At 41.9% G+C, this 72,089-nt stretch overlaps 3 protein-coding genes and 1 pseudogene across 3 annotated transcripts; 2 read left to right on the plus strand and 2 right to left on the minus strand.

The window, feature by feature from the left end:
* Window positions 1-8,180: 8,180 nt before the first annotated feature.
* On the plus strand, window positions 8,181-9,793 carry LOC139914376 (antimicrobial peptide NK-lysin-like). Its single transcript, XM_071902675.2, has 5 exons — window positions 8,181-8,287; window positions 8,493-8,578; window positions 8,909-8,986; window positions 9,128-9,282; window positions 9,601-9,793. The coding sequence occupies exons 1-5, from the start codon at window positions 8,239-8,241 to the stop codon at window positions 9,632-9,634; spliced, it is 402 nt and encodes a 133-aa protein (XP_071758776.1). The 5' UTR covers window positions 8,181-8,238; the 3' UTR covers window positions 9,635-9,793.
* Window positions 9,794-20,653: 10,860 nt separating this feature from the next.
* On the minus strand, window positions 20,654-33,097 carry tonsl (tonsoku-like, DNA repair protein). The gene is made up of 28 exons (XM_078289499.1): window positions 32,984-33,097; window positions 32,757-32,852; window positions 32,100-32,242; window positions 31,649-31,832; window positions 31,346-31,475; window positions 30,920-31,091; window positions 30,657-30,771; window positions 30,356-30,507; window positions 30,098-30,250; window positions 29,730-29,855; window positions 29,129-29,327; window positions 28,949-29,004; window positions 28,732-28,821; window positions 28,277-28,349; window positions 27,932-28,095; window positions 27,710-27,833; window positions 27,375-27,616; window positions 26,457-26,943; window positions 25,766-25,977; window positions 25,136-25,242; window positions 24,498-24,654; window positions 24,330-24,408; window positions 23,917-24,224; window positions 23,273-23,444; window positions 22,423-22,598; window positions 22,051-22,124; window positions 21,496-21,629; window positions 20,654-21,338 (listed from the first exon to the last, which is right to left on the minus strand). Exons 1-28 carry the CDS (start codon window positions 33,006-33,008, stop codon window positions 21,139-21,141), a joined length of 4,350 nt encoding a protein of 1,449 aa, XP_078145625.1. The 5' UTR covers window positions 33,009-33,097; the 3' UTR covers window positions 20,654-21,138.
* Window positions 33,098-38,430: 5,333 nt separating this feature from the next.
* LOC139909904 (gamma-aminobutyric acid receptor subunit rho-1-like) lies at window positions 38,431-49,905 on the plus strand (annotated as a pseudogene).
* A 1,501-nt stretch (window positions 49,906-51,406) lies between these two features.
* LOC139909900 (peptidase M20 domain-containing protein 2-like) lies at window positions 51,407-57,427 on the minus strand. The gene is made up of 7 exons (XM_078289672.1): window positions 57,035-57,427; window positions 53,995-54,143; window positions 53,677-53,819; window positions 52,963-53,117; window positions 52,282-52,408; window positions 51,808-51,915; window positions 51,407-51,607 (listed from the first exon to the last, which is right to left on the minus strand). The coding sequence occupies exons 1-7, from the start codon at window positions 57,425-57,427 to the stop codon at window positions 51,465-51,467; spliced, it is 1,218 nt and encodes a 405-aa protein (XP_078145798.1). The 3' UTR covers window positions 51,407-51,464.
* Window positions 57,428-72,089: the final 14,662 nt, after the last annotated feature.

Consider the following 72,089-nt stretch of genomic DNA (forward strand, 5'->3'; position numbering starts at 1 on the left):
TTCAAAAACTAGAGCAAACCCCATTTGTTTGACCAGGTTTTTCCTTCCCAGTGCTCTTTAACTGGAATTTAAAGTCGGCTTAATAAGTGCTTCATGTTGATAATGGGTCATTTCCCTCCATTGAGTTCAGTGACAAAGCAAAGTAAGACTCATGTGAAGCATTGTGGCACGCACACAGACACACACATTACAACCCGGCTCAAGGAAGTAACAATGAGGGGAGACATACGCCAAAGTAAAAGTAAAAACAACGATTTATTAACTAAAACTAAGGGAAAATAACAACACAAACTACATCAAACCAAAAGAATAGAACAAAAGGTGTGCATAGGTGAGGAGGGAGAGCGACACTGATGGTCAGCCGGCTTTTAAAGCCCAAGGAGTACACCGGGCCCAGGTGCACTCCATCAGCCTCGATGATGACTCCACCCACCAGGCTCCTGCCAGCAGAGCCAGGAGAGTGGGAGGGTCGTCACACACACACACACACAAACAACACTGCACCTATTTCTGCACAATACTTTTACTAACAAGTACAATTGATTGTAGCAAAAACAATTCCCCAGCATGCTTTGTGTTGATACGGGGTTAAATTGGGTCCTTACTTCTTACCATATATGTACTGTGTGCATATCCTGTCAGTATAGAGCTGACAGGAACAGATGTGGGCAGGGTGATAAGCATTTCGTGCGAAGGTGGTCTCCGCAAAACCAGTTGAGACACTTTGTCTGACCAGCCACTTGTTGTGGTTGGAGGTTTCTAAGAGATTACAGAAATTACACTATCTTTCCTTCATGTGAAGCAATGCAGAGGAGCGTCTATGTGTAGCACCTCGCCTCACCTCCAGGGTGCGAACTACAGGGGAGCCAGGGGGAGCTTGGCTCCCCTTAATAAGACATGAGCTCCCCTGAAAATATGATTTGTGAAATTTTGGGGGGTCTCTAAAATATTGACAACATGCTATTTTTGCCATGCATTTCTATTTTTCTGTATCTTCATCATCACGGATCATGCGTAAAATTAGGCTATTATTGATGTATGATTCATGCATGAGGGTGATTCATCACTAATTCACTTTAATAAAGATACCGGCATGCATGCTATTCTTGCCATCACCATCGAAGCGTGGCGGTGCAATATCAAACTTCACTCACTTTAACAGAAAAAAAACAACTTTTTAGGTAACGGCTATTCCCAATTACAGTAACTGTATTATTCACTGTTAGCACTGTATTGTATGTGATGGGTGTTGATGAGGACTGGATCTCTTGTAGGCAGCCTGGCCTATTTTTGTTGGTATTTACAATGTTCATGCATGTGTGTGTTGTTATAGGCTGGTTTGTTGATACGTGACCCTCGCATTTGATGTCTTAATTGTACTGAGAAATTATTGTGCTCATCTGTATGTGATGGGTAACTTTAACCGTTGTTGATGAGGACTCGATCCCTTGTAGGCAGCCTGGCGTGCTCTGTTTTTGATTTAATGCTCATACATTTGTATGTTTATAGGCTGTTTTGCTATTTGACCTATCCGTGTCTTATTTGTGCCGATAAACTATAGAATAGAATAGAGGGCATTGAACAAGGTGAAGAAATCCGCCGGCGCCAACGCCACTGCCGAGGTAAAAACCATCATGACGCTGTAGTCATCATGGCATTGTAAACAGGATGGAGCGAAACTGAAGGAATCTAGCTGATGCCCTGGTTTAACTCTCCTCTGGTCAGGCCCCGCTGTGGTTCTTACAAATTAATTTCTGTTACAGGAGCTGACAAAAAAGGTGTCAATTCCCCCTCTTGTATTTATTTATTTATAATTTACATTGTTTTTTCATTTTCATTTTTGTATTTACTTATCTATTTTTGTATACTTGATTGTGATTTTTATCTAATGTTAATATTCATATCATCTTGAATGCAGCAATATGCATTGCTTTACTGCTTTAGTTGAAGTTTTTTTAATGTACATTTCTTTTTCTGACCAATTAAAACAACAACAACAAAGCATTACAGGTCTATGTGCTTGGTGCTATGGGAAGTGATCGGAGGGCAGATCTCCCATGAGCCCACATGACTCCATTATCAATAATATCTTGACTCAAAATGATAAAGAAGCGTGTTCTCGTTTTACACAAGCCACTGCCCTCGAACAATATGAATCAGGGTGTCATATTGTCGAAAAACAATTCTGCAGCAATCACTATGTACATTTCTTGCCATTATTGTATAGCACCACAGCCACTGCAGTGCTACACCAGACCGACACTACATGGTGGCAGCTAGATGAGGATCATGACAAACTTTAAGAGAGTGACATTAAGAAAATCAAGAGTGAAATTTAAAAGCAAAAACTAGACCGTCAATACTTTTATCTCTTGACTTATCCTGTGTGAAAACCTAATATAATAAACCTAAAATCTAAATGTATCACACCGGTAAACTGAGAAATAAATCTCTTCAAGGATGGAGTCTACAAAGAAAAAAAACAGGCTGACCAGTCCTATGCATTTTAAGACACACACAAGCTAATCACAAACACACTAACGCCTGACCCTAACCAGTATTATCAGTATGACTGGCCTGGTAAAACAACAAGGCTCCACAGCTGAGCTAAGTGACACTAATGTTGTCACGTGTGAGATACAGGTGGTTTTGTGGTCTTTTTGCAACACAAGAGAACAAATTGATTCCCTCATTTGATATCGACCCTTGCCTCACAGATAACACTTACTTGCAACATGCACTTGCAAACTTCATTCGGCACTGAAAAGGCCTGTCTATGTTCCATTGAAAAAACAAACAAAATTGACCAGGGTTGAATTTTAAGTGTTTTCGATCACATTTGTGTATGTGAAGCTTGTAAGGGATGGATGACTCAAAGGTATTCAACATGTAGATTATCTTTATCTCGCTATGAATGCAGCAAAGATAGTCAAGACCACTATTCAAAAAAAATAAAAAATCAACCCCTTCCAAAAACCACTTCCCTCCTCTGTCAAGAAGTGGTTGGGTGTCAACACTGTGAAACTGTGAGAAATGTTTTATCTGTGAATCTGTGTATGACTTGCATGCATTCCTTCACAAGGAGCCATGATTAACAAACAAAGGATCATCATCAGAGTCACTTTAATAATTTTCTTAATCAAATAATAATGTATCGCTGATGGTTTTGGTCTGCACTGATTGGACTGAAGTCTAGCATTGCTGTTTCAACTGTTTCATTTCTGAAGTTGGAGTTGTGTGAAATTCTCACATGCATACTGCGCTGCACTTGCCTTTGCAATAAAGCATTACTGAAGCTATTGTATCATATCATGTAGTGGTGTAATTCTTCCCATTTCTTTACATACAGTAATGCTGAGACTTCAAATTATTTTAGACACTAAGACTTTTCTCTCTTGTTATACAGCTGATCAAATGTTGAGAAAATCAAAATATACAGATTTTTGGTTCAATTTGGAGCCAAATATTTTGATCTACCATAGATCCTCATACAGATGAAACATGGAGTAACGTAATGAATAATACAAAGGTTTTCATTATTCAACTCACACAGTAATTATTCAAAAACTAGAGCAAACCCCATTTGTTTGACCAGGTTTTTCCTTCCCAGTGCTCTTTAACTGGAATTTAAAGTCGGCTTAATAAGTGCTTCATGTTGATAATGGGTCATTTCCCTCCATTGAGTTCAGTGACAAAGCAAAGTAAGACTCATGTGAAGCATTGTGGCACGCACACACACACACACATTACAACCCGGCTCAAGGAAGTAACAATGAGGGGAGACATACGCCAAAGTAAAAGTAAAAACAACGATTTATTAACTAAAACTAAGGGAAAATAACAACACAAACTACATCAAACCAAAAGAACAGAACAAAAGGTGTGCATAGGTGAGGAGGGAGAGCGACACTGATGGTCAGCCGGCTTTTAAAGCCCAAGGAGTACACCGGGCCCAGGTGCACTCCATCAGCCTCGATGATGACTCCACCCACCAGGCTCCTGCCAGCAGAGCCAGGAGAGTGGGAGGGTCGTCACACACACACACACACAAACAACACTGCACCTATTTCTGCACAATACTTTTACTAACAAGTACAATTGATTGTAGCAAAAACAATTCCCCAGCATGCTTTGTGTTGATACGGGGTTAAATTGGGTCCTTACTTCTTACCATATATGTACTGTGTGCATATCCTGTCAGTATAGAGCTGACAGGAACAGATGTGGGCAGGGTGATAAGCATTTCGTGCGAAGGTGGTCTCCGCAAAACCAGTTGAGACACTTTGTCTGACCAGCCACTTGTTGTGGTTGGAGGTTTCTAAGAGATTACAGAAATGACACTATCTTTCCTTCATGTGAAGCAATGCAGAGGAGCGTCGATGTGTAGCACCTCGCCTCACCTCCAGGGTGCGAACTACAGGGGAGCCAGGGGGAGCTTAGCTCCCCTTAATAAGACATGAGCTCCCCTGAAAATATGATTTGTGAAATTTTGGGGGGTCTCTAAAATATTGACAACATGCTATTTTTGCCATGCATTTCTATTTTTCTGTATCTTCATCATCACGGATCATGCGTAAAATTAGGCTATTATTGATGTATGATTCATGCATGAGGGTGATTCATCACTAATTCACTTTAATAAAGATACCGGCATGCATGCTATTCTTGCCATCATCATCGAAGCGTGGCGGTGCAATATCAAACTTCACTCACTTTAACTCAAAGATCAGAAAAAAAACAACTTTTTAGGTAACGGCTATTCCCAATTACAGTAACTGTATTATTCACTGTTAGCACTGTATTGTATGTGATGGGTGTTGATGAGGACTGGATCTCTTGTAGGCAGCCTGGCCTATTTTTGTTGGTATTTACAATGTTCATGCATGTGTGTGTTGTTATAGGCTGGTTTGTTGATACGTGACCCTCGCATTTGATGTCTTAATTGTCCTGAGAAATTATTGTGCTCATCTGTATGTGATGGGTAACTTTAACCGTTGTTGATGAGGACTCGATCCCTTGTAGGCAGCCTGGCGTGCTCTGTTTTTGATTTAATGCTCATACATTTGTATGTTTATAGGCTGTTTTGCTATTTGACCTATCCGTGTCTTATTTGTGCCGATAAACTATAGAATAGAATAGAGGGCATTGAACAAGGTGAAGAAATCCGCCGGCGCCAACGCCACTGCCGAGGTAAAAACCATCATGACGCTGTAGTCATCATGGCATTGTAAACAGGATGGAGCGAAACTGAAGGAATCTAGCTGATGCCCTGGTTTAACTCTCCTCTGGTCAGGCCCCGCTGTGGTTCTTACAAATTAATTTCTGTTACAGGAGCTGACAAAAAAGGTGTCAATTCCCCCTCTTGTATTTATTTATTTATAATTTACATTGTTTTTTCATTTTCATTTTTGTATTTACTTATCTATTTTTGTACACTTGATTATGATTTTTATCTAATGTTAATATTCATATCATCTTGAATGCAGCAATATGCATTGCTTTACTGCTTTAGTTGAAGTTTTTTTAATGTACATTTCTTTTTCTGACCAATTAAAACAACAACAACAAAGCATTACAGGTCTATGTGCTTGGTGCTATGGGAAGTGATCGGAGGGCAGATCTCCCATGAGCCCACATGACTCCATTATCAATAATATCTTGACTCAAAATGATAAAGAAGCGTGTTCTCGTTTTACACAAGCCACTGCCCTCGAACAATATGAATCAGGGTGTCATATTGTCGAAAAACAATTCTGCAGCAATCACTATGTACATTTCTTGCCATTATTGTATAGCAACGCAGCCACTGCAGTGCTACACCAGACCGACACTACATGGTGGCAGCTAGATGAGGATCATGACAAACTTTAAGTGAGAGTGACATTAAGAAAATCAAGAGTGAAATTTAAAAGCAAAAACTAGACCGTCAATACTTTTATCTCAATTCTCAAATGATACAACAGCTGATTGGACTAGACAAGGAATATCTGGACTTGGTCTAAATGGAACAAGCGGCCACAACCCTACAAAAGTTGAACAGTGGACTTGAAGGTCCTTGGACCTCAATTAGGTCATTCTTGAACACACCACATCCCATTTAGATACACATGGAATTGATATTTCTGTGCGACTGTTGTCAGTCGGTAATATAAGTTAAACTGTCGGTTGTAACCAATTTTGCTCTGCACTCTCTGCCCTGGGGTATTTTCTGCCCCCCCCCCCCCCCCCCCCCAAGACCCCCCATATTTCACACCCTGCCTGTATGAAGATTTCACTTTGTGTGTGTGTGTGTGTGTGTGTGTGTGTGTGTGTGTGTGTGTAAGTACGTGCATGTCTCTCTCTCATGCTGCTGCAGCATTTCACCCATCTGTGAGAGACAAAACAAAAATACAATCCATTCATTGAATAAAAAAACACGAAGGCAAAAAGGCAGGTGGAATGTCTGCATACATAAAGGTGAATTCACCTTCTTATAGGCATTCAGTGGTGGAAGAAATACTCCGATCTTTTACTTTAGTAAAAGTAGCAATACCACAATGAAAAAATACTCAATTACAAGTAAAAGTCCTGCATTCAAAATCTTAAGTAAAAGTACATAAGTATTGTCAGCAGTATGTACTTTAAGTATCAAAAGTAAAAGTAGGCTACTCATTATGCAAAATGGCCCCATTTAGAGTGTTATATTTATCATATATGTGCATTATTTGAATTTTAAAATGGATTAATTGATGTGTACATGTTGTCAAGGTAAAGCTAATTTTAACACCTTATACTGTTGAAACTAACGTAACTCACCCTCCATCGTGTAAAACTCATGAACGTGCACTCAGAGCACGGGCTGAGACGGTCACGGAGCTCGCTGAAGCGTGCACTGCTACGTCCTGCAAAACTACGCCCATCCGGGTGAAATACCGTGTTTTTAGGGAGTCCCGAAAACTTCTTGAGATCGTAGATATCTTTCCAGGTTGTTGTCCAGCACAGTCAGTCCAGTCCACCACAGTTGTTGACAGACTTCCGCCTGCAGAGACTGCATCTGGACTGCTCACATGTGCCACCTGGTGGCTGTTGGTGCGCACTGCAGCTAGTGCTGAAATCGGCTGGATAAAATACAAGTCCCCTCTCCCTTTTTGCTGCCGCCGTGCAGCTTTACCGCCGCGGTAACCGCGACAAACGAAACGAGTGACATCTGTAGAGGCTGCTTGGGCTGAATTATGTAATACTTTTTATTCGCACACGTGCCCCTAATTACATTTTACAGTTCGCACACATCTATTTTTAGTCGCAAATGCGAGTGAAACACTCACACTGTCGAGCCCTGGTCCATGTATGTCGCACGTCGCACAGATGGCATAATCAGATCAAAGACAAAATTGCCATTGTGTGAAGATGATGTGTAACATCATGTGTAAACCCAAATCATTCCATTACAATAACAACAGGGTTCCTGCACTACGTGCATGGACCCCTAGAAAGAAAAAACAAACAAACCCGTGTGTGTGTGTGCATGCATAAGTGCGTATGTATGTGGAACATTCTATCTAACATTATGTGGCTTTAGTTATCCCCATCCTCTGGAGCAACTGTTAAGGTCTTTACATAGTCCAGAAAAGGTGTCCATGTTTTCTCAAAGTTTCTCAGTGAACCTTTCAGGGAAAATCTAATCTTCTCTAGCTTGATGTAATATAACACATCCTTGATCCATCTACTGTGGGTAAGTGGCGATACATGTTTCCATTTAATAAGTATGAGACGTCTAGCTAAAAGAGAGGTAAAAGACATTATTCCATTAAGATACAGGGGAGTATTAGTCCCGGGGGGAGCGCCAAACAGGGCCGTAAGAGGATCGGGTGGAACGTCCACACCAGATATATCCCTAAAGGATTTAAAAATGTCTGTCCAGAATTCAGATAAGCGAGGACAGGGCCAGAACATGTGGACCAGGTCAGCAGGTGATTGTCCACAACGGTTACATGCATCACTTGTGCCAGGAAATATCCTTGCTAGTCTAGCATTAGTATAATGAATGCGATGTAAAATCTTACATTGTATAAGACGTGGTGGAGGTGTGTGGTTGGAGGTTTCTAAGAGATTACAGAAATGACACTATCTTTCCTTCATGTGAAGCGATGCAGAGCAGTGTCGATGTGTAGCACCTCACCTCACCTCTGCTGTGTATAAAAGGTGTCATGACACAGGAGACTCTCAGACGCTCTCAGAGTTCACCGCTGGTTGAAAGCCATGAATATGTCTGTGATCCTCCTTGCCTGCTTCCTGATGACATGTTCAGGTGTGCTCTTGTGTTATTTGATACACTGTTTTGACTTGAAACATGTGAACATATTACATTTTTTATTGCAAAACCCATTTCATGAATTTGAGAGTGGATCCTCCCTCTGCATGTCGTAAGGTGCCGCAGGCTCTGTGGCTTCACTCCTGCATATTATGTGAATGGCAAGTCATATTTTAACAATTTCCCCTTTTTTCCTTCTCAGTCTGGACAGTCCATGGGAGATGCCTCGAGTTTGACCTCGATGACCTTGACCAGATGGAAGAGGAAATTTCAGTGGATGCGAACAAGGTAAAAATGGCTGCTGAAACACTAAGGGAAGAGCAGCAAAAAGAGAAGTGCTCACCCGTAACTTATGGAAAATTTAAACGTAAAGCATTCTTCCCGGTATATAACTTGCTATAAATAACAATCCTTTTTATTCGTACATTCTTCTTTTTGTAATCTTGATATCACTGTAGTTTCTGATTGAGAGCTGCCACTTGCTTCTGTGATCTGCCTCCAAACACTCTGTCGCTGTTTAATATTCTTCCATCACATAAACATATTTTGATATTGCAAATATTGCCTGGCCTCAATAATAATAATATCACTCTGTGTCCCTTTCATTTGCTTCCGCAGCTCCCAGGTTTATGCTGGGCGTGCAAGTGGGCTTTGAACAAGGTGAAGAAATCCGCCGGCGCCAACGCCACTGCCGAGGTAAAAACCATCATGACGCTGTAGTCATCATGGCATTGTAAACAGGATGGAGCGAAACTGAAGGAATCTAGCTGATGCCCTGGTTTAACTCTCCTCTGGTCAGGCCCCGCTGTGGTTCTTACAAATTAATTTCTGTTACAGGAGCTGACAAAAAAGGTGTCGTCCATCTGCAACCAAATGGGCCTCTTGAAAAATCTATGCAACAAATTTGTGAAGAATAACTTTGGAGAATTGATCGAGGAGCTTTCTACCACTGATGACGTCCGCACCATCTGCGTCAACCTCAAGGCCTGCAAGTGAGTCACGGGCCCCTGGAAACTGGGATGCTGTCATTACAATATTCAATTGATCTGATACCCTGTGGGTTTCTAACCTCAGCTCTGACGGTTTGACTAATATTGATCGTTTTATTATTTGTGTATTTTGCAGTTAAGAAACATGAGGAATATCCTTGATTTCAAAGAATAACTCCTACGCATCATTTCCTTATCCCAGATGCAACAACTCTAATTACAATTTCTTGAACTGATGAAATCTTAACAGTAAAAACGTCCTTTCTTTCAGCACATTTTCCCTAATTCTTTCTCTTTTTTTTTCTGATGTGCACCCTTCAGGCCAAAGGAGGTTCTGGATCTGTTTTACCGATGAAGCCACCAGGATTCAAGAGACTGAACGCAATGGAAACCCCTGACTTCTTACACATATATAATTATTAAACTGCAACTGCCTTGTGTGCTCTGCTGAATTGCTTGATTTCACTTTCTGTATCCGCGCAGAATCAACATCAATAAATTTGCTTTGGAATTTTATCAGTTATGTGTTATTGTGGAAATTATTGGTCAGACTAGATCAGTTTGGATTTCATGTTGTTTGTTGTCAGGTGGAAACCTTGCATCTGTCAACTTTTCAGGAACTAAGAAAAACAGCCTTGGTTTTTGCTTGAGGATGAAGCATTTTTGAGTTTATCTAACTGGTTTTGCAAAGCTTCCATAAACCCAAGGGTTGTAGACTTTTCTCAACTGAAGTTAAAACATGAAAATCATCAAACTTGTAGTTACGAGGTTTTCACCCGACAGTGACAACATATTACTGGGGCTCTGAGGGGTCTGATATATTCAATAAGAGCAAACTACAGGCATGGCAGCTATTCCTTTCTATCTGAGGTGAAAGAGCGGATGTTGGCATTGAACCATTTACACCATTAGACAATAATGAAAACAAAACAAATCAAAAAATTTGAAATCACATCAGAAGGGCTTGTCAGTGAAATGTTGAAAGTTTGATGGGAGCTTAGAAGGTAAATAGTTGGAAGATAAAAGAAACTGTAGACCTTCATGTTTTTTTGAATAAAATGTTTGTAATAAAGTATCACATTAGATGTGATAATTCTACACATCTCTGTTACACAAAATTTTTCACCACACAAATACATATTATGGAACAACATGGTCATCAATATTAAAAACAAGTCACTGGATCTTCCTAAGTGGAAAAATATGAAAATATGAAAAAATATAATGTATGTAATGCATTTATTTGATGAGACTGGACATATATTGATTTATGAAGAGTAGATGAATTAGTATAATTTTCCATCAAATGTAACTTAGGAACTTAGGAAGGACAAGAAGAGACTGAGGGAGTCCAGGTCAGGGAGACAGCAGAGAGCAGCCAGACCAACCAAACTCCAGACCCAGACCGGACACTGCACCACCCATGGCTTCACTACAGCCCTTTTCTGTTTATTTTATGTCTGCAGCTGTTGGTGCTCAGTGTGATGGAAATCTTCCATCAAATTACAATAATTATGTAAAACAATTCCATGCCATTATAATACAGAGGTATGTTATAAGATATTTAATTTGATCAAATTCAGGTTCAAGTTAACAACTGTATAGTGATGTGTGACTTGGCTTGTAATGCAGTAGAGTGTCCTAAATCCTTGGTGGTGCCTCTGACTTAGATGGAATCTTTTTACTTGACAAAAAATCTAATAATAAATACATCAGAGAAATTTTCCAAAAAGAAAAACAAGGTGATACTTAGAGGTAAATTTCCCTGGAATGCCCTGAAATCTTGGATGTTCCCACATAAGTGCTGCATCCCTAACAAAGTCAGGGAAATACACTGCTAAGATTCTTCACAATATATATAACTTAACTATCTCAAAATGTAAAGATATAAACGATATTTGTGTTTTTTGTCACACACCACCTTGCACATAGATTTGGACTGGGATGGCATCTCAGCAAAAAATATTTTATGCCACTATGAAATGCAAGATAACTACTGTCTTGAATATATCGTAAACTGGATTATTATGTTGGGCAATTTTTACACACATAAAAAATGTATAAGTCCTCCCTTTTACCCAGTATCTTTCAATATCTGGCAATATCTTTACTCCTAACCCTTGATTAACTTTGTAATGTGCAATTCCCCCTCTTGTATTTATTTATTTATAATTTGAATTCTTTTTTCATTTTCATTATTGTACTTATTTATTTTTGTACACTTGATTATGATTTTTATCTAATGTTAATATTTATATCATCTTGAATGCAACAATATGCATTGCTTTCTCTACTGCTTTAGTTGAAGTAATTGTAATGTACATTTCTTTTTCTGACCAATTAAAACAACAACAACAAAGCATTACAGGTCTATGTGCTTGGTGCTATGGGAAGTGATCGGAGGGCAGATCTCCCATGAGCCCACATGACTCCATTATCAATAATATCTTGACTAAAAATGATAAAGAAGCGTGTTCTCGTTTTACACAAGCCACTGCCCTCGAACAATATGAATCAGGGTGTCATACTGTCGAAAAACAATTCTGCAGCAATCACTATGTACATTTCTTGCCATTATTGTATAGCACCGCAGCCACTGCAGTGCTACACCAGACCGACACTACATGGTGGCAGCTAGATGAGGATCATGACAAACTTTAAGAGAGTGACATTAAGAAAATCAAGAGTGAAATTTAAAAGCAAAAACTAGACCGTCAATACTTTTATCTCTTGACTTATCCTGCGTGAAAACTTAATATAATAAACCTAAAATCTAAACGTATCACACCGGTAAACTGAGAAATAAATCTCTTCAAGGATGGAGTCTACAAAGAAAAAACACAGGCCGACCAGTCCTATGCATTTTAAGACACACACAAGCTAATCACAAACACACTAACCCCTAACCCTAACCAGTATTATCAGTATGACTGGCCTGGTAAAACAACAAGGCTCCACAGCTGAGCTAAGTGACACTAATGTTGTCACGTATGCGAGATACAGGTGGTTTTGTGGTCTTTTTGCAACACGATAACACTTATTTGCAACTGCAAACTTCATTCGGCACTGAAAAGGCCTGTCTATGTTCCATTGAAAAAACAAACAAAATTAACCAGGGTTGAATTTTAAGTGTTTTCGATCACATTTGTGTATGTGAAGCTTGTAAGGGATGGATGACTCAAAAGCATTCAACATGTAGATTATCTTTATCTTGCTATGAAGATAGTCAAGACCACTATTCAAAAATGAGGCAAAGGTGAAACACATCAAACAGTCAAAAAATAAAAACCAACCCCTTCCAAAAAAAGCCATGACATTGCCCACTAAACCCTCCTCTGTCAGGAAGCGGTTGGGTGTCAACACTGTGAAACTGTGAGAAAAGTTTTATCTGTGAATCTGTGTATGACCATGCATGGAGGCATGATTAACAAACAAAAGGATCATCATCAGAGTCACTTTAATCGTTTTCTTAACCAAATTCATACAAAAGTTCTGTAGGCTATAGGTGGCAGGGGGTGCATCACAACACAAACATACTGTAAACATACCAAAATGTATTTATGCATACAAAGACGTTTCACGAGTCAACAAAAACAAGGCATACAACACGTTAACACATATAAGCTACAGTATATCTACAGAATGTCCACACATGCCACAGCATTGGTTTTCAGTAAGTCCCATTTGAAGATGTAAGTGTGCAGCTCTAAAGCGGTCACCGTTAATTCAACGCAACACAACCTCAAAAGAATAGCACCTTTATAATCCAAATTGTGTGAATAGGACAGTGCAATGTGCTGTTCAAACAGCAACAAGCAAGGGGGTGAGCAGGTCAAAATGTATGTATGACATTACTGTAGTTCTTCCTTTCACAGGCATTTTATGAACTTTCAAGGGCATTCTCCCCCCCTCCAAGCCCTCATTAATTTCTGACCCTGTCACAAAGGCAAACGGTACCTTGAAGGTTTAGGAGGGTCAAAGGTCGACATGCCTCTCTGAGAGAGATCAGGATGCTGTGAAGCCCTGCTGAGGTAACAGACGGGTTCGCTGATAGGTTCAGACACACCAGAGAGCGACACAAAGGCAGACACCTGGAAGGAGAGACAGAAAAGTTACAAACACAAAATAGAAAGCTACACAGAGACAAAAGGAATATAGTCAAAACCAAGGAAATGCCAGAATAAAACCTTCCACTGTGAAAAGTTATGTTGGGTCTGTATTAGTATAGGAGGCATTTCCAAACATTGAATTAATCCAATCACCTATAATATGGCAAGGGAAATTTAGAGAAATCACTAGCATAATTATGAATGCACAGCAAATTTGTTATTGTAGCAGCAGATCTGGCATCAACAAAAACTACACAAAGTATGTAGATACACAGTCTAAAATCAAATTGGCAGCACACTTATGGCGAGGATATTTTCACACCATCTTATGGGCCATGCATGATTGCCGATTACTGCTTGCAGCTTTCTCGAGAACCGCTCGTGCCCGTACCGCGCGTGCCCGTAGTGTAGCTTTCTCGAGAACCGTGCGTGCCCGTACCGCTTGAGCCCTGCTGCTGCACAGAGCGCTGTCCGTTTGTTTATTCAAAGTTTAGTAATATTGAACGTGTCGCGGGTCCAAATTGCACCAAATCTGACACTACACGTCCTTGGGTCCCCAGCAATACACCCGCCAAGTGTGAAGTAGATCGGACGAACGGTTCTCAAGATATGCGAAGGACACACACACTCACTCACTCACTCACAGACAGAGATTCCTTGCTTTATAGTATGATGACAGAAAAAAAATGTGCATGCAGTGTGAGAACGCAAAGCTTCCATAAAGCGACAGTTTGTCACCACACTGTTGCTTATCACACTTCAGCAGCACATACAGGGAGGGGCTGTGATCACTGGTGGCGTCACTCTAGCCACAGTGTTGGTGATAGCACTCATTATGCCTCCGCGCCGGTGACAGCCGTGGCCGGAGGCATCATGTTTTCGGGTTGTCTGTCCGTCCGTCCGTCCGTCCGTCCATCCGTCCGTCCGTCCATCCGTCTGTCCGTCCATCCGTACGTACGTATGTCCCATTCTCGTGAACGCGATATCTCAGGAACGCCTTGAGGGAATTTCTTCGAATTCACAAACGTCCACTTGGACGCAAGGATGAACTGATTTGATTTTGGTGGTCAAAGGTCAAAGGTCAAGGTCACTGTGACCTCACGTCTGTCCTATTCTCATGAACGCAATATCTCAGGAACGCCTGGAGGGAATTTCATTGCATCTAGCACAAACGTCCACTTGGACTCAAGGATGAACTGATTAGAATTTGGTGGTCAAAGGTCAAGGTCACTGTGGCCATAACTCAAGAATTCATATGCTAATTATGACAAAATTTCACACAAATGTCTAATAGGATAAAATGATGAAGTGATGACATTTTATATCCAAAAGTTCAAAGATCAACTTCACTGTCTCATCTGCCACCACATTCATCACCATCTGTAACGGAGACTGTCCGTTACCATAAGACACCGTAATTATTGAACAGTATATTTGCACATAGGCCTATAGCACAGTGATTACAGTGATTACACATGGCGATTTATTTTGTAGTGATATTTATTGAGTATATTTGCATGTTAATACATTCTGGTTGCTTGTTATGATGACGTGTTGCAGACACCGCGGCAGGTGGAGTTGGCCAATCCACCTGTAAAAGAAATGCGGTTAGCGCTCTCGCAAACAGGAGACTAAATGATCTTGTGTTTGGGTGGTGAACTGCTATTATGTTGTATTTAGGTGTTGCCATGTATTTAACAAGGCCAGTCTAGTATGTAAGAGAGTAAATTGAAATAGAACCATACCTCTGTAGACTTACCTCTTCCTGTTGTCTCCTACTCCCAGGGTGTTCTGGCAAAAGATGTCCCCTGGGGCCTACACACCAATATAAAGTTCTGGGAGGGTTCCAGTTAGCAAGGTCACAGGGAAGGGGGGAAGTAATATCTATTATTGGTGTAATTGAGTATTAATATGTCATTTATTAATTGATGTATTAATAAGGAATATGTAATTATGTAAATAACATTTTTGTATTATATTTATTATTCATTAGGATGTAAAGTTTGAGGTGTTTATGTCTGTGTGGGAGAAACCCCCCCATTGTTGGTAGCTTCCCACTAATTACCTGCAGCAGAGAACAATAAAGGCTGCCTGTTCCCATTCAGTCTCTGTTGTGGTAGGTGGCAGGATGCTGTCATGTTGGGTGTGCACTGGTGAATAAATGCCACAGTGTGGTTGCAACCAAGATATGTCTCTGTCTCCTCACTAAAAGTCCAGCCGCTTATCCGTCCAGTTGACAAGTGGTGTCAGAAGTTGGGCCCTACAAGATAGTGAGGAAATAATGATGATGAGAGGCAGGAAAAAGACTGACAATGAGGAGCCAGATGATGGTGGAGCAGGGTCATCAGCTGACCAGGGCGCCAAGGCAGCCGGCAACCCTGGTGATAAGCTGGAGGAATTGACAGGCCTGGTGAAGTCTCTGATTCGGTCTCAAGCAGCCAGAGACCAACAGACAGAAAAGGAGTCTACCCGCCAAGATCAGAGATGGAAAAGTATGCAGCATCAGTTTCAACTAATACAAGCACAAGTGAATGACATGAGAGAGGAGCGGCAGGAGGAGTATGACAGGGAGCACCGTTACAGAGGGAGTGAAGGTGGTGAGGACCCTGGGGAGATGACCAGCCAGGTTAGCCAACGGGCCAGGTATTCACCTCAACCGATGAGGGAACCGCCAACCCACAGAGACCCCAAGTTACTGCCACTGTCTCCTGAGGATGACATTGAACATTTTCTCACCACATTTGAACGAATGGCTCTTGTCTGCCGTTGGTCGAGAGAAGAGTGGGCTGTCCGTCTGGTCCCTCTGCTCACAGGTAAGGCACGTAGTGCCTATGTTCATATGGACATGGTGGATTCTGAAGATTATGACAAGGTTAAAGACGCCATTCTTGCCAAGTATGAGATAACAGCTGACACCTACCGGAGAAGGTTTCGTTCCCTGGACGTTCATCAAGGTGAATCTCCATGGGAACTATATGTCCGTCTCAAGGACATGTTTTACAAGTGGGTGAAACCAGAGAGATCCACTACGAAGGACATTTCAGAAATGATGACTCTGGAGCAATTTCTGAGGATGGTTCATCCGGAGCTGGAGGTCTGGATCCGGGAGCATGACCCCAAGAGTGCAGAAGAGGCTGCTCGTCTAGCTGAAGTCTTCATGTCAGCCAGGAAGGGGAGCAGGAGCACCACCTTTGGCCGGGACAGTTACTTCACTGGACGGAGTAAGTCTAATGGGGGTGAAAGGGGTGGTGGTCAAGCACAGGGTAGGAGTTTTCCTAGTGCCAAGCAATTCACTTCTAGCAAGCCTAGCTCTAGTAAGAAATCACCATCTAGGTCTAGACAAGATGTTAGGTGCTACCAGTGCAATGAGATAGGTCACACTCAATACACATGTCCAGCAAGCAGGCAGAGTAAACCATCTCTTTTGTGCTCAGTCCCTAGACCCACTAGTGTAGGAGTCCCTGATCAGGAGTCAGACCACACAGTCCTGGTGCTGGTTAATGGTCAGCGTGAGGAAGCCCTCCTAGACACAGGAAGCTTTCAATCAGTGGTGCTGTCCAGTCTTGTTTCTAGGGAACAGTGGAGGGAAGGTAGTGCTTGTATAAGTTGCATCCATGGTGATGAGCGAGCCTACCCCACTGCTGAGGTGTATATAACTGTAGGAGGCCAGACTTTTCTCTTCCCAGTAGCTCTAGCCCCCAGATTACCATATGCAGTTATCCTCGGACGAGACATCCCCACATTGCTGGACCTGGTGCAGCAGCCAAAATCTAACAGGGTGACAACTAAGATGCAGGATGCAGAGAGAGCTCTCATAGAGCTACCATTTTATGATGAGCTGCAGGCAGACCCAGACACCTTGACAAAGTCTTGTAATGTGGTAACCACCAGGGCCCGAAGTGCAGGGAACACACTTAGGGAGTTGCCATTTTAGAGTGCCAAGTTGGAAACAGGTCCACACAAGCCACCCAAGTCTAAAACTCAGAGGCGAAGGGACAAGTTTTTGGGTACAGCAAGGAGAGAGGGTGAGGAGCCTTCTAAGCCCAGTCAGCCCCTAGATCTTGACATTCCACTGGATGTAGGTGCACTGCAGCAAGGTGACCAAACTTTGAAACCCTGGTTTGAGAAAGTATCAGAGGTTGAGGGAAAGAAGCAGAGGACTGCAGGTTGTTTGGAGGACACTACATATGTCATCAAAAAGGGCATCCTCTATCAGCGCAAGGGCAAGGTTGAGGCCTTAGCTTTGCCCCAAAGTTTCAGGCAGAAAGTCATGGAACTTGGTCATTGTGTTCCTTGGGCAGGGCACTTAGTGTTTCAGAAATCCCTCCATTGGATTGCTAGTCGGTTTGCATGGCCAGGCATGTACACACAGGTTTCACAGTTCTGTAGTACATGTAGGATATGTCAGCTTACCTCAGGTAAGGGAGTAGCACGAGCCCAGTTGCAACCGCTGCCCATTGTAGGGACACCCTTTGAGAGGATAGGCATGGATGTAGCGGGTCCCTTGGAGAGAGGTTCCTCTGAGAATCGTTACATATTAGTAATCTGTGATTACGCAACCCGCTACTCTGAAGCCTTCCCCCTCAGATCAGTGAAAGCCAGGCAGGTTGCAAATTGCCTTCTGCAGTTGTTCTCCAGGGTAGGCATAGCTAGAGAGGTCCTCACTGATTGTGGAACAAACTTCCTCTCCAAGCTGTTGCGGCAGGTCTATCAGTTGTTAGGAGTGAAGGGAATTAAGACCTCCCCTTACCACCCCCAAACAGACAGGCTGGTAGAACGCTTCAATCAAACACTGAAGAACATGCTGCGCAAGTTTGTATCCCACACAGGCTCTGATTGGGACCAATGGCTGCCCTATCTGCTGTTTGCTTACCGTGAGGTTCCACAAGCATCAACTGGGTTTTCGCCATTTGAGTTGCTGTATGGTCGCCAGGTGAGGGTGCCACTGGATCTCCTGAAAGAACACTGGGAGAACCCGGAAGCAGCTGGGGAGAATGTGGTTGCCTACGTGGTGAAGATGCGGGAGAGGCTGGAGAAGATGACCACTCTTGCACAAGAGAACATGAGAATTGCCCAAGCCAGTCAGAAATCTTGGTATGTCCCATCTGCAACAGGTTCTCCATCTGATTAAGGAGGCTGGACTCACGATCAACCTTCGCAAATGTGCTTTCGCTCAGAGGCAAGTCGAGTATCTCGGGTATGTAGTCGGATATGGAGTCATCCGACCACAGGTGGGGAAGGTGGAAGCCATCCACTCTTATCCTGTTCCCACTACCAAGAAGGTCCGGGCCTTTATGGGGCTGGTGGGATGGTACAGGAAATTCATACCCCTTTTCTCAAAGCGAGCAGCAGTTCTGACTGACCTGACAAAAGCCTCTGCACCGAACAAAGTCCGTTGGACTGACGAATGTGACAGAGCCTTCAACGACCTCAAGGAGGCCATTGCCAGTGATTCAGTTCTCCACAGTCCTGATTTCTCCAAACCATTCACACTGCAGACAGATGCCTCTGGAGTCGGCATTGGTGCGGTACTACTCCAGGAGGTGGATGGAGAGAAGAAGCCAGTTGCTTTCCTGAGCCGCCAACTTGTGGACAGGGAGACACGGTACTCAACGGTGGAGAAGGAGTGTTTGGCGATGAAGTGGGTAGTCGAGGCAATGAAATACTACCTGCTTGGACGACACTTCTCCCTGGAGACGGATCACCGGGCACTCCAGTGGTTGCATCGAATGAGAGACTCGAACATGCGGCTGGCAGGGTGGTACCTCTCCTTGCAGCCCTACGACTTCACTGTTCAGTACAGAACAGGAAAGTCCAATGTGGTAGCTGATTGTCTCTCCAGGATTCATGAGAAGTGAGGTACTGTACTCTCAGGGGAGAGGGGGAAGGAAATGTAATGGAGACTGTCCGTTACCATAGGACACCGTAATTATTGAACAGTATATTTGCACATATAGCACAGTGATTACAGTGATTACACATGGCGATTTATTTTGTAGTGATATTCACTGAGTATATTTGCACGTTAATACATTCTGGTTGCTTGTTATGATGACGTGTTGCAGACACTGCGGCAGGTGGAGTTGGCCAATCCACCTGTAAAAGAAATGCGGTTAGCGCTCTCGCAAACAGGAGATGATCTTGTGTTTGGGTGGTGAACTGCTATTATGTTGCCATGTATTTAACAAGGCCAGTCTAGTATGTAAGAGAGTAAATTGAAATAGAACCATACCTCTGCAGACTTACCTCTTCCTGTTGTCTCCTACTCCCAGGATGTTCTGGCAAAAGACGTCCCCCGGGGCCTGCACACCAATGTAAAGTTCCGGGAGGGTTCCATTTAGCAAGGTCGCAGGGAAGGGGGGGAAGTAATATCTATTATTGGTGTAATTGAGTATTAATATGTCATTTATTTATTGATGTATTAATAAGGAATATGTAATTATGTAAATAACATTTTTGTATTATATTTATTATTCATTAGGATGTAAAGTTTGAGGTGTTTATGTCTGTGTGGGATAAACCCCCCATTGTTGGTAGCTTCCCACCAATTACCTGCAGCAGAGAACAATAAAGGCTGCCTGTTCCCATTCAGTCTCTGTTGTGGTAGGTGGCAGGATGCTGTCATGTTGGGTGTGCACTAGTGAATAAATGCCACAGTGTGGTTGCAACCAAGATATGTCTCCGTCTCCTCACTAAAAGTCCAGCCGCTTATCCGTCCAGTTGACACCGTCTTAAGTTAATAATGTTGTCACGTATGTGAGATACAGGTGGTTTTTGTGGTCTTTTTGCAACACAAGAGAACAAAATGCAGCAGAGTTTGATTTCCTCATTTAATATCGACCCTTGCCTCACAGATAACACTTACTTGCAACTGCAAACTTCATTCGGCACTGAAAAGGCCTGTCTATTGTTCCATTGAAAAAACAAACAAAATTGACCAGGGTTGAATTTTAAGTGTTTTCGATCACATTTGTGTATGTGAAGCTTGTAAGGGATGGATGACTCAAAAGTATTCAACATGTAGATTATCTTTATCTTGCTATGAAGATAGTCAAGACCACTATTCAAAAATGAGGCAAAGGTGAAACACATCAAACAGTCAAAAAATAAAAACCAACCCCTTCCAAAAAAAGCCATTACATTGCCCACTAAACCCTCCTCTGTCAGGAAGCGGTTGGGTGTCAACACTGTGAAACTGAGAGAAAAGTTTTATCTGTGAATCTGTGTATGACCATGCATGGAGGCATGATTAACAAACAAAAGGATCATCATCAGAGTCACTTTAATCATTTTCTTAATCAAATTCATACAAAAGTTCTGTAGGCTATAGGTGGCAGGGGGTGCATCACAACACAAACATACTGTAAACATACCAAAATGTATTTATGCATACAAAGACGTTTCACGAGTCAACATAAATAAGGCATACAACACGTTAACACATATAAGCTACAGTATATCTACAGAATGTCCACACATGCCACAGCATTGGTTTTCAGTAAGTCCCATTTGAAGATGTAAGTGTGCAGCTCTAAAGCGGTCACCGTTAATTCAACGCAACACAACCTCAAAAGAATAGCACCTTTATAATCCAAATTGTGTGATTAGGACAGAGCAATGTGCTGTTCAAACAGCAACAAGCTACCCATTGATTCAGTGTCAGTAATACAGGGAAAACGCCAGAAATAAAGATTTGTCCTTGGTCCTCTCTGAAGGAGGTTTCAGGTGTTGGAAGCTTAAAGAGTCGTCCTCACACAGAGAGGGCGGCAGAGAGGAGGCACTTGGCGTTTCGGTCAAGAAAGTATCCGTGTGACTGACCGTGCTCCCAGCTCTGCTTTAAGGCCTGGCGGTCCAGCTTGTTGAGTCCCTGGGAGCAGAGGCGGAGGTCCTTGATCTGCTCTGACAAACCCTCCAGACTGGCACTGTCCCAGGGACCAGACACCTGGCAACCTGAGGGGGGGGGGCAGCAAGGGGTGAGCAGGTCAAAATGTATGTATGACATTACTGTAGTTCTTCCTTTCACAGGCATTTTATGAACTTTCAAGGGCATTCTCCCCCCCTCCAAGCCCTCGTTAATTTCTGACCCTGTCGCAAAGGCAAACGGTACCTTGAAGGTTTAGGAGGGTCAAAGGTCGACATGCCTCTCTGAGAGAGATCAGGATGCTGTGAAGCCCTGCTGAGGTAACAGACGGGTTCGCTGATAGGTTCAGACACACCAGAGAGCGACACAAAGGCAGACACCTGGAAGGAGAGACAGAAAAGTTACAAACACAAAATAGAAAGCTACACAGAGACAAAAGGAGTATAGTCAAAACCAAGGAAATGCCAGAATAAAACCTTCCACTGTGAAAAGTTCTGTTGGTTCTTCATTAGTATAGAAGGCATTTACAAACATTGTATTAATCACCTATAATATGGCAAGGGAAATTTAGAGAAATCACTAGCATAATTATGAATGCACAGCAAATTTGTTATTGTAGCAGCAGATCTGGCATCAACAAAAACTACACAAAGTATGTAGATACACAGTCTAAAATCAAATTGGCAGCACACTTATGGCGAGGATATTTTCACACTATCTTATGGGCCATGCATGTTCTCACACAGAACACCACAGTAGACACACACACACCTACACACACCTACACACATACACACACACCTGGCCAATGTGGCTACACTGCTGTCTGTCAGTCCGTTTCCTGCCAGGGTCAAGTGGGTCAGTGAGCACTCATCCTGCGAGGGGAAAAAAAAAAAAAGTACTAATTTCAGAGTTTCAACATTTGTAAGTGTGTGTGTGAGCAGACATAGTAAGTGTATATACATATAACTCTGAATGATCCATATGTGTCTTGTGAGCCCATGTGGGGTAGGAACCCTACTTTAAACTTAAATAAATTCAGTCAATCAATATGTACAATAAATTATCAGTGCAAATGATCTCTGTATCTCTAAGTGTTTGTGTGCAGGGTACAAAACAAGGTTTGTGTGTGTGTGTGTGTGTGTGTGTGTGTGTGTGTGTGTGTGTGTGTACCTGTGATAGCACTTTGGTGAGGTGTTCCAGTGCGGGGTAATCAGCAGGCCCGCTGCGGACAGCAGACAGGTCAAGGTGTGTGAGATTGTGGAGAGGCAATGTCTTCAGCACCAGCTCAAAGCCTGTGGAGCCCAGTGCATTATGGGATAGACACACTGATTTCAGGTGGCCTGTGCCTGAGGGGTGAAAGAATGATGTTAGTTTTACTCACAAAATAGACTACGGTCAAAAAAACTAAAAAAAGATGCTATGGTAAACCAATCAATCCTGATCAACTTTCCTGATCAACTTCTTACATATTACCATATATATATATATATATGTAAACACTATCTTATGTAGACAATCATCATTTGTGCTCCATCTGCTCCACTTCCATCCCAAGCCAGTAAGACAGCACAGCACTTCATGTCAATTAAAAAAACTCAGAGGGGCATTATCAATAAAACAAGGCTTAGAATAGCAAGACACTGTTGTACGAGCTCACGCAACCATTAACTTGTTCACAAAGGCAACACAAATTACTTAGTTTATCAAAGAAATTAAACAAGGATTGTATAATTGATAAAAATAACACCCTGTAGCCACTTCAGTCAAGTACACTCTACATAGACATCCACAATAATCTAATAGTTGACTGAATATCTACAAAACCTTCTCCTATAAGGTGAGACCAACTCTTTTCATCTAATCCCTTCTCTATTAAACCCTACTGGTATTTTAGTTAAGCCCATCGATTTGCAGATAAAAGATTATCTCGCTTGAAAAGAAAAACAAAAGCATAAGATAAAAGAGCACACACAGAAACTGATTTGACATTTTCAGGTGATTCCCCCTTGCTAACGGTTACCTGCGAGGGCGTTGGCTAGCAGTAAGCGATGCTGCTGGAGGAAACGAGCGGTGAGGCCGCAGGCCCGCAGGGACAGGCGGGCGAGCAGGGGGCAGCCGGACAGCAGACAGGACAGAGACTCAGACACACCGTCACCCAGCGGGTTCATACTGAGGTCCAGCTCCTCCAGACACTGCGGAGGGGAAGGACCACACAAGTGAGTGTGTGAATTCTCTATTATATTGTATTCATACATTAATATTGTCGTAAATATTTACTGCGTGGCTACTAGCCAGTCATTCTAAGATATGACAGAAAAAAAATGTGCATGCAGTGTGAGAACGCAGCGACAGTTTGTCACCACACTGTTGCTTATCACACTTCAGCAGCACATACAGGGAGGGGCTGTGATCGCTGGTGGCTAGTCACTCTAGCCACAGTGTTGGTGATAGCACACATTTTACTCATGCATGCATGTTCCAGAGTAAAATGAGTGTGATGATCTAAATATGAGGACATTAAGAAAAGGTGGTTCTTTGTTTAGCAATTGGTCATACCACTCCAAGCATGCTGACTGTGTGGATCACTGATAAACAACTATGAAAAGTTTAATAATAGCAAGCAAAAACAACATAAAAACAGATTTGTCCAGCTGGGGTCTTTACCGGAAACGCAGGATGGGTCTGCCCCTTCAAGGCATTCACCGCCTTCTCCAGCCCTTCCCCCGTTATGTGATTGAAAGAAATGTCTAGCAGGCGAAGTCGAGGCATGGTGATCGCTGTGGCAACCAGTTCGGGGAGAAGGCTGTCGTGAAGGCGGTTGCCGGAAATACGCAGCTCGGTGAGGCTGGCCTGCAGTTTGAGGGCGCGCAGGAGCGGGGTGAGGGAGGAGGGGGCCAGGCTGAGGCCGCACACCGACACGGACGAGCTGCCATCCTGCACCTCGCACAGACGGGACACACGCTTGTTCTCGTCTGCAGGCATCAACACACAGAGACAAAGAGACACCTCGTTCCATAACGCATTATCAAAATGTGCATGTGTGTGTTTGTGTGTATGTGTGTGTGTGTGTTCCTCACCCACTGCCAAGCTGTGACAGGCTTTCTTGTAGCGCTCAGGGAGAGGAGGGAGATCCCAGGAGCTCACTTCAGCCAGGACCTGCAATCAACCACACCATAATAAAGTCTCTTGGTCTTGAGAAAATGAGTAAAACTGATTAATGCCTGCCCCTCAAACTGGCCACTAACCTCTTCGTTGGTGTGCAGGACGGCCAGCAGCAGGTCCTGCGGGGAGAGGAGAGCGCCTTCCTTCTGCAGGGAGAGGCGAGGCAGGAGGCCACATTTCTGGTAGTACCTCTGAGCTGCCTGCTCACACAGCCAGGACACAGTGCAGGAGTCTGCCTCACTGCAACATGGTGGAACAGGACATTACTTATGTGTTAATACGTACCCAGGCTTTTTTATGCAATACATATATCTTTATTTGTTAAAAATCTCATTGTGGACTCTTGGAAGATTAGCCAATGGGCTAAAAGAGATCCAAATAAAATCAAAATCAAATCAATCCTTTAAATGTATTATGTCTGATTCTTCCAATACCTCTCTAAATGTCTGTGCATATATTACATGATTATATATAAGAGTCAAATAACAGGTACTCAGTGCTCTATAGCCCCTTTCACCAGAGCACCACAAACTTATGTCATTTTAAATCCAAGAATTTGCCAATGGTCCCAAAATGACAGCAAATCATTGGGGCTGCTTTCTAACAAATGTAATAGTGTCTTTATGTTAAAACAGAATGTACCACAGTTGATTTAACAGCAGTATATTTGTATGGAAATTCATTAACAATACCATTGATTCATATAGAACAATATGCCAACCTTTGTGGAACTGGGATGAGGAACACATCTTCTTGAACTCTGACCCTCATTCTGATTGGTGGAGGTACTGGTGTGTGCATGGGAGCAGCGAATGTTTGAGCTGGAGCCTGAAATACATAGACAAAATATAAAAATGAACTCTAAACAAACTGGAACTTTTGAAGTGGAAAATGTGTGAGCATCCAGTAAAGAACACATGAGGTCATGATCCTGGAGGCGGGTGATGGTGTTCCTGCAGCGGTGATATCTGAAAATGGATCTCCTTTTTTGACCATCTCTCTCTCTCTCATCTGCCACCACCTTCATCACAGTCTTAAGTTAATCAAAAATGGAGACAGATTCTTGACAAATGAGATCCCAGTAATAGCCCCTAGTGATGCTGAAGCATTAATAATTGTCGAGCCGCAGTCAGCCTTGTGGTGAAGTAGTAATTTGAATTCTGTTTCTGAATTTTGACGTTGACTCATCCACTCTTCAAATTACACCATGACACAACACAACAACATACATCGTTTTAAAGACACTTTTATCCAAGGCACATTATAGTATCTTGATTGCATTTTAACACAGGTCACTCCAGTGGAAACCCATCCAGAATCAAGGAGAGGCGACACAGATTCTCTCTCTCACCTGTGTGACGTGTATTTGGGAGGGCGGGGGAGGCGTCTCAGGTCGGAAGTCGTCATCGTCATCCGGGACAGTGGGGCTGTGTGACCTGCTGACCTCCCGTCTGCCCAGCCTGACCATCCCAGACAACTGAGTCATCTTGACCTGGCGAGGCTTAAAGGAGCCATTCTTTCTCAGAGAGAGACCCCTGCTGGAAGAAGACGGGACTGCAGAACCTGAGTGAGGAGAATGAAAGAATTAGCGCTGAAACGATTAGTCGATCGACTGATTGTAATTTTGATAATCGATTCATCGTTTCAGTCATTTATCAAGTGAAAATACTTGAAAATTTGCTGGTTACAGCTTCACAAATGCTAAGATTTGCTGCTTTTCTGTTTCATATCATTATAAAATGAATACTTTGGGGTTTTTGACTAAGTAAGCACATTACTTGGCTTGTTGACATTTTATAGACTAAATGATTAATCAAAAAATAATCAATAGACTAATCGATAATGAAAATAATCGAATGAAGGTACAGTTAGCTATGAAATCTAACTGAAGTCATTGGGATAAATCACACAAGGAAAAGCAAACCATGGGAGAGGGACTGACAAAGCAAGAAATTATGAGCTTACATTATATTACATTATGATTATGAGCGTGTGTTTGTGTATGTGCGTTTGACAGTGTTTCGACCGTTCTGAACACGAACCTCGGCTAGCTGTGTCAGAGTTTAAGTGTCTGTTTGGACCTCTGGCTGCTGAGGAGAAGGTGCTGCCCTCCGCTCTCGTCCCATTCTGCTCCGCCCCGAGCTTCCTCTTCTTCTTCGGCTGGACTTCCCCCAGGTCATCCTCCAACCAATCATCTGCCAGATACTCCTCCTCGGGCACCAGTGCCGACTTGCTACCGGAAGAAACTGCAGGCGTGCTGGTGAACTGCGGCTGTGACAGAGGCTGGAGGAGCGTTTTGGAGCTGCCCAGGCCCCGGATGGCACTGTGGTACTCCTGTCGAGCAAAGACAGAGGGTGCAGCAGCCTCCCTGGTGCTTTCCCGGCCGGAGTTGGGGATTGAGCTGGCTTCCTTGTTCGGGGGAACTTCCTTCTGGCTCGGGGCTGCTGGGAAACTGTGTCTTGGGCGGACGGGACGGAGGGGACTGACTGGACCCTCTGAGTCACTGTCGTCTGAGAAGCTGCTGTCATTCTGAGAAAGACAAATCGATACAAAACCTGTAACTGTAATTCTGAGTAATTCAGTTTGCACGTGGGACGTTTCACTTTAAAACCTGCCATGTCATTGACATTCATGCTGACATTTGAGTAAAAGGCTGTTCAGTTTAAACTCAATATTAAGTACTAATGCATTACACAGTATTCCTAACAAGAAATCCTTTAGTATTATTTCTATATTAACACACAGAGTGCAGACCAGATGTACTGTAAGACAGAACAACAACACACTAGAAATATATATTCAAAGCCAAAGAATTGTTCCTGTGTAACAGATACAGTGCCTCCAAGGTACTGGGAGTTTTCAGGCACACAGTTGCCATGAAAGCATAAGAAGCATATGCCAAGGTACGCAGACAGAGTTTCTTTGCATCAACCACACAGACAGCATGAACCAGACATTACCCCATAGAGAACAGCAGCCTCTGTTCCTCTGGCTCTGTGGCGCTGTGTTGAGCCGTTACACTGCCACCGTGTGGGACTGGCAGGCACTGCGCTCACTTCTGACTTCCTGGTGCTCCTGGGCCGGTCTTGGCTGGAGGAACAGCCCCCGCCTGATGACAACAGCGGCTCCGAGTTCTCCGCATCAAACAGCTGGCTGTCCTGCAGGGCGTCGAAAGGCTTGGTCGGGGCTGTAGCAACCGGTACTGTGGTAGAGAGAGATAAGGAGTCAAACGGTGACAGGGGCTAGGACCAAGACAAGCCAAGGCTGGTATGGTGCTATGATGTAAAGGCCTCACCGCCTCCTGCTAGCGCTTTCCTCAGCAGTCTCTCTGTAGCTGCGCACTCCTGCCTGGTCTCCTGGTCCAGCTCTCTGCTGTAGGTCCCCTGCCACTGGCGCAGGGTGTCGACAGGGGTCTCACCCTGGGAGGAGGAGGTGAAAGCATGAGATGGATGCACACAAATACAGTGAAATACATCGAAAACATGCATTCTGTTGATACACTGAACACCACACACACCCTGGAGTTGCGTACGGTGACGGAGGCCCCTCGTTCCACCAGGAGTCTAGCCACCTTAAAGTGGCCGCAAGCGAGGGCGTCATGGAGAGGAGTCACTCCCTCACACAGGGGGCCACCAGGGTCACCAACGTTAGCGCCCCGCTCCACCAGCAATGCTACAATATCTGGTGGAGTGAGAGAGAGAGAGAGAGCGAGAGCGAGAGAGAGAAGATTGAAAACAGTTGAATAGAAGAGTACAATGTTCTTGATTCTCATGATAAAAATTAAACTAGTGATGTAACGCTGTCCTACCTAAAAACAACAACTTTGAAACAGGGTTAAATACAAGTAAGCTTAATCAGTTACCATAGTGACCGTGGTTGCAGGCCTCATGCAGCGGAATCCAGCCACAGTAGTCCCTGGGGTTCACTGGGTGACCCTGACATACAGTCGAGAGAGAGGAAATTATTAAGTCTCATACAATCCATGGTTTAACAGCTGAAAGAGCCAGTCTGTCTTGGCGAGATTAAACTGTTTCAAGAAGGAGCTGTTTTATTGCTTTGTTTAGTCAATATTTAAATAGCTTTGGCCACTGGTTTGATACTGGACTACTGCTAACTGGACTAAGTGTAAAGAAAACTTTACTATTTACTGAAAATGTCACTCTCTTCTGCATGACTTTCATTGTATTTTGCTTTTGTGCATTGCTTTTGTTGTATGTCTGCAGGTTTTATGTTTGTCTTGATGCTGGTTTCTTGGCCAGGTTTCCATTGAAAAATGGATTCTAGAAATAAAAAATGTAAAAAGCCTGTATTTCTCACCTGTTCCACCAGATACTGGACCTGCTTCAGGTTGCCGTCTATACACGCTCTGTGGAGAGACGTCTCGCCCTTCTCATTCCTCTTGTTCCACTAAAGGAGGAAGACAGAGAGAGGAGCAGCAGGAGACATATGAGAGATGATTTCTTGTGCAAATTGACAACCTATATATGATATCTAGGACTTAACTGGGCCAATGAGGCCCTGATTCAGCCCTTACCTTTCCTGTCTTCCTCCTCCCTGACACCATCTTGTCATAACCCTCCAAATCATCATCTAGAAATCATATGAACAGTCATTTAAGACAAGCATGACTTCCAGACAAAAATGACAAGTTAATTCTGGTAAATAAACTCATACAGAGATGACAGAAGGGCAGCAGTCTACATCACACACTTACCTGAGTCTGACAGGTGGATGTCACCGTCCTCCAGAGGTTCACTGTTCTCCATCTCCTCCTCCTCATCCTCCTCTCCATCGCTCCCGTCTGCACTCCAGCCCTCTGAAGCACACAGCTCTTGCAGCCTAGCCTCCGTGTCATCAGCATTCGACGAGCCGCTCCGTCTCTGGGCCGCCAGCCACAGCCTCAACACACGCTTCTGCAGCGGGAAGGATCGTGAGGCTTCCTACACGGTTTCCATTTGGAAACTGTATACATTTTCCCAGACCCTAATTTCTTTGGTCTGTGTCCAATATGATGTATGCCAACAGTGGCTGGGTAACATGGCAGCATGTAAATATCACAGGATGCAAAATTACAGTGGGTTTACAGCTAAATAAAAAATGTAGCTGTGTGTATCAGGGCTGAAGATTTGTTTTTCACACTTGATCAGCCCATTTATCCAGTTTGAAACCTTTTTAAGACCTTTTTAAGATTCATTTTTGATCACCTAGGTCTGCTTAGGAACCCTGAACACTATCCAACAACATAAGACACCTTCTACCTGCACTCCTTGTACTGTAAGCTGTTAACCCAACATGAGCTAGTCGTGCTACCTCACCTGTAGTCTGGTCTGCCCAGCTCTCTGGGCGCAGCGCAAGGCGGTGCTGTAGCTGCTGTCGACATCCTCAAAGTCACAACCGCTCTCCTCCTGAGATACTGCGATGTTCAGCCATGTGCTACACTCCTGACACAGACATCCAGATGATAAGTTACATAGCATGGATAGCATAGCATATACATACATGGACACTGAATGAGAATGAGAAGTGTACTGTAGCTATGAGTTGTCTACAGTGTGGGATGAGACAATATACGATACGATTCAATATGGGGTTCATGATTCAATACAACCATGACAAAGTATGACTTAAGTTTATTTCTGAGACACAAATCTTTCTAGCAATGGCACTGGTGTTGAGTGTTTACCTCAGTGGGGCTGCCCTGTCGTAAGGCCAGCTCTTGTCTGTAGTGCTCCACTGCCTTGCCATGCTGTCTCAGGTCAGTGTAGGTAGCAGCCAGGGACACGTGGATGACAGCCAGCTCCCTGGCAGGCTTTCCCAGTGCCTCAGCCCCAGACAGCTATAGCGCATTAACGGCACAGCTTATATCATTCATTGTTGTGACATTCTAAGAGCATCTGAGCATGGTCCGCATAGTAGCATAATATTTGCATGTTTGTCTCACCTGAGCTTGGTATGCATCCAGAGCTTTGCTGTAGCAGCCCACCTTACAGTAGAGATCCCCCAGCTGCTCTGCCAGCCCCACGGCCTCATGGGAACTCCGCTCTCTGCCCAGATCCTCCCCCATCTCTTCCTCTAACTTACAGCCTCGGTCCGCTGTGAAATTGTTATTGTGAGAAAAATGTAACCATGCCATCAACTTAGCTACCTTACATTGGTGAGTGCAAACATTGTTTGGGGAAACAACATTTTAAATAAATACAAACAATCAACAGGACTGAGTGATTGAAATATTGCTCTTTTACCATATTTAAAAGCCTTCTTCACTGCCTGTCTGTCCAGTGGCTGCTGGGAACCCAGCAAGAGGGCCTTCTTCAGAGATCGTCTAGCTGCTGCAAAGTCACCCAGAGACAGCTGCACCTGTGGACACACACACACACACACACACACACACACACACACACAATTATGATATTTAGAGCCTAACTGATGGGCAATAGCACAGTTAAGTAAATGATTGAAACTGGTTTATTGTTCCTAAATATTTTTCCTACCAATAAGTTCTTACCTTGCCAATGCAATGGAAGCACTCGCTCTCACTGAACTTGTCTTTGATCTTCCTGGCACACTCCTTGGCCTGCTCCAGGCAGCGCACAGCGTTCGAATGCTGCCCGTTACGGAAGCAGATGTTGCCCAGGTTGAAGTTGGCACGGTACAGATCCTCCAGCAGCTGGCTCCTCCTTTACAGGATCAGGATGGCGATAAAGTGCAATTAACAATATAGATCAAATATAGATCAAAAATCAAAAAAACAAAAACACATATGACCCTTGTAGAGAAAACGTACACTTAATGTATGCAACTGTTGTGAACTAGAAATGAAGGGCAAAAAAAAAAAAGAGGGTGTAACCTTCAAGAGAACATCATTGGCAATTTGCCCACTGCCTATCTGAATATTTACCAAAACATACAGTGCAGTTAAGTATGTTCTTACTCTGCAATAAAAACACTGCGTCGGATGAACTCGCTGCAGCGCTTGGGCTGCCCCAGATGATCACAGACCAGACCGAGGTTGAGGAAGAGACGCGCCCTCATCTCACTCAGCTCCCGCCCCGGCACAGTGCCTGGAGGAGAGACAGAGGTCAGACAGGTTAGCAACCCCAGCAAACTGCTGGTTAGAGCAAACTAGCTCTATAAAAGAGAAGCAAATCCCCCAGAAATACTACTGACACTGAAACAAATGACAGACAACTCTCCAGGAATCCCTGTGGATACACACAAGCACACACACACACACCTTCCAGGCGGTCCTCCACAATGGCCAGACTCTTTCTGAAGGCATCCTCTGCTTGCTCTAAACTGCTCCTCGATTGGTCTGATTCATAACGGAAGAGGAAGGTTCGACCTATAGTGGCCAGTGCCCTTTGCTCCTCAGCGTGATCTCTGACGGAGCGAGCCAGGTCCAGGTGGCATCGCTGGTGCTGGAGAAGACAAACACACAACACCTTTCATCTGCTTCCTAAACATCCTTGTGTGATTTTATGCGATTCCCCCACAGAATATTGTAGCCACACATCTGTGTCACTCTGTAGCACAGTATTGAGGTAATACATCCAACGTAGCGCTTTTGAGACTTTGGTTTAACAGCCACAGTATACTTGTACAATTAAGAGTGCAAACAAGGGAATAACGCAAAAACAGTACATTTTTCCTGCAAACATTTTAAGAAAACCGTACAATCTACTCACTTTCAAAGCAGACTGAATATTCCCCATCTCCGCATAGCACTCTCCTATCTTACGATTGGCCACAGCCCGTCCAATCACATCATTTAGCACCTCAGAGAGAGCCAGCTCCTGCTGGTGCTCCTCTATGGCAGCCTCATAATCACCTGGGACACAGGAGGATGAGACAGTGGACCATGACATTTCATGTTTGTTTATGCAGGGATGATGATAGAGGGCCACTGATTCAAAATCACTCACAACTCATCAACACAACCTGTGTTATGTGCGATCATAATGAATTGATCCTTAAATCTATGCCACTTTTGTAAATACTCACAAGGCACATTTGCATGTCAGGAGTCAGGTCTGCATATATTACATCGATCTGTATATTTTATAATGTGATAGCTAACAATAAACATCTGGACGATCTGGACATATTTCTGAACATATGCCACTTCCATCTGCCTGCTTGAAAATGTCTGATCTGTGTCCATGTCCTGTACTAACCCCTGAACATATTATGATAAATGCTAACGATCCACATTTGCACACATTTCTATACATGTTTTACCTTCATCTGTAAATCTGATCATGTGAACAGCTACACTCTCGTCTGTGATACTGTGACACTGTTAGTCCCGATGCTAGTCCAACACACAATGAATACCCACTTACCATTTCTGGACAGCAGCTCCCCCAGTAGATTGCAGATATTGGCTTCCTCTCTGATGTTGTTGCTGTTCTGGGCTTTGCTCTTTGCTTTCTGCAGCTCTGTGTTGACAAAAACAGAGAGATCGAGCGAGCGGAAATGAGACTGTTGTAACTGACGACAGTGAAAATAATCGGGAATTAACAAGACTGCTGCCGAATCGTAATAACAAGGGCCATGAAGCGATACGTACGTTTTATCTCCCGTGAAGAGCTCATCTTGATTCAGCTCAACGGCACTGCTATTCCTACAAACTACGGCACCTGGGCTGCTAGCGTTGGCTAAACGTATGCTAACTGACAAGAGTACAAATTCACAAAATAAACCCCCCTTTCACTGCATTTTTACTGTTACACTTCTCGGCTTGTCCGTTAACACTATCGACGGCATTTTCGTACTCAATCGCGCTCGCTGTCTCTCATTAAATGCCACTATAAACTAGACATTTCGTTGGATTCTTTTTTAACAGTATCTTCCTTCAGTAAACTTTACAATGCCCCGCGCCAGTACTGCGTAAGCCAATGACAGCCATGGTGGCCGTTCATTGGCTGGCGCCGGAACGTGACGTAGCAGCACAGCACACAGAAACCGCCATCACTGTGAGGGATTTCCTGCATCAGCTGGATCCCTCCAAATATAAAACCTCCTTGGCCCCTCCCTGTTGGAGGTACATTTTGATATCTCACTAGAATAAAAATATAATATATTATTGAAGAGTGTTGGGCTCCTTCTCCAAAATTAATTAATTACTCATTACTCATTACTACACATTTCAAAAGTAATACAATATTACTCCCTTGGAACAGCTACTTATTACACTACTGGATATATTACTTTTCTATTACACCCATGGAAGTATTATATTATCAGTTACACCCCAAAAACTGGAGATTGTAATCTCTTTTACCTTCAAAAATTAGGAAAACTATTGCCTGAAAATTCAACTGACATCACCTGGGAATTATAAGGGCAATCAAATGTTGATGCTGTTGTCATCCTATTGCTCAGTAAAATCAAAGAAGTGGGCATAGGCCTATCCAAGTAAACGTATCTGCTATTTCTCATCTAAAGTAGTTTAAATTAGTTGTGTGTGAGGTGAGAGTAGTGTGAGGACATTGACTAATGGGACTAATGATGAAAACAAATGGAGGGGTGTTGGAATAATAAGCAATACCATTACTGCATATTAGTGAGCATATTGCTCACTAATGTGTTTTTGTATTGTGCACTCCAGGACACAAGAGCTGCATTTATCAGTGCATGTTACTAATTTCTTGTGACTGAAATAACAGATGCAAGGGTAACAAAGAATAGCTACAGTCGCTAATGATGATGAATAGCAGGCCTCCCTGCTGAAAAAAAACCCAGCCTAGACCAAGCTGGTCATGCTGGTGGCCAGTTTATGCTGGTTCTGCTTTGACCATAAATGCTGGTTTAGCTGGTGAACAGTAGTAGTAGTACATGTTTGGGCACTTTTATGCTGGTCTCAGCTGGTCTACCAGCATCAGTGTTCTCATTTATCACCTTCCAACATCAGACCACGTTTGCCCAGCTCAGACCGTCAAAAACCAGCTCCAGCCGGTCCAGGCTGTTTTTTACAACAGGGATGTTGGCCTAAGTCAGTCTCAAGTAAAGGTAGAGGAGCCTAAACGCCAGAGGTGGGACCAAGTCATTGTTTTGCAAGTCACAAGTAAGTCTCAAGTCTTTGCACTCAAGTCCCAAGTCAAGTCCCAAGTCAAGACAGGCAAGTCCCGAGTCAGGTCCCAAGTCAAGACTGACAAGTCCCAAGTCAAGTCCCAAGTCCTAAACTTTTGAGTTTCGAGTCCTAAGCAATTCATAATGCGCTCTTCACCAAATGTAATGCCATTTTAACAACAGAGTAATAATATATTAAATTTACACAAATCATGAATGCTTTTTTAGAAGCCGATTTGTCATCTCGTTTCGGGTGAACTTCAAAGTACGAGTCGGGGAGGGAACCCACAACAGTCTCGTCTGTTTAAACAGATCATTGCTGTACAATGGCCGACACAGAGCCTGTGTTATGGTGGGGGGGGGGTGAGGTAGCTGTAACGTTAGCTAAGCATTGGCTAAGCATTGGCTCGCTAATTACGTTAATATATTAGCCTCGACTTACCGTTCTTTGTGCAGCTTCAAATGTCGAACGAAGTTGGAAGTTGTTGCATCTCCGTCTGTAATTTTCGACCTGCACGTTTTGCATATTGCAATACGTTTTTGGTTGACCACCGCGTAGTTTTTGTACGCGAACGAAATTATCTTTGGTATCATTTCTTCTAACTGGCGCTCAGTAACGTAACGTTACTTCTTCATGGTTCTTTCCTGCAACTTGATTGGATGCTGTCAGATTGGTTCAAACAAAGTGCATCTGGGAAATGAAGTGTCGACTTGCTGGGAATGAATAGCGTTAACGTTAGTTGATTCAGGAAATGAAGGGAAATGAATTGATTCGTGGCACACTTTTTAAATAACATACTTTTTAATCTTTGGGTTTGGGGGAAGGTATCAAGTCTTTTCAAGTCAAAAGGCTCAAGTCCAAGTGAAGTCACGAGTCATTGGTGTTAAAGTCCAAGTCGAGTTGCAAGTCTTTTTTGATTTTGTCAAGTCGAGTCTAAAGTCATCAAATTTGTGACTCAAGTCTGACTCGAGTCCAAGTCATGTGACTCGAGTCTACAACTCTGCTAAACGCCCCTGAGATAAGGCCACATCACTAACACATCTATAAATCTCAAATTTCACTTTGTCACATACTGAGGGAGACACTCAGCAAAATCAGTTCTGAGGTAAATTGATAATTTTTTTTGCTATAGGAAAATAAGGATCTGTGTACTGTCACTTTATGTCATTTTGCAGATTTGTAGAGTGTGGTGATGATAGGGAAGATAATCAATTTGTTCACTGAAATGTTCTGCTTGGATTTGAAAAGTCTCACCCCCTAAAGGCTCCTGAGAAATTATGCTAATTGGCATTTGGATGTAACTAGATAACAATTAGGCACAGTTTCTTAGATAATTTTAGATTATAGAAAAATGTATGTTTTCACCAATATTAGATTAGATTAGTTAGCCTTGTTAGTGTAGCTGCCACTGTGCTAATATTATAGCTAGCTGGTCAGAAGTAAAAAAAAAAAAAAAAAAAGATTGATCGAAAGATAGTGTGTCGATAGTCAAGCTTCATATTTTATGGCCTACAATAAAAATGCCATTTGAGAAATCATAGTTAGAGATCTATCTGTGACAGCTAACAGCCTACGCTACACTAATATTAGTATAGCCAGCCACTATAGGAGTGGGATCAAGAAAGAGAGAGAGAGAGAGAGAGAGAGAGAGAGTTTAATATGATTTATGGAAAGGCTTTATACATAAACATGTTTCTTTGAAGTTGTTTTCCATGAGATTTCTTGTGTCCAATACAAAATAAATCATAAGTTTATTAATAGCTGTTTTGAATCTGGGTGTAAGTTTGTACAAACATGTAAGTTATTATCTTGGATGTATCAGTTATCATCTTAAACATTAAAAAACATTTGTTTAGATCAATAAAAATGAATAAATGTCGAGTGGGGATAGATACCTCAGGGCGTCTTGTCCCACACATTTTTGTTTCATGTTAAATATTAAATTTCATGTCTCTAGCATGGCTCACATGTATCCTAAATTATTTGTTTAACAAACAAAATCACATTGTTTATAGGCGGGGTGTCTTAGGCTCCTCTAGCCTAATGCATCTTTGGTTGATAATAATCTATCTAGGCCATGACTTAAGCTTGGGAAAAAAATGTTTTAAAAAGCATTGCAATCACCCAGGGAGATATAGAGAGCTTGATTTTGGATTTATGGAGTATGCAGTGTCACCAGTGGAAAAAGTTAGTCTGGAGCGAAGGAATTTACCTATAACCCTTTAGGGGTCATTTCATTAACTCTATGATAGGAAATACAACAGGTTTCTTTAATGCAAGAATTGATAGATCATTGACATTTTAACATAGACTTTTATGGCATTTGCTGTCTCAAATTTCATAATAGTTTAGTAAAATGCATTCAACTCAATCAAGTCAAGGGTTGTAGATATTTGATAGCCATTTGTAATCACCAAGTTTAATAATTGACTCATGAATTAGTGTATGGATCATTATTATCATAAGAAAGATAATGTTATCCTGTTTGACATCCTGTGTGTTGGCTTGTGCAATTGTTTGTTATTTTATTAGCAAAGTCAGCAAGAATACTGTAAAATCCCAGAGGAAGAACCAACAATATGAAACACACACAACGCCTAACATTACTTACACCAATTTTCAGATTGACGTCCATGGAACTAACCCAAATTCATGATCTTATAATCCAACTGTTCAGTCTGCTAAAAAAACAAAAGGGGGACACAAGGCCCGGCTGATGTTGACGTCCACGCCCAGACATTTTTTGATTGGCTTATTCAGATGTACAGCACGTCAGGACAGACAAATACTGATATAGCATCTGTGTTGCTAAATAAAACGACACACACCAATCATTTCTGCTATGAGTTTCTGATGGAGATCAATGAGAGTGTGATGGATGGTCAGACCAGTGTTGGGACCCAAATGCATTTTGTTCTATATTTTTGGTCCATCATCAGGGGGATCAAATCATTCTGGAGAAATAAGTATGACAAGTTAATTACTGTATAGTTTAATGTTCTATATTAAATTCCTTCCAAGTCCCTCCAGTATTAGGAAAACTGAGTAAATACTGGCTTGTAGGTTTGTTGTTTAAAAAGTGAGTACAGGCCTAATTTGTTCAAGATTTGCCTACACAACAGCCTGTATAATCATTTTTGGAGCATGTGAGAATATTACAAAAATGTGTGTCCCATGAGAAAAAACAATGAAAAACACTGTGGAAAGACAACCTGAAAATAGACAATAAAAACCCTGCCTTTACTGTACACAGCTAAATCTACTGCCTACTGCCAGCAAAACTGAATTCAAGCAAACATCATTATAAATTCAGTGAGTCCTGGCAGCATGTCAACACAGAAACATTTCTGACATGCCGAGATATGATAAGACAGAAAGGAGCCGAGCAGCCTTTCACATCACCAGACGGCTTTCTCCCAGCTATACTGCGCGATCCTCTATCTACCAAACCGTTGACCTTACAAATGAGCACGGCTGCATCATTATGAGAATTGGTGTTTTCTGGGCGGTGCAAAGTGGAGTAGAGCAACATCAGAGCGCGCAGGATATCTGAGCACAGATAGGGCGCAGAGAGGCAGGCGCATCCGCCACTGGACTGGAGGGATCAAATCTGTACCATCTGACGCTGAAGGATTTATGGGTTTAGTCAAAATTGCTTTTCCCACTGTGGAGATTAAGCACCGTGGGATGTTTTTCACTCAGGCCGTAGAATAGCCTCTATACCGCCGCCGCTGCTGCTGTCACTGTCACTGCTGTGTCTTCTCCCGCTTATCGGACTCCCCCCCCCCCCCCCTCCACCCTCATCCCGCACCACCACACCCCCACCCCCACCCCCACCCCACCCGCACCGACGCTGAAGAAGAGCATGTCTCAGGACCGCGGGGTGCTCTCAGCCCGAGTCGGGAGCGGATTTTGACTGACGGGAGAGGCGCGTCCTCTGGGGAATGTGAGCCATGCAGGTGGATGCTGTCCTCGCGCTGTGCTGTGTTTGGCTCGCGGCCGCAGCTGGGAAGCTGGCCCAGCCGCGGGGTCATAAGCTGGAGACCTACAAACAGAGCAGGTAATGTCACACAGGAGTCATGCATGTGCAAAATGTCAGAGATGATATACTGACTCTGTAGGATCGCGTTTTTTTTTTATTTTTTTTTTTTATCCATGACAGTTGCTTAAATCGCCGTTTTGGTGCAAATCTGTGTCTGTGTTGTGCAAAGGTATTTCCCCGTGAAGATGTCGTTAGGTTCTTATTGATGTTTCTAGGTTTACACGATGTTGTCCGCTGTTTCCCGTGTCACCTGCGCTGCTCCCTCCCCCTCTGAAATCAGACTTATTCAGACAGCAGATTGGAGAGCAGAGAGAGAGGGAGACCTAAATCCCCACATCTATTTATGTACTATTTGGTGAATGCTGTGTTCTCTTGTCCCATAACTGCTGTAGGCCAGTGGATGGATGTGCTTTGTTTTTTTTGCCGCTGGCAGCAGTTGTAGTCAATGTCATTTTGTGGTGTTTATTTAGGCTAATTGCTTCCTTGTTAATACTTCATTGGATTAAATTTTTAGCCCGCGCTGAACTAGATCTGTGAATAATTAAAGCATCCTCAATTCGAAACAATATTGATTAAGTTTGCCTAAACATAAGAAGCAATTAGGACAGAAAGTAGGCTATTGCAGAGGTTTGTATTAGAATGTAAAATGTTATTTCTTCTATTTCTTAAATCTGCCTTTTTGTTCAAAGAGCAGGGTTTGTGCTGAAACACCAGCAGTATGAAGAGGTGCAGCCTGACACATGGAATCCATGTTGGCCCATTGTAGAAGAAGTATTACATTTCATTTAAAAAAAAAAAAAGTTTTTAATTCAAGTTGAAAAAAACTGTTGGCATTTTAGTATTGACTCTCATTAGACTTGTTGAATTGATTCAGTTAACCTTGCAGCACATATGAATTAAGCCAGAAACTAGGCTACTGTATTGGATTGGACTGTCAGAGATCAATTAATTCTTGTATTATTTCAGCATAATAATCAACACTATACCAGTGTTTCTATAAATCCACACCCATCAGAGTTAATTTAACACTTAGATAGTTCTATGAGTGGACAATCAACACTTGTCAACACCAAATAATTGTCAGCGAAAAATTTAAACATATTCACACAAACTTGTGCAGTGTAAGTGGTGTAATGTTATCTGATTCATGAAGAATAAGGAGGAAATACAGATTTTCAGACAAACGTCTCCCATAAATTACCTATAAACAACCAATATAGCTCGGACTCCTTTTCCATCATGTCCTGGTCAAAATCCACACAAAATGGTTTTGTGTTATATGAACCTAAATGCAGATTTCGACTGTAGCCTAGTCCCCAAAGTGGGAAACTGTCTTTGCATTAATCCCTGGTGGAGATGATAAGGTTTTCCCATGCAGCGCTGCATGCCTTTAACACAGCTATCAGCTTTGAGTGATTTGCATCCACTTAATGTATTCCACAAACCCTTTCATATCATAATCCTTCCTTTAGATACAGTATCACTTTCATGCTAAAACTGCAGTTATTTATAGATTAGAGGAAAACGTCAAATAGCAGTCTGTTCACTATTAAGATCCTCATCTATTTGGATAAAATAAATGTTTGTGACAGAATGTGCCAGTGCTGCTTCCTACAGACAACAGCACAAACTGTCAGAATGCATTACAGCATAAATCTGATTTATTCGAGGGATAATTGTGCTAAACAATATAAGGATAAAGCATTCTTTCAGATCTAAAGAATCCTCCATGAAATCACAGTCATTTTAAAGTGATAATCTCAGCCCTAAGGTGATTAAGATGATCATTAACTGTAAGAAGAGTGGGATCTAAATCAACTGTGGAAATCTGTGGAGGGCAGAAAGCACTAGTGGTTCAACGCTGCGCTTCACATCTTTATACGCCTTAATATAGAGCGTCTTCTTATTACCGTCTTGGCATCAAATCTGTGTGACACGTTTTTCATCTGGTTTAGAGTCATCTCACATCAGACAGTCCTCCATCTGCCGTATATTCTGGGAATACAAATCAAATCTAAAACTCCTTTTCTCTAAGTGAAAAACTCGTATATTCATGCGACAGCCTTACTCTTTCCCCGAGTCCCATTTCTCTAGTCCTCCTCTCAGTGTGAAATTGCAATCTTCTTCCTAGCTGCAGTGAAAGCCTCTGGATGCTGTTGGCGTGGGTTGAGGATGAGTTTTCACCATATTACTTCACTCTTTGCCTTGAGGAGAGGAGAATCTGTGTATTCTCATCAACATGAGAATATGTACATGTCTAAAAGGAAATTCCTCATGTAACTGGGCTGTTACTGTGGCCATACCTAGAGTTCAACTCATTGGTTCTCAATTTGGAGGCTGAGACCCTTCAGGGGGTCCTAAAATAATTTTGGGGGGTCAGGCAGGAAAAAAAAAATATATATACTATACAAATTCATGATTATGCCTATTTTTTCTGATTTTTCTCTTATTTTTTCTTGTGAAATACTGTAGTCTGCACTAGAAACTCTGTTCATGCTACTTTTATTAATAACAGTTCAGTTTAATGTGAATCTTCATCAGATTAACACAGTATATAGTATACTGTTTATATCAGTATATATAATACGGGAGTGTGAGAAGTCTAAATGATTTTAAGTTGATGGAGATCTGATTGAAACATCGTTAATAAACAATGTATACATTCAATTCCTAGTCTGCAGGCTTTATTCTTCTACTGGCCATTTAAAGCAGAAGACTAGAAAACACTTTGTGCTTTGTGTAAATTCAAAGCGGGTCATTGTCCCATGGGTGCATATACGTTAAAGTGCCTGGGACGACCCCTGCAGGAATCCAGCCCATTAACTTTTAATGGTGTCCATCCTCTGATCTATACTGGCCGGGAGCATGGGGGTGAGCTGCAGAGCAGAGGCAGAGGCAGAGAGAGCGATGTACAGACAGGCAGTCTGTTGTGTGGCGTAGGCAGGCAGTGAGGGGATTGGAGAGGCATTTCTGCCAAGAGGATTAGGAACCAGCTGCTGGATGGACAGAGAGGAGTAGCACCCATCGCCCATCAGAACACTGCAGTTAGCACCCAGCAAAAGCCCCTTCTTTCTTTCTCATTTGCTCTTGCCGTGTTTGTGTTTTTCCTCTGTTTTTGTGCCAAGCCCCCATTTCTCTCTGTGTCTCTGGTATTTCCTCAATGCATGTCTGTAGTGGTTGTTACAGGGATGTGGCCCTGTCTGTCACAGCATGCTCTACTCTATTAATCCATTTTAGGGTTTTTGGAATTCATCTTTTTTTTTTTTTTTTCTACTCGTGGCCTGGAAAATGTAGTCTAAAAGACAAGTGTACAGATGTAACCCTCTTGAACACTGACACCAGAGAATGGCTGGCTTCCTCCAAATTGGATGTGTTGGGAAAATGCCCTTCTGCCCTTTGTGTGATTTGTGGATAAAATGTGTGTGATGTAACCGGATGTATTAGATCTCCTTAGAAAGTGAGTAGTGTAAAAAAAAAAAAAAATAGGCAAAATTGTTGTTGCTAGGCTGAACTCCTATTGTTTTACATTGTGATCATGTGAACAGTATTGCGCATAATATGTTGATGTTTTAAAAATGAGATATCCACCATTTGAAAAAGCTTTTAGAGAGAAGATAGAATGACCTGTGTTTTTGTTTAATTCTTAACTAAGGAATTTCAAGCATTTTTTGGGGGGCCTTTTGGAATAAAAATATTCATTCAACAGTTCATTTAATGAACAGTGAAATCTCAAAATTTTATAATTTGTATAATCTTGTGCTATATGCCGCATGTGTGACGATTCCCTTGAGTCTTTTATAAATCAATCTGGTATTTGATTATCAGGTCGAGAAGAGAAACCTTCAGACTGGAGGGGGTCGGAGGTCAGAAATCTGGAAGGTCAGTTTTAAAAATCTTTTACTAATATGAAAAAGAACATTTTTTATTCATGAATTTAATACTTTTACTGATTTCATTTGACATGAGAAACAATTTATTACATATCCTGGAAGGGTAACTGTTACAACTTCTCTTTCTCTTTTCCACAGCCCCATTTTTAAACGAAGTCCAGACATGACAAAATCTCCAATGACGAAATCCGAGCAGCTTCTAAGAATAGACGACCATGATTTCACCATGAGACCAGCGTTTGGAGGTTAGAAAACTAGCGCTTCCCATTTCCCGGTGCATGTTACTGTTGGTTTAGGTATTTTTTAGTGGAAGTGTTTTGTTGTTAGTTCACACAAGCTGTGTTCATCATGGCAACTTAAGCGGGGTTGCTGCAGAGACGGCTTGGTCGGTCATCAAGGCCAGCCGGATAAGATCTGTCCAGCGGTTATTGGTTTGGGGCAAACAGTCCTATAAGCTCTTGGAAACCTTAATGATGCAATCCACACAAGCTGTGCCAGAATTTCCCCTTCTAGCAGGCAGAGCTGCATTCTTAATATCACGAGTTTGAATACAGTCCTTTTGCATCAATGTATATATTAAAGGGATTTGATGTCAGTTTTTTGAACTGTAGGATTATACCCAGAAAAACAGGCTTTTGTTTTACTGTAGTAGAGGATAGTAATGGAATATTATTTCTTTTGTAATCTTTTTAGCTCTCTTTATCTCTTTATTCATCCTGTGAGCCAAATAACCATGTAGCACACGCACGAGAGCCGAGCGAAGCTAGAAAAACCTGCCGTGAGGGCAGTCGCATTCATGATAGGAGAGAGAAACACAAGCTGTTTTTTTTTTTTTATCTGACCACAACCAGTTTTAATCATACTAGAGTCTGTTAGTATGGCTGTGAAAAACACAGTGAAAGAGCCTTTTGCTGTGTCAGATTTAGACCATCAAGTGCCTCTCAGCTGGAAGTAAAAAGGAGAGCTGGATGTCATCCACCGCGGCATCAACTTTGATCCATTGTGACCCAATTGTGTTTGTGTACTACTAGAGGATGATGCAGAGTAGAAAGGCTGAAATAGGTCAAAAGTAGAATCCCGGCCAAACCGGCACAGTCATGGCACAAGCAATGCTCCAAATCTGGGTGACACATTGTTCTTTTGTAAACACGATTTCACAAAAAGGTAATGGGAAATAGGAAATAGGAAATAGGAAATAGTCTCTCTACTGGTTCTACCTTTTGCCGTATCCATAATGAAACAATAATACCTTGAGGGGAAATTCAGTGAGTGCAGAAAAATCACATTTCTGCATTTGTTATGCCTTGCTGTGCTTTCAGGGCCTCCAATTCCAGTGGGCGTAGATGTTCAGGTGGAAAGTCTTGACACCATTTCAGAGGTGGATATGGTAAGCATTTCAATTATCGCTCATCTTTGGAAAATAAATCACACTCTGTTACAGTTTGAGACAAGAGTAGACATAGCTTTTAAAAGGATGTGCTATACTTCAGAAATCACTCCCAGATGCAACACTCTCACACTCTTTTATCTCATTTTTCCTCCTGCGCAGGACTTCACCATGACGCTGTACCTGCGTCACTACTGGAAGGACGAGCGGCTGGCGTTCCCCAGCACCAACAACCAGAGCATGACCTTCGACAGCCGCCTAGTGAAGAAGATCTGGGTGCCTGACATGTTCTTCGTCCACTCCAAGAGGTCTTTCATCCACGACACCACCACAGACAACGTCATGCTGCGGGTCTATCCCGACGGCAACGTGCTCTACAGTCTCAGGTAGAACACTGATCGTTTTGTCTTTGTTGTTCTTTAGTCAGACAGTAAGCACTGACTCACTCCACTGCAGTAGAAACAGTCTTGTTTTGTGGAACAATTTAACCCCCAGGTTTTAATAATCCTGAAGAAATTCTCCAAAAGATTCTTTAATAATTTTCAGAAAAGACATTTAAGAGCCAATGCAGAGTTTGAAAAGCAGGTGTTTACTTCAAAATTGCCTCAGATGAATATAATCAAGGTTTTTTTGTGCTTTATCACTAAAAAATGTCTTAAAAGGAATGCAGATGAAATGTCAATCAACAAGGATTTTATTTCACCCTTACTGTACAATATTTTCGATAATGTCAAATTGATTTTAGATTAGAGTAGAAAGCTTTGTCCAATAGAGATGTCTGGCTTTGAAAAATCTGGCTTTGCCAAAATCAACAACAAGGACAGCACTAAAAGCAAATAAAGCATGTGGCAAAAACATACAGGAGCACCGTCTGATAGAGAAGTTAGCGTTGTCACTTTGCTGAGAAACAGGTGCATGTGTGAATGTAAATGTCTGTGATAGAGTCCTTGATTAAATCAACCGAGTCAGAAATTTTAGCAAAAATCAGTCAAAACACCACATCCAGCAACTTAATACACACACACCACTCCAGTTCAGTCCCTATTCACACCATTTGTTTTATTTTTGGTCAAAGTAACCTAATTAGAAATTTTAAAGTACTTACATCGGTGGGCTGAATAACAGTTTATATTGTTCTTAGTGTCTCTGCTGTTCTTCCTACAGAGTCACTGTCACAGCCATGTGCAACATGGACCTGAGCCGATTCCCTCTAGATACACAAACCTGTTCACTGGAGATAGAGAGCTGTGAGTAGATTTATCAAAGTGTGAACAAATATTTACTACATTTCAACAATACACACATTTAATGGCCTTTTTGTGTTGTTATTTTTGTCTTTTCTGTCTTTTTGTACACATTAACATACACTCTTTCCAGTTATAAACTTTACTACAGTCTCAGTCACAAAAATAAATCCACTGCTGATGTAGAGCAACACAATCTGCTCTGATTTGTTTTAGTGCAGATTAACTTGTTCACCTGAATGTTTTCCCTCCAGATGCGTACACAGACGATGACCTGATGCTGTACTGGAAGAAAGGCAATGAGTCCTTGAACACCGACGACAGGATCTCTCTGTCCCAGTTCCTCATCCAGAAGTTTCACACCACAACCAAGCTGGCTTTCTACAGCAGCACAGGTAATCCATAATACATGGACACTGGCACAGTTAATAGGCACAGTACACTGAATAGATCATGCAAATGGACCAGATGTGTTGCACACTAGATTACAGTTGAGGTTGTGATTTTCCTCTGTGTCTTTCCCTGCCAAAATGGCTGTAAACCTCTGCTTTCTACACTCTTCAAGTGTTTTGGTAGGCAATATTAAACATCTGACCTTCTCTCTGTAATACTGGCGATCTTTCTCCTTCCTAGGCTGGTACAATCGTTTGTACATCCACTTCACCCTGCGGCGCCACATCTTCTTCTTCCTGCTGCAGACCTACTTCCCTGCGACTCTGATGGTCATGCTGTCCTGGGTTTCCTTCTGGATCGACCGCCGGGCCGTCCCGGCCAGGGTTCCTCTAGGTAGAGGAGACTCTCCCTGTCAGAAGAAACCTACTGTAGCGCTGTCATAAGATGTTGAAACCAAGCCCAGATCCAGTTTGAGAAATTATGACATATTCATAAAATGTATGAAAAGGGGAATCAGAATCAGTTTTATTGGCCAAGTACGTTTACACATACAAGGAATTCATCTTAGTAATAATAGAATAGAATACTTTATTATCCCAAAGGGAAATTTGTTTTGGGATAGTAGGCATTAGCATACACATATGTATACAACATGATACAAAGGATCAAGACATGGACATTCAAGACATGACATGTAAAGTAGTTATGAGTCCTTGAGAAAGTTGATGCTGGTTGGGACAAAAAGTTGGATTGCATAAAGTTGACACAAAAGTAGTAGAAGTAAAGGAATAGGTTTCTTAACGAGGTAGCATCAGTAGTATACAGAAAACTAAAAAGCAGGGTGGTGTAGTGAGTCAGGAGTCTGCTCTTCAGATGGAGGATCTGGGTTGCAGCCCCCGTGTCAGTGAGCGTTCAGTGTTTGTAACTTAGTGTAACCTCGGTGAGGTTTGATTTAAGCTCATCTTGGGCTTTTTACCTCACCTGCACATGTATGTTCTTTCCCTTTCTTTCTTTGGTAATTCTCGTAATGTATTTTTTATTTGTTTCTTTAATATGTGCAACTAAACTAAACTAAACTAAACTAAATGAAACCAGCTGGACGGGTGCTGTTCTGTAACTGAGCCTGACCTCTGACCTTCCTGCAGCGGTGGGACAGCAAAAAGGGAATTTCCCTAAAAGGATCAATAAAGTATCATAATAACAAAACAAACAAACAAATGAATAAATACATGTATTCCGCAATAGTAAGATTAAAAAATGAAATCAGCCCATACTAGTTTTTTGAAATGCCTTTTTATGGTTTTGTCTATGCAACACTGACGATAACACAGTAGAGACAAGGGCTGGAGTCTCTAAAGTGTGTGTGTGTCCTCTGCTCCAGGCATCACCACAGTGCTGACCATGTCCACCATCATCACGGGGGTCAACGCCTCCATGCCGCGCGTCTCCTACATCAAGGCAGTGGACATCTACCTCTGGGTCAGTTTTGTGTTCGTCTTCCTGTCGGTGATAGAGTACGCGGCGGTCAACTACCTCTCCACCGTGCAGGAGAGGAAAGAGAGGAAACTGAGGGAGAGAGTAAGTGTTTCTGAATGTGATTTTCCTCAGTGCCTATTCATTACCTGCAGTTAAAAAAAACAACACTTAACTTGTAACATGTGGATCTTTTTTGCCTGCTGTGCTGTTAATGAATCACCATGACAGTTTAGATTGTTCACTCACTAACTGGAAATTTTCGCATTTCCAAACCAGTGTAATGATCTCTTGCAGTAGTTTATACAGCCTGAGGTAATGCCTTACATCAGGCTCAATCAGAATTGAAACTATTCAATATACTGACCATCATATAATAAGATAATACAGCTAATAGTGCTTTTTATAGCACTTAACAAAGTAACAATGTGTTTAGAAAGCAAATACAACATAAACAATGAAAAAAAAATTATGTATTATCATTATAGGAAGACTGAAACTAGTGATGCACTGATGTCTCCTTCCAACTCAAAAGATACAAAAAACAAGAGAAATAAAATTCATTAACTAAATGAAAGTTTACAAAAATGTATTTTCAATAGAGACATAAAAGATATTTATATCTTCAGCCAAGATATTCCAAAGGCGAGGAGCCACATGACCTTTAGTCTTAATCTAGACTTTTAACAGTAAATACAGCTGTATTCTTGCCAAAAGCCTGTTCATCCAACAAGGAATGAATGTTCGCTGCACACTCACAGATCACTGATCTGTTTTTATTTGTAACTTATGCAAGTAAAACTAATTAAGCAAAGGCCGCTCTTATGTTTTTACCTGCATAAATTCGGAATAAAAACAGATCAGTTATGTGAATAAGTCGGTCTGAGCGTGCAAACACTTCCTTGCTTTTTAATGTGTTTTTTTCCTGCATTTGACCAGCACCTCACAGACTTGGAGCTGTGCAGAGGACATCATGTCCTTACTTTACACTTCTTCACTTAGAAGCTGTTTGGAGGCTGATGTTGGTGTATGATGGTGTTGATGTATGGTCTCTTTGTTTTAGTTCTTGTTAAAATTCTAGTTGCTGTAATAGTTGCAAATGAGAAACAGATTTTCAATTAAGGCGAGAATACAGAGACTCATGACAGCCAAGAAAAGATGAAATAGAAGCATGAATAAATAAATCTCTAAATCAGAAAAGGACAAGAATGACCTAATTTCCCAAAAAATTTCCAAACTGGTAGAAACTAGAATAAATCATTTATGTATATTTCTAGTAAACAGAAAAATATTTTTTCTAAATTGGCTCACTTGCAGCTGCTCGCAGGCTATGGCAATTTATTTTTGAGTCTACAGCTTGTGTACTATACTGCTGTTGTTCCCCGATTCTTCATCTGCCAAATGTTGTGGCATATGGAGCCAAATTGCTCACATATCCTAAGGAGCATTTCCAGCACAAACATCCTTCTGTAAATGTTTCATGCCAAAGTTATTTAAAGGCCCAGAGCGTTGTAACAAAAGTAATAAACATTAGACTTTAGAGCACAAACTAATGCGCATATTGGTATTCTCATTTCAGTTTTTTGAAAGTTTCAGTTAGGGATGGGACAATATATATCGAAATTCAATATATCGCGATACAAAAATGTGACAATAGGTATCGTGGGGCAGAAAAATTAATCACAATATTAGCTACATTTTATTCTGCTGTAGAAATCACAAAAGAGACGGCTTGCCCATCAAAATTTCACAAGCTCTCCATCCAAATTATATTATTTGCACTTTGTAATGTAATTAAATTGTTGTTTACATTCTAGCAAGACCATGCCATTGCTAGAGAGATTTGTGGCTCAGAAATAACCATAATTCTGCAGTCATACTTTGTTGTCATTGAACTTTTACTTATAACATCGTATCGCGGTTGTATTGAATCGTGAACCCCATATCATGTATCGAATCTTATCATGAGATAAGCAGATCGCCACATCCCTAGTTTCAGTTTGTTTTTTGAATGAACAGGAATTATTCTTGAATCGACCTGTCAATTTCAAAGTAATTTGTGGCTTTTATTTCTCTTCGCTCAGCTGCCGTGTACATGCGGCATTGGCAACCCCGACGAGATGATGATCGACCCCCAGATCACGGGCTACGGGTCCATGGACGTCAACACCACGGGGAATTACGGGATGCCGGAGAACGGCGGCCGCCAGGAGAGGATGCTGGCCCAGGTGGCGCTGAACGACCCCCAGATCACCGGCCAGGTGAAGCCGTCCCGGGGCTACGTGAACATTTGGATAGACACCCACGCCATAGACAAGTACTCCCGGGTCGTCTTCCCCGGAGCGTACGTCCTCTTTAATATCATCTACTGGTCCATCTACTCATAACACCCGGAGCCGAGAGCGCGTCGTCTTCGAGAGCGAGCCACGGCGGGACTCCAGTAGCTCGGTTCCCATGTGGAGAGCAAGAGGGATGACATTGCCCATGATGCTTTTCACCGAGGACGCAGAGACAGAGGAAACTGCTCCTATAAGATGCATGGGGACCATTGCCTTCTTGACCCAGCCACTTAAAACTGACCAGATTAAAAATGATCTGTGATAATGTGCTCAAGAAAACAGGTGTCGTCGTCTTTGGTTTTCTCACTCCGGCAAATCATGTTAGAAGTATCGCGCTGCTGATGGAAAGACATTTGGATTTTGTTGCTGCCTGGTGTCTAACTGCACAAAGAGGCGAACACACACACAGACTTGTGCTCATGTGCAGCGTGACTCAGCTGTTTTCAGTTCTCGATGCAGTGATTCTCAACACATACGCGTTTGGCTTTATGTTCAGCGGTCTACAACAACAACACTGTGAAAAGAAACGCTGTACATCACCTTTCCTGGAGGTGCGGATCTCGGACATTGCCAATGTATAGATAGAAACCCCCTTTCCACTCCATATGAACTAGTTGTAGCCTTGACAATCCGTGACCCACTAAAAGTCTCAACACCTGATAGTCAGGTAACGCTTTATCTTGAAGTTTCCTTTTTCTTTTATGGTACTGTAGTATGATTCAGTAGATGTTATAAATTTTCTTGTGATCTTTGTATCAATGCAATTATTTTGCTGTCAAGCTGCTGTATCACATTTGCGTGATATGACAAAGTTTAGTAAACAAGAAAAATACAAATGTAAAAAGAAGATATATGTTTAGGAAACCCCAAAATATTAATTAACTATTTTTTTTCTTTTTAATGTCCATATTTCTTTTTTATACAGCTGAAGCTTCATCTCCTCTGTTTGGTGTTGTGAGGCTTTGAGGTTCACTATTACCTATTAGTTGCTAGTTTTATTATGTCTTTTTTTTTTTTTTAGCTTAATACAATAAGAACATCTGGCAGATTGCCTTTCACAAAGGATGTACACTAAAAATATCTTTTGGCGGTTTATATGACAATTTAACTACAAATACAGTTAAATAACTAAACTCTGGAAAGATGTTATATGGGGAAAGATGTTTAATAAATGTGATGTTTTCTGAAAATGAGACATTTATTTGAGCTGACCATAAGTGCAGAACACTGCAATTAAATGAAGCAAGAGAACCACAATACTACACTATACTCTCTGCAGGTAACACATTTATTTAGTGCAAATGGAAATGGATTGAAATGCATTGAACTGAACCTTGATTTTATACGCAAGAATCAATTAAAACCAAGTTAACAAAAAGAAGCTGCGACTACAGATTCAGACTGTGTCGCTTGAACAAAAACTGTGATTTATAGGAACAGTAAAAGACAACATTCAATAAACATTTAACTGGTATGTGATGCAGACCTGGCTATAACAAGTGTTTGTGCAAAGTTTCAATACAATGTGCAGGGCAGTGGAAGAGTGGCTTGTTGGGGAGTTGAGTAGAGAACAGTTGTCAGAAAAAACGTTTGATATAAAAAAAAAAAATCTTTCAGCGATTTCTTACAGGGCAAAGTGTGAAATAGCCTAAATCATTTCTGGTTTTGTTTTTATCCAATTATCCAATGTTCCAAGGGCATGGTGCCAATTCAAACTTTGTGCACCATCGTCCTAAACAGAACTTAATTAGGCAGTGCCTCAGCAGAAAGACATGAAAAGGATAAAGAAGTGTCCACAAATATCCATGGCCTGATTCTTTGGGCCCTATATGAATATTCAGTAATGGAAGCTATAGAGCAACACCACTGCCTTGCAGCCATTTCTCCTCCTGTTCCAGTTGGCCAGGGTGAAGTCTCATTTGCATCAGCAGATCAGAGATAAGGCAATCAAATATTGCATATATGATTTAGTAGACATACACTGAATGTGCAAAATATTAGAAGCATCATCTCAATCCGTCTCTAACTTCTCTGCTTCTCTCTTTCTTTGTGATTGGTGTAGATTTAATGAGGGAAATCAATAAGGGATAATGGCTTTTACCTGGATTCACCTCATCAAGTGTATTTCATGAAAAATAAGTGTCCCCAATATTTTGTACGTTGTGTATTTAGCGTTTAGGAAGCTATAGAGCCCTATCGCTGCCTCTCAGTCACTTCTCCTCCTGTTCCAGTTTGGCCCGGGCGAAGTCTTCTCTCACTTGCCTCAGCAGATCGGGGCAGCACAGCACATCCACAGCTGTCATAGCGAGGGCTTTGGCTGTCCTCAGGGTGCACAACTGGGCCTCTTCCGCTCCTGGCAGAGGAAAGGGAGCGGAGGAGGAAAAATAAAAGCATGGGTGAGCGCGAACGAAAGAAACAAGCCCAGTGAACCGAGAAGAAGAAGAAGAAGAAGAAGAAGAAGAGATGGCTGGAAATGTCTGTCAGGTGATCACGCTGCAGTTAAATTTTTATTACAAGAAGACATCTGTTCCCAAAAGACCCGCGCTCTTGTACCTGCTGCTTCGGTGTATTCCTCGGTGTGGTTCACTGCGTCGGAGCAGATGTAGAAGAAAGGGTGGATGCCAGGGACTACGAGCGATACGTTGCCGAAGTCAGTGGAGCCTGCAAAGATAATAATAATACATTCACTGTGCGAGTGATTCTCTGTTGATCCAGATGACAGAATGCAGCCTGTAAAGATGGCTACATTAACTGTTCTGCTGTTACTTAACACTTTGTCTCTTACGATATTGAGTGTTCATGACATTTCTGCTTCACTGGCCAGTACACAGAAAAGATATAAAGAGGCAGGGGTGAGAGAGAGGCAGGGGTGAGAGAGAGAGAGAGAGAGAGAGAGAGAGAGAGAGAGAGAGAGAGAGAGAGAGAGAGAGAGAGAGAGAGAGAGAGAGAGAGAGAGAGAGAGAGAGAGGAAAGAGAGAGACCCAGGTGGTTTGCATGTTAAAGACAGAATTTGTATTTTTCACCCACCAGAGAAGTTATTTGACTCCTCTTGAAACTGAATCCCTAAAGCCTTTCCGTTATTCTCGTACAGGTTTGCCAGTGTGGCATTAGGAAGAATGTTAGAGTAGGCGTGGCTTGAGGAGGTTATCTCCACCTAAAGATGAAATCAATCAATCAATAGATCAATCAATCTATCAATCTTTAGTGTCCCACCAGGGGAAAGGTTAGCAGCCACGGTTAGAAAAAATACAAGCAAGCCTACAGTCATACACTAAAATGTGAGGTACACATCAGGTTAAGAGATCACAATTACATATAAAATATATTACAAAGTGCTTAAGTGTTAAAAATGATCAGAGTTTACAACCAGCCACCCATATACTGTAATACTGCTGCTTCATATAAGTGTTAAGCCTGTTGGTAGCAATGGAATAAATGAAGTCCTAGCTCTCTGTGTTTTAAATGCAGGCAAAGCAGGTAATGGTGAATAATGTAACAGCAGCACAGCTGTCGGGCATAATGAATATGTTAAGAAGGACGATCCTGAATAACAGGAGAGTCAACTCCAATGTTGTATTTCTTTGCCGTGTCATCACTCTTTTTTGTTTTTTTTACCATGTTTACTTTGACTGTTAATCTGGACATCAGGGAGTCACTGAGCGGAAAAGCGGAACGGAAGACATTATCGCTATTTTTAGGCAAGCTTACTTGGCAACCAGTTGCCGCAGCAGCTGCCCGGAAGCAAGCCTCAGCTTTGGCCTTCAGGTCGCAAAGATCCTTAAACAGCGGCGTGCGCAGGTAGAACTCCAGCTCGGTGTAGGAGGGGATGATGTTGGGCTTCACCCCGCCGTGTTTGATGATGCCTGTCGTGAAGAAAAGAGAGAGAGAACGCACAAGATGGAGGATAAGAACGGCTGCTGGAAAAGTGTTATGATGGAAGGAAGGGAGTAGGGATTCATCCATACCACTTTCTCACAAGTACTATTGCAAGTACCTGTCTGACCCATTACCTTTACTACACAATACATGTAAATGTAAACCACTAATTTGGAATCAGTGGGCAAAAATGAGTGTTATCATTTTGTCTCCATTGGAGAGATCAAACATTATTCTACATGTGAAAAGGTGAGACATTTGTTTTGCTTTGATTTCTGGAAACCTTTGATACTACTGATGATAATGCATTCCTATTGAAGCCTTATGTTTTACAGCAGGTGGTATGGGGCGGTGTTATTTCACAATAATATAAAGAAAACACAGGGGCAAAAATGTGAAATGACTATCAGATAGTCATTCTTAAGAGCTGCTCTCGTTTCAAGTGACAATTTTTCCAATGACAACAGCTACAAAATGAAGCTAAATGTAGTGTCATCCCAACTTGTAAAGCTCCACTTCTTCTGCCTGTTCCTCCTCTGTCCTCACCATGGAGTCTCCAGTCTGGTTTGAGCTGCTGCCTGAGGGCAGAGAGGTTGTTGTAGGCCAGCACTGCAGCATCCAGAGCATTCACTCCCTCCCAAGGGTATGCAGATGCGTGAGATGCCTTCCCATGGTACTTCACTGTCACGCTGTGTAACATCAAAATAGAGGTTTAGGGGCCAAATCGAAATAATCACCTCAGCGATATGAGGAGGTTAGAGGACTCGTGGAGAAAGAGAGAAAAAGAGAAAAGGAGAAAAGAAAACATCAGTCAGGACATAGTCATAAATCCTCATCATGTGACACTGAGCAGCAGGAACTCACTCTGTGAGTGCGACACCGGGCAGGAATGGGACGTCCTGCTGAGCCGGGTGAGCCATGAAGACGAGGTCGATGTCGGCGAAGGCTCCCGCCACGAGCAGGTCGATCTTCCCTCCTCCATCCTCTTCTGCAGGAGTCCCCAGAACAGTGATCTGGCATGACAAGATTGAATTCAATTCAGCCATTAGATATATCTGGTCGATCACATAATTCAGTCATCCCATAGTGACTGACTGTTATAATGAGTATAATGAGAATACTTTTATCCTATACTGGAAAAAATACATTTTACATACATTTCAGAGGATGTTTAGATATGTTTCAAAATATACCAAAAATTGCCAAACTGTATTAGTACATGTACACTGAATGTGCAAAATATTGGGACATCTTCCTGATATTAAGTTTTGAGTTGAGTCTTGCACAATCTTCAACTGTCTCTCTCAACTGTCTCAAAACTTAAAAATCCTTCTCTAACTCGTCTGCTTCTCTTTATCTACATCTCCTCCTTTGTGATTGGTATAGATTTAAAGGAATAGTTCACCCAAAAATGAAAATTCTGTCATCATCTACTCACCCTCATGCCAAATGAAACACAGGTGAAATTGGTTAGTCCATATAACACACAGGGAGGTTGCCAGCACAACTTCGTAGCAGCCTTCTCCAAAACAACTGAAGTCAATGGGGACCGGTTCTTTAGAGTTCCAAAACAAAAACAGCCAAACAATCACACTGTGAATAGAAAGACCTATACACCATGATTTGTTGCAAGTCAATCAGCTGTAGTTAAGATTTGCACTAAATTATGGTGTAAATATACTGTAGGTCTTTTTGGAACTCTGAAGAACTGGTCTCCACTGACTTCAGTTGTTTTAGAGAAGGCTGCTATGGAGTTGTGCTGACAACCTCCCTGTGTGTTATATGGAGAAACTTCACTTGTGTTTCAGCTGGCATGAGGGTGAGTAGATCGTAACAGAATTTTCACTTTTGGGTGAACTATTCCTTTAATAAGGGAAATCAACATAATGGCGTTTACCTGGATTCATCTCATCAGTATAGGCTACTTGATGAAAAGACTAAGTGTCCCTAATATTTTGTACATTCAGTGTAGAATACATTCATTTGAAATATATTCTGGACACTGGAAATACATTTTCTGTATTAACTGTTGACAACACATATCTGCAACTACCAAAATAAGTTTTGGCCACTCAAAATATATTTCAAATCAATGTCATGTAGGCTACATGTACAAATAGGCTACATGTTTTGTATATTTTGAATCAAATCTTTGAAATATTGAGATATATGTGAAATTATTATTTATTTTTTTTCCATCACAGCAGTTTTCCAGTGCTAACAAATGTGATTTTTCAGTGAAATATATTTAACAAGTGTAGTCTGGAGAGTTGTCTGTCCACACAAAGAGTTGACATGGCGCTGGGGCGGCTGTTCAAAAATATCAAAAACTGAAGGGATTGACTCAAATATGCTATATATGCATTTTGGAAAGAATATTGCTCCCTGAAATTCATCATGCAGAATTTCAGAAAAAGAGTTGATTCTATCATCAAAAACATTACTAATCTGTAGCAAGGCCGGCGGTAGCTATGGGCAGGGGTGGGCTCAGCCCACCCAAAAATGCGTCTTGCCCACCCAATCAAAAGTTAAGAAAAAAATTTTTTTTTTCTTCAGCCAATGGAAAAAAAGCACAGAAAATACCAGTACCGTTTCTAACTTCTGATTGGGTGGGCAGCCTACAGCCCACTGCCCACCCCTCTCGTCGTGTTCAGGCACAAACAGACAGAGCTCTGAAGCAGACCCGTCCACTGCACAGAGTGTGGCCTATTCATACCAAATCAGGCGTTGCGGCACTTCCCGCAGGGTTGTGCGGGGGTGTGGGCGTGTTTATTTGTGCTTTAGAACGTAACCGCTGTGAAACAATCAGAAAATAACGTTTTATTTCTCTGACTCACCGGCTTTCTCGCTACCACCGCTCCCTCTCTTCATTCACTCTCTAGCTCGCTCGACCACCGCTGCTCGCTCGCTCTCTCTCTCTCTCTCTCTCTCTTTTGTTTTGTTTTAATTTTAGGGTACGTTAATCTGCTTTCAAAGTTGTTTTCTTTGTCACTTTTCTGTTTGAGTTTGAATAAGACCTTCTATTTTTGTAAATATTGGCTATGGTGAGAAGTCTGACTGGATTAGGTTTTAATTTTATTTGAGAACTAAGCTCAGGTGAAATTGCCAATACACACGCTGAAGAAGGGCGTCTTGCCCGAAACGTCCGTGTGGCAAATAAAGTCAATTTGGAGTGCTGTCCTAGTTTTCCTTTCTCATTAAGAACTAAGCTCATCCAATGAAAAGAAATGTTATGGAGTTGATTATGTTAAAATCTGGATGAAGGAATTTTTTTATTTTAGGGTAAATCAATCTGCCCTCCACTGACTCAAATCATAGGGTAGCAGCAAACTTAGAAATGCTGCTTCACTACCTCCCAATTTCCCTGCTTCAAATTGTTCTTTATAAATTAGAATAAAATAGAATACTACTTTATAAATCCCCATGGGGAAATTAATCTTCTGCGTTTAACCCATCCAAACACCCCATACACAAACACACAGCCATAAGCTGGAGAGGCCTGAGGGCACAATGGCAGGAGCTTGCATCTGATCTTGACTCTGACAATCCTCCGGTTGCCAGCTGTCATTTTACCAGATTTTTGTGCCATCTGGCCAGGGATTCGAACCGGCAACCTTCGGACTACTAGTCTGCTTCTCTAACCTCTGGGCTACCTACCGCCCAAGTTGCCCACCTATTATTTCTACCTGCCCACCCTACTAATATAGCAGGCTAAAACCGGCCCTGAATTCTGTAGCAAAGGTCTTTAAATGAATATACCCCATAGCTTTTGAACAGGCTTTGGGCTTTCAAATGGTGAATATCTCATTTTCAGTTCAACTTACTATGTTGTGTAACAGTATGTATTTTGGGATGGGATATGCTGCAGTGAAACACATTTTCAGCACCTGACCATTACCTTCACCCGGACAGGGAGCTCTGACTGCTCTCCTACAGCACCCTTCAGCCCCTGTGCAGCAGCAGCACCCACTTCAGCTATCAGGTTGTGCCCGCACGCGTGCCCGATACCCGGCAGGGCATCGTACTCGCACAGAAACCCCACATTCAAAACCCCGTCGCCCTCCCCGCCGCCAGCCGGACCCCATGTGGCCCGGAATGCGGTTGCCAGTTTGTAGTGGCTCTCGACTCTCCACGCCTCGTCCTCGGAGAAGAAGCGGACGAGTCTGTCATGAGCCCGTGTCTCCTGATAGGCGAGTTCAGGACAGCTCCATATGTCCCGGCTTAAACCGAACAGCTTGTCTTGGAGGCTGTCTATGCAGACTTGGACGGTGTTTTTCATTTGCTTTCGTTTCTCCATGCGGCTTGCTCGACCCGTCCCTTTGCGGATTTGCAGTCTGGAAACTAGTGGTGTTAAAATATATGGAGTTTAGACCCGCTGTTCTCCCAGGCTAAAATCATAAAAACATAGCACACTGCAAGAAGTGGTAGATAGGTACAAGTTCAGGAGGTAGCCTAGATCAAATAAATAAAATAATCTTCCGCTCCTTTCCCACTTGTATTGATTGGTTTCTGCTTATCTGGCCACACCCGTGCACTGTGATATTGGTTTATGGAAAGTAGAGCAGTAAAAGTCACTATCCCAGATGATTTTTTTTATGTCTACCCCTACTTCGTTCAGTGTTGTCAAAGATTGTATAGTGACAAGATATGCTCTCCTCCACAAATTTTCCCTCAAGCAAAGACGACATGGCCTAGCTAATGAGTTGCCATAGCAACCGAGCTGCTACAGAGCGGGAACAAGGTTGCTTTTTTTTTTTTTTTTTTTTTTGTTGCCTCAAACTGCTCATCACAAATATGTAAACTTTACCTATGGATTTTACTTTGAGCTTGTAATTTGGCCCAAATAAACCTGTGATGTTTTCAGTGACGATCTGTAACAGTGGGACATATTTAGCAACTTTTTTCAGTAGCTAATCAGGGGCGCAGCAACTACTGGGGTTTAAATCCAATTTAGCAATCATCAATTTCGTAAGAAATAAAGGTGTAATAATCACACCTCAGATTCCGGTTAGCATTTTTTTTTCCATTGATGGGGAACATGTTGATGACCAGAAAAAGGAGCAGAGTGAGAGCTCTTCATGTTTTACCTCCTCTTTGGTTTAGTACCAGGGTCTTTTTGGACGACACAGTGACAGAGCGCCATCTGCTGGCTGGGGTCACACTCAGTCTGACCTTTCTCTGTTTAGCAGACAAAAATCAGAACAACTACATGACACTGACACTGATTAAAAATTTGCCTAAATATTCAAAACAAGTCGATTTGATTCCAATCTTTATTTTCCTGTGTAGGACATTTGGATTGCAGACAGGGATAAAACAAAGCACACATAAAAGCAGATAACAAATCACCACATCATATACTTTGCAAAAGAACAAAAAAAGAAGAAACTGCTACTTGATAAGACCATGAGACATGCTGTTCCAACACCATTTAGTTTGTCAATATCATTCATAAACCTTTTATCAGCCCTATGTGATGAATAAGGGAGGTGAATGGGTGTGGGGGCTAAAATCCATTCCACATCACACTCTCTGCTGCCACACTAGAGGGACCCAGAGTGACACACTTTGTTAAACGAGTCCCACAGCATGTATAAATGCAATCATTGCAAAGGCTGGATATGTTGCTGTGGAAATGATTCATTCAAAACAGCATGCTACTCCTATTCATCTTTCACCTTGAATCAATTATGTGAATTATGAATGGATAAAAAAAGCTTCCCAGCAATAAAACATTTCCTCTGCAATTATCTAGAGGTTTCTTTTTCTTTTTTTTTTTTTTCCATAGCCAATCATGTGACAGCACTCATGCAGCAAACAAAGCTTTACCTTGGCGAGGATGAACTGAGCGAGCTGACCCAGAGGAACAAGCTCAATTAGTGCTAAATGAATAAAGACAAGGCTCCACAGCTGTCACATGCCCTGCTAGTGAGAGAGAGAGAGAGAGAGAGAGAGAGAGAGAGAGAGAGAGAGAGAGCAGGTGTACATGTGTGTGTTTTCTGTCTGTATTTGTGTTTGAGGTTAATTGGGGGTCGCTGTCAGTCACAGGGGGAGACGTGTTGAACAGCGCCCGGCAAGCTGACACCGACACTGCGTCCTGACACGGCCTGTCTGTCAGTCAGCTCACTTTACGCCCCGCTGGTGCCACTCTCTCCATTGTGTGTCAATTAAGTGCCATCGAAGGGAGTCGCCCATGTGCTTGGCTATTGTCTTATTCGGGTGGGGGGATTTGCTCTGTGAGCCATGTGCTTTATTTCACATGATTCCCCGTGTTTTTGGCCTTGAGTGTTGCCCGACGATTCTGCAAACTGAGAACATGAAGAGATCTCTGTTATTAGATTGTTATTGTTTTTTTAGATTTAGGTCTGCCTTTTTTTTTTCTGTCCAGCACCTAGTATTAGTTTGGATGCATGTGCTTTTGTATATCTTTATTAGACTGCTAACCTTTCTGCAGCAAAGGCTCAATAGAAATGATCATCTTTTTATATAGCCTGATGATGAAATAGCGGTGCTAGACAAATCCACACTGGTTTCACATTGATTTCGCAAACTGAGAACTTGAAGAGATTTCTGTTATTAGATTGTTATAAATGTTGTTTTTTTTAGATTTAGGTGTGCCTTTATTAGACTGCTAACCTTTCTGCAGCAAAGGCTCAATGGAAACGATCATCTTTTTATATAGCCTGATATTGAAGTAGAGATGCTTGACAAAACCACATTGGTTTCACTGGGAAAAAAACAAAACACAAAAAACTGCTACTAGAGACAAATGTGAAAGTGATTGCATCAACTGAGTGATGCAGCAAATAAAACCTCTGTCCAATCTCATGATATCCCTCTCTCCACATTATGCACACGTTAACAAGCGTTCAATATTTCAAGTTGATCCATTACAGCGATCACGCCGAGCCAGAGAGATGAGATGGGCCATAATATACACAGGCAGGCATCACAACAACATGAAGTCCCTTAGGAAGGTTGGCTTGACAGCTACGATGTATGGATGTGCTTCTCATGGCAGCGTGCCTCTCAAATGGGAGATGAAACAGGCAACAGACTACTTGTCTGTGTGTGTGTGTGTGTGTGTGTGTGTGTGTGGCCCACCTAAGAGTGTGCGGTCCACATAATATTAATGTTTTTCTGCCATAACCTCAAGTCAGCCAGTTCATGTCCTCTCCAGCAGACGCTCACGGACCCAGACACGCTGGTGATGAGCCTGATTTTAAACATGAGGTTCCAGCTGACTGAGGAGAGCTGACAACGTGTCAGTCGTGCTTGTCCTGTCCTGTCAGCACGGCTATTAAACAAAGAGCGCCCTCCAGGAGTCCCCAGAAAGCCAGCCTCCAGGTTGGATATCCCACAGCAAGTGGCTTGGTGGTTGGGAAACATCCCCTAAGGGCCTCTCAAGTGTCTGTGAGTGTGTGTGTGTGTGTGTGTGTGCAACTTGACAGTCCCATTTCTGACATTAAAGTCACATCAGTGCACACAGCGTGTCACTGCTCTCTCTTTGAGCTGGAATACATAAACACCTCAGTTTAGTATGTCTTTCTGCAGCTCCACGCCTTTGGGGGGGGGGGTTTGTTGGTTTGACAGTGGCAGAATGTATGATCGAGGTCCATTCTTGTCTTTGGAGATAAATATATCTTTGAGGAATGGAAACACAAAAAAACAGCTATTTTTACACTGTCAGGGCCCATGCACTTGCATTCTACTAAACATTTTCTTCTTTAAAGTAATAATCGGTGACATTTTCATATAATTAAATGTCTGCTTTGTTGTTTTTTCACCAACTGATATAACACAACTGTTATTCAATTTATACCCAGTTCATGAAAGCTTTTGCATTTGCTGTTCTAAACATCTGATAGGTCTTTCCAGGGAAAAATCCTCTGGTGCAGAGGAAGTGATGTGTTTTGTGTTTCCGGCAGCAGCAGCAGTGGTTTGTTTGGAATAAATAGAAGAAGAACTGGGTAGTTAGCATGAGCAGCGATAGCCACCATGGCTGAACAGACAAAAGAAAAGAGCAAAACTACAGAAACTCAAACTTCACCAAGAGAAAATCCAAGGAGAACGACGTCACAGTACTGGACACGCTGTTTGATTGCCAAGTGATTTCTGGCAAGTGCAGCAGCAGAAACACCACAGCATTGTCCGCTTATCACCGAAGATGTCGCCAAAATAAGAAGAACACGGATCTTGCAGATTGCCACTTAAACATTACACATTTCTCCCTCCTTTGTTTGCCGGTCTTTTGTCCTTAGATACATTCTGTCAGTCTACAGGTTGGGTCTTTATTTGCCCGTCTCAGATTCTCCTCAGGAGAGTCCACACAGCTGCCCTCGCTGCTTCACATGCGCCCCTGCAGCAGCGGTGCCCTTTCTTTGTTTGACAGCACTGAAAAGGCTGCTGTCTGCCCCAATAACATCAGCCTTTGTGGGCAGTCTGCTGAACAGCGGAGTATGAGTCGTCCCTTGAACCACAGAGGAGCCAGAAACAGCAGGGTGCGCGGCTGAATTGAATTGTATATTGTAAAATGTTATTTTATTGAGTCATAATATGCTGGGCGGTTGGTACAATGGTCTTTTATGGGAATTAAAACATGAAATAAATCAGTGTCTGATAACAAAGGGAAGTTACATTTTGAAGAGAGGAGGATAATGCTGTTTTCAACAAGCATCGCTTCTTAACATTTGGTTCGCTGTGATCACTCCACATATTTGATACACTAACACACCCGCTGTTTCCGCCACATTGACCAATCCATTTAAAAGCTGTGATTCCTTATAGATATCACCAGATTCCACTTCAGCCATAAAGGGGAGATACAGAGGAAGGTGGCCTGTTAAAAAGCATTGTAAAGCCCTGAGACAATTGAAATACTGATTGTGCAAAACAGACTGCAACCCAATATTAGGAATGTCTTCATGCATATCAAGCTTATACCATGGGAATATGCAAAATATGAGCCTGATTCTCCTAAAACCCACAGATACTTCATTTGACAGTTGATATTCTCTTTGGTACTTTACAAATTTCATTGCGAGTCTTCACACTTCACGTAATATTTTCCTGTGGGGCAGGATTAATTCCAGTTTTCTGCCCTAAAAAGAGGGAAGGCACACCTCTGCCTCTTCTCTTTAGAGGACCCTCCAGCTCTGAAATGTTGCCCGGAGCACAAACTGTATAAACAAAACTATGAATATGGTGAGGCTGGAGGGCCGAGGGCCGAAGGTCTGCAGAGGATAAAGACCTATGAATCAGAGAGCAAAGTTTCTCTCTGAATACTAAAAAGGCCTGAGCCAACAGCAGTGTCAGTTTCCTAAATCTGAAGGGGCAAAAGGGGAAACTGCTGCCTCAGAATGGACCCGCTGTTGTGTTTGACTGTCTGCAGGTGAAAAACATCAAAAGCACCTTCTTGGAAAAGAATAAGGAATGTTTTAATGATGAACCACACCATAAAAACCTTCTTTATTCATTTCCAAGAAAAAAAAAATCCCACTATCTCCAATATATTCATTTAATACCTCAGTTCCGATACATACATTCTACAATTTTACATATTTAAAAAATACTGCATAAGGCAACATAAAGAAAACATAAATAAATAAATAAACATAAATCATCATTTTCCCTTTCTGTGTGTATGCCTAAGCTCTCTCTCTCTCTCTCTCTCTCTCTCTCCATCTCTCTCTCTCTCTCTCTCTCTCTCTCTCTCACTCTCTCTCCCCGTCTTTCTTCACACTCTGGAGCCAGGCAACATGTCAGGGAGAAAGCTTGAGTGTTAATTGGAAGCTCTCTCTCACGGGAACTCGTAGGCGTCTTCCTTGTCCTTGGTGTTTATCGGCTAATGTGATTGCCACGGCTCTCTCGGATTCATAGCCGCTCCTGAATAATGAACATACTTAATATTCCTCTCTTAGACAAGAGACTCTTGTGACCTGTTGTGCATAAATAATACAGGGGGGGGGCATTCAAAAATGAAACCCCTACTGACACAACTGAATATATTGTAATACAACAGAGACGGAACAATATTATTTTTTGTGGTGGCTGTTTTGTTGCAGGGTTTTTACAAAAATGTTTCGATGCATGCCCTCTCTCTCTCACCATGAATGTTTTAGTGTTTTAATTTTCTCATGAAATCCTGGTAGAAATGCTATATTTCATATTTGACATGCTGGCAAGCACAGGACTCATGGGTTTTTAGACTGAAACTCAGCCTAATAGGAGGCTCTCATCCTCTGTCGTTGGTGTCTTGACCTGAATCACATGGTTGACCCAGACAAAGATGAAGCATGAAGTTGAACTCACTCCTCCTTAAGAAAAACTTGTGTAAGGAGTGTGGTTTTGATTTAGATTTATTTGTAATGTGTCTTTCTATCAGAACTACTGAGTTAGAAGCTGGGAACTGGAGTCCTTGCATGCATGAATAACAGACATGCCTTATAGTTGTAGGGAGATAAAGTACATAAAGCAGATTGTGAGATGAAATTGCTTTTGTCTAATTAGATATTCCAGAAGATACTGTCACAAACATAATCCCATTCTTAAGAGTGTTCCATCTGTTTTGATCTGACTTTTGATAGAGATGAAACGCACATCGATCCATCTGAGCGATACGCCTTGTTTCATTTCAAGAGCAAAAAAAAAAAATGTTTTTATGACTGATCAAAAAATCAATCTTTAGAAATTCCACAGCCTGTCAGCATGAATCGGTTATCAATAAGACCAATATTAGCATGCACTCCATATTACTGGCATTGATTTTTCAATGAGTTCACAACCACATCATATAAGCACCAGCAAGCTAATGTCTACCAGCATTTCTCATCTGACACATAAGTATGAATAGATATATTGGTTGGTAATGCAAATTTTTTCCTCTCTTTCCTCTAATGCCCATTTTTTTCTTCAGTCACTTCACTTTCTTTGTCACACACTCTAATATTATTACTTATTTTGCCTAAATATCAACAGGGGGGGTCAAGAATCTGAGATGCAGAGTAATGGATTATGGGATTACAACAATCTGAATGCCAAAAAATTTGTAAACTGTTAAAGTTATGGGAGAAAACACTATAATCTGATTACAAATAATCACAGGTGCTCATAAAAATGGCATTAATTTGTTGGAGCACATGATAAGAGTTAATCAGTGTTGTAGAGTATTAATAGTGCAGTCTGCAAATTGTAATAGATTATCATTTTAATTTCATATTCTATCATTTTTGGAGGAACATAATTGCTTAAGGTGATTGAAAGTAATCAGATTACATTACTGAGTTGCTGTTAATGATCACAATTTTAAGCAACAATGAACACATTTTATTTTGAAAGTATAACCTCCCCAGCCAAGAGTGCATGGGCATAGAGAGATGCAGAAAATAAAATGTTATTCTATCTGGAATTTACACAGAGACTCACTCAACACCCACTTGATTACTATCATAAGACGCAGACTCAGCCTAAAAAAAACATCAGACAATCATCTTACAGGATGAGAAGACGAGGATCCTCACCACAGGCTGCTGTTCACAGCCTGATTAAAATGGAAACCAGCGGTGTCACAAATGGAGCCTATTGTGAACCTTGTTTCCTGCAATCAGTGGTTACCGGAAAGAATCGCTTAATAACAGCTTGATTCAGAAAATACAGGATGTGTCCGATGAAGACCCTCACCCTTTGTGTCTATTTTTCACCAATAAATGTGTGGTTGTGGCGTTGAGTTTGGCTCCATTGGTGACACGGACACAGATAGTTACAGAGTATTTTCTCTCTTTATGTTCTGTGATGGTTGTTTAATGATGGCATTGTGTTTGTGCAGATAAATGCAGTATATTTCAATACATTGTCTATGTTCTTTTTTCATTGCTATTATCTAATTCTATTTTATTGCTTTGTTGTTTTAATAGTCTTCCTGTTTTTATTGCTTATTTGTTATATTGCTTGTTTTTTATATACTGCCTATACTGTACTTGTCTTATTCTCTATTGGCTTCTATTACTTTTGCTGCCGCTACCTCATTTCTCTACGGGGATCAATAAAGTGTCATCTTATTTCAGAGAATAGCATTGTTGATGTTATGAGAAATAACACGCAAAATCACTTCTCTCTATTCACACTGACAACAGGACAGGAGCCTAATAATTACAATGCGATACTTCATTAATACCCTTTTGTTTTGTCCAGCGTCTTGCTCAAGGACACTTCAGCAGAGTGACTGGTTCAAATTTAACATGTGGGATGGTAGACAAGTTTTCCCTTAAAATTGTCTCTAAAATAAAATGGTCACATGAGGGAAGCATTCAATAATTACTGCTAACAACTTTATTTATTCACTTGAGCTGTGATTTCTTTCCATACAATATATACATGAACATAACAATCCAAATACACATGTATACTGGACATACAAATGAACATACACACACACTGTCATATTCTCATAAACATACATACACATACATCCTCACATATGCACCCGCCCACACACATACACTCATCAGAAAATAACTGAATACATAAAATTACATCCTACAAAAAACAACAAACAACCAAAAACATATACATACACAACATTGATCATTTTTGATATTTTTTAAGTTATTGTATATATATTCAGTAAGTTTCAATAAATACTTGATAACCTCCTCTATTACTCAAGCCTGGTTTCTATTCATTTCACAAGGGATAGTTACATTGGATCCTGTGCTGTGGTAAATGTATCATGATCTTATATAAAATGTGTCTGGGGAAAAAAACGTTTGAGGCTTTTTCATGGAGGAAATTATTTTAAATTTGATATTTTACACAAGATGAAAGACATATTCAGAAGAAAAAAATCTCTCCTTTCATTTAGCGCGATAAGCTTTGCTTTATAAACCAAAAAGAGGGAGGCAGTTTGGACAGTAATGACACCCTTCAGATGAGATGGAAAACAAATCTCTGCTAATACATTTATAGCATGCATTAAGACTTTGCATGAATTCCATTTTCTAATGATTATAGCCTCGACCTGTCTGCTTCAATAATGTGATATTAGACTGTCTGTCCCGAGCTCCCAAAGCTCATACATCAAAGACATAATTGAGACACCTTCGCTGATGCTGCAGACCTCGTAACACTAAATCTCTCGCACAGAAACACACACGCACGCACACACGGACACGCGCTTAGCACGGCAAACTGAGATTTTCATGATGATTGCACACAAGGCCTCACATTCAACCAATTTGAATTTGAGCGTAATAAGAAAAGATAATATGCTGATTTCATTGTGGGAACAGGTGTCGTCGTGTGACACACCCATTAATCAATCAAAACTTAACAATGAACTCCTGGTTAGGGTGGTCATCACCTTTGACCTCATCCATGAACATGTATTTGAGTGAGACTGATGAGGTTTGAACCTGGGTGAACCCAAAACTGTGTTAAACCGAACAGCCAAAACCTAACCGATATAAGATGTCACTTAATATTGCCGGTGCAGTTGCAGGATGAGCTTAGCAAGCCTGTGAACTTGCAGATACAAGTTATTATTCAAGATTCAAACATTCAAAAACCTAAACTGCATCTTAAACAAGGTGGTATAGAAGAGGAAAATATAAATGCTGACCACTACTATAGATTTATTGCCCTTTTTGAAAGGATTTTATACTGCGGACACTGGAAAAAGTATTTATCTGAACTAGTTAAACCAATTTACTAGAGGAACGCTGCTTTGGCTTCAGTGTAGTGTGGAGAGGTGCTCATTGAAGCTTGGCTGACAGGGTCATGTTTTGGCAGAAAAAAATTATCCAAGGCTCTCTTCCCATGCAAAAGGCACATTAGAAAATATGCATTAGCCAATAAATTATAAAGGCTTTTTACTTTTTGTGTGGGAAGAGTGTCTTGGATACATTTTTTCTGCCGAAATATTTAAGCCAGTTTGTGACCGTGACCCTGGGCGCTGACCCTTTGGTGAGACCTGATGCAAAACAGTCTCACACAATGCCAAACATAATAATCTCATCAATCACTTTCATGCATCCCTGAAAATACTGTGCACAGGATTCAAGCACTAGAGGACCAAAAGTAGCCACTGGCACAGGTACAGTGACATGGCAATGACAAATGATGCATCCAGCAAAACAGTGCTGGATGCATCAAGGAAAACACTCAACAAAGCTACGGCCAAAACCGTTACTGACGCCTCCCACGGTATCATGATGACGTGAAATGATGGTGCTGCTGCTGAAACCACGGCGCCCCGAATCTGAGGCTCTGCACAGAGCTGGAGGAGAGCAGGAGGAAGCAGGAGAGGGCACATGGATGACAGAACAACTGGCACACATCATCAGTGAGCAGAGAAAAACCAATCTGGCTTGGAGAGATCACAATAAACCTGACATGAAAGAATAAGCAGCCAATGCACTCAGCTATGATAGGCCTAAGACAGCCAGACAGGCCTGAATAACAGCAGAACAAAAACACAGAGACACATCCACGCTTTGCTTTTCAAATACACCATTATCAAAGCAACTGTGGATTACTTCTTTTGTGTCGCCTCAGTTTCTTGGCGAAGTTAAACACACACACGTACACCCACGCACACACACACACACACACAAACATTTGTGTAAGCCAGGTGACCTTGTACAGTTGTGATGAAGCAGAGTCTCCATGGCGACGCACCTGAAATGCTAACAAAGACACCGCACTGTCTTCATAATCTTCCCAGCTTGTAACTCAGAAATAAGATTGATAATTGTTTTTGTCTAGACACAAAAGAACAGCCTTCGGCAGCGCTTCACTGTTATTGCCTGAGGGCTGGATAAGAAATAACAAATATGTATAGCGGCGCAGCAGTGGGATAAGAAAGCAGAATGTGAACGAATAGAAGGATAAAGAATTTCAAGTACTCCCAAAGGTATTTGTACCAGGGAAATTAAATTAGAGCATTTGGAGGAAGACAGTGTGCCTCAGCCATCGGAGATCATATAATGAAAGGTGAAAATGGTGAAAGGAGAATGATTGAAAATTGCAAAACCTTTGTCAAACACATACACCAGCCGTTTCCCTAGTTCAGATTGCATGGAGATGGTATTGTACTATAGTGATAAATCAATGAATAATATTCACAGATGATGCTAAGTTTAGCTCACATACGTGTCAGCCTGATGTCAATTAGGACACAAGCTGTGAAGTGATAAGAGCTGCAGGGCTATAGGTGTAAATTTGAAGGCATCATCTCTGTTCTCCCAGCTCAGCATGATGGCTTGTGGCTGGCTGCCAGCCGGGTTGTTTATGCTCTGTGGCAATCGATCTATTTTCCAGCCCAGATGGCTGTGATTGCTTTGGGAAGGGGAGATATCAACTCTACCTGACAAGGATTATAATCGCATCTGTCGTCATGAGCTATTATATTTCAAATATTGCTTTAACTCTCACTTAACTGGTGTATCTTTCGTTTAACAGCAATTAATTGATGTCCATGTTGTCACTCTGCAGGTCATCCAGGATGTGTGCAAGAAATTACAAAGAAGTTAGAATAAACGAACAATTAATGCTACTTTTGCCAGCTATAGCTCTCCAACAAACCTCTAAGTCACAGTGAACCAAACAGCACATCCTGTTTCAATTTAAAACACATGCACACATGGATAAACCTTTACATCCTTTCCAGGAGTAAAAAATGGAATAGAACCAAGAACTTCCCGCAATGCTCCTTGTTTACATGTGAACATAGATAATGTTGTGATGCTTAGATTCCTCTGCAGAGTTTAGTAAGTAAAGCCAGCTGCTTCTCTGTTTTCTGTTGCAGTGTTGCAATAATCCATCTAAGGCAAAAACAAAATTGTAATTTACACATTGGCTTGGCTTTTAAAGAGGTTTATTCAGTCAATAAGTCAAAATAAAGAGTGGTGGTGGTGGTTCTGTAATGGTGTATCGGATGCTTTTTCTGGCATGGATTGGATCCACTGATCACACCACTGACTTGATTTTTGAGAATCACCTTGAGCCAAAAACTTTATGACAGTAGATTAAATGTCAGCTTAGAGACTGATGAGGGTTGAATGCCATCTCATCTCATTTTTCACGATAACTTTCCATTATGGTCTTACAGCATTTGTGAAATATTATCATCATGATCTTCACACTTTGGGTGACCACTTGTATCTTGCTGATGGGGGGTATTGTCATCCTGGAAAATATTATTGGATTAAAGTGGTCATTCAGAGTTGTTTTCTCACGAAACAAACCAAATTTACCAAAATCAGTTACCAAAATTATTTATTTTTCTTTTACACTCTTTAATGCCTAAAAGTGGGGGGAAACTTAATGGAAAGCTGTAAAACTCAAGGGAAAATAAGAAACCTCAAGTGAAAAGGGAAACTTTATTAGCATCAGATGCAGTTTTAAAAATCAATTATATACCAATTTTGGAGTTGTTCACCTAGCACTCTGATGATTGTACACACAATCCACATCTCACCGACAATCAATACCAATACTTCATGTGGAGCAGACAGTCAACACTTGCCAACCCCCATAAAGGAAGGCAAACTGAGGCAGAGTACATCAAACTGCCTTTCACTGTTGACCACAAATGCATTTTCACTGATTATTGGTGATGGTCTAGACGGTATGTTCTAGCCTTGAATGATTATTTTTCCTAAACTATGCAAGTAAATGCAGCCTGCACCAATACAGATCCATTCACTCTCTTCACTGCGGCGGGACTTTATGTTTGTTTCCTTCATTTCATAACGCTGTGAAACCATTTTCATAACCACACTCTGAGTGCATTCAAATTGTTTTCACTGCTTCAAATGCCCATAATGTGGACCTGCAGCTAATGTTATTGTTTTCCCGCATTCACCAAATAACACACAAGAAAACAAATTTCAAAACCAATTTTAAAACTATTTGTGCTTTGTTGTCTCCAGATTTCTGATAGAGTCTCATCAGCTCGTGATAAAGCTGAAGGCTGGAATATGAAGTATCTCTGAGATGAAATAACTCTTCTGTGATGTACAGCTTTGATAGCTCTCTGAATTTGTTTGCGAGAAGCATTTTCCAGTAACAGGTGAATAAACACAGGGGAAGTGATCAGAATGGAAACAGATGGTATAGGTAGCTGTGAGACACTTCCAATGAAGTGCTGTGTAGGAATCAAGCTCAAACAAAAAAGCTTAGCTGACTGACAGTGACATCTCAAATTACAACAAACCCTGAATGATGGCATTAAAGTACAACATTTAAAATAACAAGATGTATTCAATAGAAAATCAGAATTAGGAACGAGGAGGCGAACGACTAAAAATAAACTCAATTTCACAACGTTTCTTCTCCCTGACAGAAAGGGACCATGTGACTGCAGGTAAAGTGACTGTTGGTGTCATGGCAGTCGGGTCCATTTGGGTTTTTTGTCAGTCTCTGAAGCTCTGCAGCTGGGCGTGGGGCAAATGAATTATTCTCTGGCTGTGAATCAGTCAGTCGGGCTCTGCAAGGCGATTACAGATCAGAATGTGCTCTTGCTGTCTGGGTGTGCAGGGCAGGAGTGTCATGACCGTGTGGTGTGTATGTCTTCAGCCAGCTAGCTGACACCCAGAGGGAGACTTTGTACAGTGTCCTCTCCCTCTCTGAAAACCCTGACAGATTACGCCGAGGTAAATAGTTCAGCCGAGTTGTGAGTTGAAGCCCTGTGAGTAATTCATCTACGCCTTTAGCGCTCATTTGCATAGTGCTTGCCCAAGTGAGCATTCACTGAACCACCTGCTAAGTCTTTGTGATTACCACTGTGTTCTGCTGAGATAAAAAAGGTCTTTATATGACTAAATGGTGCATGAAGGGGATTCTACCCACTGACCATGACAGCGTTAGTCAGTCGCTGCACAGTTGCGTGAGCTACTTTGCTGTGAACACATATACCGTTTCTGCATTGGAAATTCATATATGGCTACTGATCAGCTTGAATAAACTGTAAATAAAAGAGGTGCAGGGAATTAGAATGGTAAATTGTTAATTAATGTTGCAAGAAAGCTAGGAAAAATGAAGACTCATACATACGTTTAAACACCTAAACATCTCATCTCATCTCATCTCATCTTATCTCATCATATTTCATCAGGACACTCGTTGTTGTTGTTGTTGTTGTTGTTGTTGTTGTCTGCATGGAAAATCTGGAAAATGCATGAGAGATGCAGGATGAGGAACTTCTACAATGGCTTCCACTTTACTTCTCCCTTTTAATTTGTCACAGACGTTGTTTCCCGGATGTGGAGTTGTTTGTTTCAATTAAACATCTTTGGGAAATGGTTCACAGACCAACAAACACCTCTGATTTGCCTAATGAGGCCAGGTTGGTATAATTGTTTGATGGAGTGAATAATGTGAATGTAGATAGTTGATGGCTGATGATGGGATGCATATGACTCTTTGTGCAGGAAGATGTATTTAAAAGACAAAAGATAATCAAATGATAACTTACAGTATTGAATATTTGTGTCAAAAACTGTATTTGGGCTTTTTCCCTTACACTGAACTGATGTGACATGAACTAAACTCAACTTAATTCTGTTTTGCCCCCCTGGCTACTCCTCTATACCTCCAATAAGGTGTAAATATGAACTATCTGAGGCCAGGCCGGTGCAGGTAGAGTGCGAAAACAGTAATCACTGCAGGGAACAGGCTACCTCTTTGGAACAGAATGAACCGGATTAAGAGCTGGCAGCGTTCGGCCGCACCCTCCTCCCCTTCTCTATTTATGCATCTTTTCCTCCTTTCCCTCCCTCCCTCCCTCTCTCCATTCTCCCGTCTTCCAACCCCTTGACACAAACATATCAGAGACAGCCAGCCTCCTCTCGAGTGTCGTCTGGTGACATGCTGTCTGTGTAGCCACTGTGTTTCAGCTCTCTCAGGAGCCCAGAAAAACCTTTGTCTCCGTGAAATAAGTAACTTCCCACTATGTGTGTCCT

Source organism: Centroberyx gerrardi, chromosome 17 (assembly GCF_048128805.1).
Source record: "Centroberyx gerrardi isolate f3 chromosome 17, fCenGer3.hap1.cur.20231027, whole genome shotgun sequence".
Lineage (NCBI taxonomy): Eukaryota > Metazoa > Chordata > Actinopteri > Beryciformes > Berycidae > Centroberyx > Centroberyx gerrardi.

What these genes read in the sequence shown, in the direction of transcription:
- LOC139909900 (XM_078289672.1), bottom strand. Translation starts at nt 57,427, where the DNA reads ATGGAGAAACGAAAGCAAATGAAAAACACCGTCCAAGTCTGCATAGAC. An exon ending in AGTCAGAGCTCCCTGTCCGG is followed by an intron (nt 54,144 to 57,034) that starts GTGAAGGTAATG and finishes TTGTCATGCCAG; the next exon opens with ATCACTGTTCTGGGGACTCC. An exon ending in CCCGGTGTCGCACTCACAGA is followed by an intron (nt 53,820 to 53,994) that starts GTGAGTTCCTGC and finishes GATGTTACACAG; the next exon opens with CGTGACAGTGAAGTACCATG.
- tonsl (XM_078289499.1), bottom strand. Translation starts at nt 33,008, where the DNA reads ATGAGCTCTTCACGGGAGATAAAAC. An exon ending in GACAGGGCAGCCCCACTGAG is followed by an intron (nt 29,856 to 30,097) that starts GTAAACACTCAA and finishes TGTCTGTGTCAG; the next exon opens with GAGTGTAGCACATGGCTGAA. An exon ending in CTGTCACAGCTTGGCAGTGG is followed by an intron (nt 24,225 to 24,329) that starts GTGAGGAACACA and finishes TGATGCCTGCAG; the next exon opens with ACGAGAACAAGCGTGTGTCC.
- LOC139914376 (XM_071902675.2), top strand. Translation starts at nt 8,239, where the DNA reads ATGAATATGTCTGTGATCCTCCTTGCCTGCTTCCTGATGACATGTTCA. An exon ending in TTTCAGTGGATGCGAACAAG is followed by an intron (nt 8,579 to 8,908) that starts GTAAAAATGGCT and finishes TTGCTTCCGCAG; the next exon opens with CTCCCAGGTTTATGCTGGGC. An exon ending in GCGCCAACGCCACTGCCGAG is followed by an intron (nt 8,987 to 9,127) that starts GTAAAAACCATC and finishes TTTCTGTTACAG; the next exon opens with GAGCTGACAAAAAAGGTGTC.